Consider the following 60,948-nt stretch of genomic DNA (forward strand, 5'->3'; position numbering starts at 1 on the left):
TGGGGTCCCTAAATCTCCATGCCCTACCATATACCAGGGACTTAAAGGTAGGTTAATTTTGCCAATTATAATTAGCCTAATTTGCATATCCACTTTACACAGAGCACTGGCCCTGGGACTGGTAAGCAGTGCCCAGGGCACAGCCAAGAGTCAGTAACCACCAATACCTGTCCAAAATGTTTGGGGGTGACCAGGGCATAAAGGAGGACTTTCCTACAGTCAAGGGCTACCGTACTTGATGTGATAGGGATGTTATGACCCAGGAGGATGTATGGTGACCTAAACAACCACCACCTGTCTCTTAAGGGTTTATGAGCTTGGTTCATGCCGACACCCCAGAGTACAAATTCTATTACGCCCCCTCACATGTGGTCCGCATAGATTAATGGTTGCTCTCAGTTACTATTACCCTGTAGTTAGACATTGTGACCCATCTCCCATCTCTCCAAACACTCTCCAGTCTGAATGGTGTTGGTAATCCCATACGGGGGAGTGTTGAGTGTAGATGGCGATTCCCATGTAATGCCCTACTAGATGAGGTGTTCCAGTCTGAACTCTGCACGCCCATAGTTGACTACTTTGAAATGAACAAAGGCTCGGTCACAGAGGCCACCCTCTGGGAGGCTTTTCAGGCCTGAATACAAGGGATATGCATAGCTAAACACTCGGGGTGGTCCACAACATACTCAGTGCTTTCACTCAAATAAAGACCGAGCTGCTAGATATTAACAATGACAATTCAACCAGCAGCTACACAACACGAAATTGCTGCGTCACACATCGTTATTGGGTGAGTTCCAGGAACTAGCTGAGAGAGAGGTTGCTTTCTCAGGAAAGCACGCTAGAGCCCGAAAGTATAGGGAAGGCGAGCATCCTGGTCGCTCCCTAGCACGCTAACAATGTTGATGTCCTGAAGGAACTCCTTACCTACTACACACACCTGTACATTTCCCACCCCCACTGCGAGGACGCGGCTGGTGACATAACTGGCCGAAATAGCTATGGTATTGCTCACGGAGGCCCAGTGGCGGTTCTTCAGTGAGTGATCCCTGGTGAAGAAATTATTCAGGGGATTAACTCCCTCAAAGGGTCCAAGGTCACTGGACCTGATGGCCTTATAGGAGCCTATTACAAGGCCTATGAACACCTGCTGGTGCCCCACTTTCTAGAAATGTATGCTGAATCCCTGGATGCTGGGTTCAACCCCCTGAAGTTGTGCAAAGCCATAATCACATTGTTAGTGAAACCCGGTAAAGGTCCACAGTTCCTCCGCTATCGCTGCTAAATTGTGATAATTAGACACTGGTCAACCTTTTGGCGTCCCGGCTATCACTTTTACTAGATCAGATCATCTTGGCCCTGCAGTTGGGGTTCCTTCCCCATTGTTCTACCTCTCTGAATCTTCATACGGTCTTCTCGGTGCCGAACAGAATATCCCCAATGGTACCTGTGACAGTGGCCTTGCTGGACGCAGAGAAAGGGTTCAGTTCCCACGCATGGCCCTTCCTGCTTGCGACACTCCACAAACTCGGAATGCCCAGCGGGTTCATCATGCTTGTCAAATTACTATACTCCCAACCAATGACTTGCATACGGCCAACCACTCCATTACATATCTCTTTGTCATCACTAGAGGGACTAGACAGGGTTGCCCTCTGTCACTTCTGTTCTTCATAATAGTCATGGACCCTTTGGTCTGGCATCTCCAGGAAAAACCCCTCCACCACAGATTGAAATTCATTCCAGGCCCCCTGCTTCTCTCCTTATATATGAACAACATCCTCTTATTTGTCTGACATCCGGCATACAACCTGGCCCCATAATTTGAGAGATCATCCGCTTTGGAAAGTTCTCTGGCTTCACCATCAACTGGAGCAAATCTGTGCTCTTCTTCCTAACTGATGCCACATTGCTGATTGTGTGCGAGTTCTACTTGAGGGGGTGTGACAGCCCAGTTAGGTATCTGGGAATCATGCTACATCGGGCTAAAGAACAGGTCATCCCTTTGAATTGAGGCCCAGTTATGGAAAAGCTAACAATGCAAATACAGGGCTGGATCCACCTCCCACTGTCTTTGAGAGGCTGGATAGCAGTCATCAAAATGGCAGTGCTACACCACTTCTTGTATCTTTTCCTTACCAAACCCATTCCCCTCACCAATGCATTTTTCTCCACATTACGGAGCCTGTGACTGCGTCTGGTTTGGGAAGGCCGCAGACTTTGGGTGGCTGGGGAACCTTAGTGCTTCCTTACAGCCGAGGAGAAAGTTTGGCGTACCCCACCTCCAACTTTACTACTTAGCAGCACAGCGCCACTTTGCATACTACTGGTACCACAACGATGCCCAGCTGCCATAAGCTAAACCTGAAGGCGACCAGGTACGGTCTATCCCACTTCATTCTATACTCCCAAAGGGAATCTCTATGGACCCCACAGATATTCAGACACGCTCTATCACGAGCAGGGCGTGGAGGAGACTTGTGTGACTGCTGCAGGGGGGCCCCCTACTCCCTGCTTTACCACTTGCTGATAATTATTGGCTTCGTCCTACACAGAAGTTAGTACAGAACATGCTGTCATAGTACGCCTTACATGCAATCAGAGATCTTTTTCCGGATGGGGATGCCCTTTCATGTACCAGTGATCCCTGGTTCGCAAATGCCACCCCCATGGACCATTTTATTTTGCGACATGTTCACAGTGCACTATGCACTCAGGTTCCCACATAACCACTGGGACCACTGGAATTCACTTCCTTTACATTGGTGATCACTTATTCTGACTTGGGCGATTGGTGTCTAAACTATACCACCCATGCGTAGGCCTGCTACCGGCTCACAGAGGGAGACTAAGGGAGACCTGGGGATGTGAGGTGGGATGGCCCTTAAGTGACAAAATCTGATCCTACTGTTGCAACCAAACCAAGCTTATATCCCCTAACCACAGACACAAACTCCTCCTCTACAAATTCCTACAGTGGGCTTATCCCATTCAAAGTGCCCTGGACAAAATTGACCTTTTGAGGCCTTCTAATTACCCTAAATGCAAGGCCAAACGTGCCAACTTTGCTCATCTGATGAGCACCTGTGGCATGGTAGGCATATACTGGAACAAGGTTTTCACGCAACACTCCCAAATGACCGGACCTGATCTAGCACCCGACCATCTTCTTGCTCTACTGGATTATTTTCAGGACTTAACTCGTCGGGTCTGAGGATTCTCTGCAATAGCACTGCTTCTGGTGAAGCGCTAGATTGTCTTGCACTGGGGAAGTAGATGCAACCATACCACAGGTGACTGGCTGAAAAGCATGACGTACTGTGACACCACCAGTGAAATATATGCTACACTACTACCCCGTTCAGATCAACCTAAAGACATTTGGCGCCTGCTTCGTCAGTATCTCTCTGCACAGGAGCACCCGGATTGAGACTGATTGCAACTGTTTTTATACGAATCAACAGTCTAGCTTTTTCTGCCCCCTATAATGTATCCCCATATACCGATCCTACAGTATTGCCCAAAAGAAGCTCACCTACGGCCCCTTTCACCAATGTAAACACCACACCCCATGCTCCATAACATATTCCACCCGAATAGCCCTTCGAGGACCCTGTTGTGTGTTGCTACACGTCACTGTTTTCTACACAGTGGACAATGTCTATGTATGTTATCATTCTGTTTGTTTTATTTGTTTGCAAAACAATATATAAAAAAACTACAAAAGGACAATATGGAGTTTCCTGCTGAGGAAGTGTCTGAGACCTCTAAGACAATTTAAGAAACCTGTTCCCTCTTATGTTCCTGATGTAATTTCTAATGACTGGAATGATCCAGGCAAAATCAATATATCCAGGTCCATGTGCATGCTTTATCCTATAGAGGGAATGAAGGAAAAGTTGCAGGATTCTATACACATTGATTCAGTGGTGGCTAGCTTACAGGGCAGGTCATCTATGGTGGAACAGAATATCCTAAAATAACACACAGATAAAAAGGTTGATGTGGTTCTGAAACATGTTTAGGCTGGGTCTCATTTGGCTCATCTCTCAGAGATCCATGGTGCCTGTACAGCCCAGCCTTTGTTAGCAGATGACTCACTCCGAGCTTCTGCATTTGCATGTGGGGTTTCAGTATTGGCTAGGAAGAATCTTTTCCTAAAAGATTGAAACATTGATCCAGCCCAAAGATCTGCTGTATTGTGAATGCCTTTTCAAGCTTTTTGATACATAATTTGAAGACAAATTTCATTGGAACTTTAAGGAGAGAAAGCATTCCTATTCTTTGCATAAGCAACTTCAGCCTAAGACTTATTTTCAGCTGAAAAATAAATCCTTTATACAGCAGAATGCTTAAGTGGGATCTAGACTTGAAGGTAAATTCTTCTCGTTGAAGTTCCAGAGGGAGCCAAAACAAGATCCACCATATTCAAACTAGTGCTCCTGACTACCCTGGGAACCAGGACGTAGGTGGCTCCAAGTACGATGTTGGTAGCAGGATCCATTATTTTCTCAACACGTGTCAGACAACGACCTCTGACAAATGGGTCGTCAGCAGTGTTCAGAGATCTTGCAAGATTGAGTTCTCCTCTCCTCCTGTTCCTTCAGTTATCATTCATACTCCTATGCCAAGATCGCAGGAGAAGATCAATGCACTGAAGGAGGACATTCTTTCATTGGTTCTGAAGACAGACATTGTTCTTGTCCCAGAAGAAGAGGAAGAGACGGGAACATATTGAATTGTGTTTGCCAAAGCTACAAGGGGGCTTTTAAATTGTGATAGACCTGAAAGTCTTGAACAAGTCTGTGGAGAGAATCCCTCTCAAGATGGAGACCCTTCAAAAGATCGTTCCTCTAATAGGGTTGAACTCCTTCCTAGCCTCGTTAGACGTGATGGACGCCTAGTTATATGTTCCAATGTAAAAGCCACATCAGAGACGTCTGAGGTTCTGTGTCTGGGGTCAACATTGGCAATACAGAGTCCTCTCATTTGGCCTTTAGTCATTTCCAAGGGTGTTCACAAAGGTAGCTCCTCTGGCCTCCCATCTTCATCTAAAGGGTCTGTCAATCTTTCCTTACCTCGATGACCATCTGGTTCAGGCACCTTCATTTCCAATCTTATATCACCCTCCGTCTTTGACCATTGCAATGCTAAATCAGCATGGCTTCCACATAAATCTATCGAAAATGCCAGCTTCTTCCGTCATCAGATCTTTTGTTTATCAGAGCAAGGCTCAAAACTCTTCTGGACAGAGTATTTCTTACCATGGAGAAAAATGTGCACCTTCACACCCTGCTAAGAGCTTTGTTTTTATCAAGGAAGCCACCTTGTTCAAATGGCTAAAACTGCAGGGCCATATGGCAGCTTCTGTCTTCACCGTCCAGTCAGCGAGACTGCATTTGAGACCGCTGTTGTGTCATCTACAGAAACATGGAGGCTTGTCACCCAGGAATGTTGTGTTGAGTTGTGTTGTGTTGTGCTGTACTGTGTTATGTCATGTTATGCTATGTTGATTTGTAGAGCTCACTAATCACCTCCTGAGAGGGTATGCAGGCACTTGGGTAGGTGTTCAAGTTTGTGGTCCCCAAGGTACTCACACGAAGAGACAGGCTTCAGCTTGTTGTGGAACTCAAGAAGTGAGGAGGAGGAGGCTCAGAGTTTGTTGATCCCGCGCTCTCCAAACATCAGAGGGGATCTGCAGTAGTGGATTGATACAAACAATATTTGCAAAAGAAAGATGGTGCATCTGGAGCATCTATCAGTTTTTTCAATGTATGAAGCTCAATGGGCTGAGGTGCTACTTTGAAGGATCTTTCAGTCCAAGTGGTCCTGGATGGAGGCTTGGTCATCCTAAAATTGAAGGGAGCTGATGCTGGTGGTTCGATCTCTTCAGCATTTTCAACACCAGTTGATCCTCTGCTTTGCATGAGTCGACAACACAGTGTCTAAGGCCTTCATCAATCATCAAGGGAGAACTTATTCCCCATATTTGAATGAAGAGGCCTGGGCATTGGGAAGAGAATCGTCTACTGGCTCAATCATCAGTACATATCAAGTGGTTGGACAATGTGAAGGCAAACCTGCTGAGCCAGAAATTTTCAACATCTCAGAATCTGAGGTTGGCCAAGTCAACTTTCAAAGACATTTGCAGGAGGCTCTGGACTCCTTTTATGGGTCTGTTTGCTTCCAGGGCCATTGTGCTTCTCCCAAGATATTGTTCCAGGTTTCCAGAGAGGGAAATGGTGAGTAAATGCTCTGAAATTAGAATGGACAAAGAGACTTCTTTTTGACTTTCTTCCATTTCCTCTGATTCAAAAGTTACAGAGCAAATTCCACTGGAGACGGCTCATATAATAGTGGTTCCATTCTGGCCCAGACTGGCTTGGTTTCCTCTTCTGAAGCGGATGGCATGTCAGCATCTGTGGGTTCTGCCCCTGTCTTCCTCCCCTTTGAGATCTTTCAGTCCTCACCTGCCTCTTTGTCTTACCCTGGTTGTCATTTTTGGGGTCTCCAGGGGGTCGCAGCTGCTACCCCTGGCTTGCCCTTTGCGACCCCTGGCACTGACTTATTTTTTATCCTTTTTCTATGTGTTCTGCATTCTGCAGCGCACATAGAAAGAGAAAGACTCCTCTTGTGATTGTGTGCAGGAAGGTGTCCCTTCCTGCACAAAAACAATCATCCTCGCAAAGCAGACACCCTTGCACCGTGGTGCAGAGGCGCCTGAGTTTGCGCATGGCAGCCCATTGTGCCCCAACGCAGGGGTAAAGGACAGGAATGTGCTGTATCTTGCAGATATGGCACATTTCTGCCATCTTCTTTTGGCACAGACCAACCCAACAAGATGGATTAAAAAGAAGGAAATTCTGCATAATCAATAGAGAGAAATTAGTCCTTCAGACCGAACTAGAGAAACTCAAAAAGAGACACAATAGAGATAATGTTGTTCTTTGTAAAAAAAAAAAACACTTTCTGTTGAGGGCACACAGACAGTGTTTCCTGCATTTTCACAAGAAGAAACCTAAAAACATACCACACATTCTGCAGCAACACAGGTGCTCAAGCGATGCATTTTAAAATATGTTCACCCCTTTCCTACCCAGGTAGCACGCGCTACATCCGTTGCCCACAGGCGCCAACAGCAGATGCCTCCCAAGTCCTACTCGATACCTGTGTGATCGACCCAGGAAGGATGAAAGGCCCAGTAGCTCTTGCTGAACAGGTGACCTTCAAATGACGCATTGTCTTCGATAGTCCACTCATCGTATTAACCACAACAAATTATTTCTTCAATTGCTAAAATATCACCCCGAAAAAAACATAACAGTTCTTAGTGCAGTGCAACAGAAAGAAAACTGACACTAAAAAGGGACTCCCTCCGAATGGAACGTCCCTCCCCCTTTTGAATCCCGGGGGAGAGCGATGGAAAAATAAGACACGAAAATAAACTTAAATTTGCGTTCGCACGAATAGTTTCTCACTCTTTGCCGCTGATGCAAGACTTGCCACACGCTTTAACACCAGTGACCCCGAATAACATGAACAAGAATATATTTTTTTTTCCACAGTGTATGAACAACAGGCTAGCAGAAGTGGAGAAAAAAAACCGAAGCTCATCAAAGCAGAGCTTAATTTGAGCCGGTTGTTTCCGGTGCGGGGCACCGGCACTTATTTGTGAGGGCCGGCACCTATTTTTCTGCCTCAAGCCTTTACTGCGAGAAAAAGACATATGGGAAAGACGAAGGAAGAGAAAAACAAATAAGCGACACAAAGGGAGAAAGCGGAAAGATGCAAGAGTGAGCTGAAGGGGCAGGGAGTGGCTTTAAATGAGTCATGAGATGGTTTCAGGATTTACGCTGCCTCAGTATTCGTGTTCGCACATTTAGTTGCAGCAGCCGCGTGTTTCAGGAAAGCTTTGGGCACCGGAAGGTTTTTATTTACAAATTAAGCACTGAATCAAAGTATCAAAGCCAGCAGAGCACTGACACTGAGAATACAAGGGTAAAGCTGGAGAACACGCACAGGTCAATCAAGTCAAAGTAGTGAGCAGACTGGAATAGCACGTCAGCTAATAACTGACTACTATTTGGGGTATTTTTTTTGCTCCCATTGTAGTGAGGGTGTGTGTGGTTTTAAACCTCCGAAGAAGTCTCAGGCAATATGTAGAACTCCACTAGGGATCATTAAAGTTCTTCTCTATGCAGGTGTGTGATGTGTCCAGTTGGGGTGCAGCGGAGTTTGCAAAACTTCCAGATAAGCATCTGATGTGTCCACGGTTTACCTGCAGGCCTTGTATTGAAAGGACAGGTACTCCTGGGGTATGTATGCATCCAACATTTATACATCAGCTCATATCCAAAAGCAATGTGACGTGGCTGTCGTGGGATCTTATTTTCAGTAAATACTGTAAACAATGTGCGCAGGCTTTGAGCCGTCACTCAAAGTGAGAGAAGCCAATGGGTGAAGTGGGCTCAGCAACTGCCCCCCCCGGATGGTGGGTGGGGGCAAAATGTCAATGTCTGTTTAGCAAACGAAAAAATGGAGCCCGCTAAACAAAAGCCCCTCTCTGAGTGTCTATTATGTATACATTTTTGGGTGGTAAAAAAGTTTGATGAAACAGCTAACAACTGTCTCAAAGGCCAGACCTATAAACATTTGCCCCAGTGCACAACGCATTAAATAACAACACAAAAATATATATATGTAATTCATTGTGGGTGCTAATATGTGAAAAGAGTGCGAATTACATAAAATAACTAATTTCCATGTGGTACTGCTCTTTTTTCATTTTTGTACAAATCAATGATAACTATGCCAGTCAGTCAAAAAATAAGTTCACTGGACCATGGTCCTTTAAACTATTCCAATCTTTTTAAAAACAAAAGCATATAAAACGCCATATTAAAATTCCAAATCATAGCAATACCTTAAAGATCAGCACTTCTAACGATACACGTTATTAGTACACAAGATACATAAAACCCGAACAATTAATACCCACTATCTTTCTTTCACCCATTTGTAAACATTTTGTGACTGCACTTATTTCTCATCCACCACAACTACAACAGTAAAACACCTTCATTTTCACAGCAAACACTACTCTGTCCACTCCCACTAAAACAACCTACCATCACCCACACAACATAAAACCACACTATACATTACTTTCAGCCTTCCAGATACACACTCCCTGTTCATACAAACCAACAACACTATCCTCTATTTGCTCCACACAGACCACCTTTCATCATGACAATTCCTAAACCCAGCCTTCCAACACACCATCTACAAACCCTCTTCCCCTCTCTTCACCAATTACGCTCAACCATACAATCCTTACACTCCACTCCACCAAACATATTACCTCTTCCAGTCATCACAACTAACTCAAACTCCCCTGACACACATCCATCCCCTCTTACACACCTCATACATTCATCTCCAAAACACATCAACACCCCTGTAATATTCTAATTCCACTCACCAGCACTAACTCACATACAAATCCCTCACCGAAAACAGCTACATCAATATCCCCTCTCACTATTCCACAAAAACAAAACAGACCACACACATCAGAACATCCAGTCGACACAAACTTTCATTTTACTTATCGTCACACCTACTCCCACCCTCATGACTACACAAAAAATACAAATCCCGTCCAATCTTAACCCCTACATTCTCACTCTTCACAAACACCTACCACAAGCACCCCAACCCAGCAACTTTCATTCACCCGCCTCTCCTCCACTGCACAATTTAGAGCCTTACATCCTGATCCTCATGCTCCTCCACCACCCCAACCCATACTCCATCCACACTAAACAGACAAAAACAAAATAAACAATATGCCACTCTTAACAACTTTACATCCCCTTGTCTATCACATAATAAGGCTACCCTACAAAAAACTGAACACTCTTCATGTCTCTCTCAGCCACCAAGTCCACCACCCACACAGATAGACCCAGCAAAATGCCTTCTTAACCTGCTGGAAGAGGAACACTATATTGAAAAACAAGACTACCGTGACCCTCACAGATTTATCACAACTAACACACCTGCTACAAGCTCAAACTATACTGCTTACCCTTCTCCTAAGCAAAACAACACCGCCACTAACACACTTTTTCTAAACTGCCAGCTCATAAATACTCGGTCACTCTCAAAAAACAAGCACTACATCTACGACCTGCTCACAGACACACAACCTGACTTACTATTCATAACAGAATCTTGGTTGGGAGATGACATGGCCCCAGTGTTGCATGAAGCCATTCCTCCGGACTAAAACCATCACCCAAAACCGTATAGGCAAGAGAGGAGGTGGACTAGCTATTATATTCAAACAGGCAATACATCTCTGTAAAACAGACAACATTTCCATACAAGGTTGTGAAGCCCTCCTTACCAGATGCCACCCTACTCCAACTTCCGCCTGTAACTTTCTCCTCCTTTACAGACCTCCACCTAACAACTCCACATTCCCAGATGCTTTTCTAGATACAGTCTCAAACCTCATTACATTATATTCAAACCTATGCATTCTTGGGAACCTAAACATTTGGGTTGACAAACCCAATATGCCCCATCCAAAAGCTATCACCATTGGCCTAGTTGCATTGAACCTACATTAGATTGTACACAATCCCACACACATCGCTGGACACATCCAAGATGTCATTTTTGCTAAGCCTGAACTAGTTACCATTCATAGCATCACGCCAATCACATGGTCAGACCACCATTTGATAACTTTCCAACATAAAACTTCACAGATCAACACACTCCACAACTACTTACATACTTGCACCTATCGACCTTGGAGCAAACTCAATTTTGATGACTTAGAAACACAACTAACAGCCAACACAGATCCAGATACAATTAATTCTGTTCCAAAACTTTATGAGTGGCTACAGGAAGCTTTTGATATCCTAATAACACTCAGAAAAACTAAACACGACAAAAGAAAACCAACACTTTGGAGAAAAACAGAACTTAAAAAGATAAAGCAACAAATCAGAAAGTTGCAGCGGACCTGGCTCAAAACAAACAACAGTCAAGACAAACTGCAGCTACACAAACTTAACAGAATATACAAATCATCAATCAAAAAAGTTAAAAAAAGGTACTACTCAGACAGAATTCAAAATGCTAAATCTGCAACAAAAGAATTTTATGAAATTCTCAATGAATTTCGAAAACCTATATGCATGGAAGGAAGTCATCCCATTACTCAAGATTTCACAAACAAACTGGCAACTCATTACACAACCAAGGCAGACACATTGGACTCCTATTTAAAACAGAAGAAAACCATCAGCACCAACCCCTTTCCTAAAATACCCTCTAAGAATAAACCAACCCAGCCTCTCCAGTCCTTCAAACAAATATCACAAGGTGAATTTATGGATTTGGTCAAAGCAAGCAGACCTTCCGGTTGCCCTTCTCACTCTTGCCCACCACACATCTTCAAGAATTTTTTTTTATCTACTTCTGCTGCCACACCTGTAAGAAGAATCATCAACAACACTTTAACTACAGGAACTTTTCCTGAAGACCTGAAAAAGGCAAACATACGACCGTTATTAAAGAAAAGAAACCTAGACCCACAAGGTCCCAACAACTACAGACCAATCACAAATGGACCTTTCCTGGGCAAATTGATAGAAAGAGCAGCATTCACCCAGATGTCATAATTCATTGAAGACAATTCCATACTTTCAGACTTCCAAACTGGATTCCGCCCAGGAAGAGGCACTGAATCGGCACTCATAGCAATGGGATGATCATAAAAACACAGTCGACCGCAATGGAGTTGCTGCATTACTTCTCTTGGACCTCTCGGCTGTCTTTGATACGGTTGACCATGACACTCTAATTCAAAGACTCCACGAAGCTGGCATAGAAGGGACTGCTCTCGACTGGATTACATTTTACCTTAAAAAAAGAACTAATATCATCTATTCGCCCTCCTTCTCGTCCAAACCCTACCTCACAAAATCAGGGGTCCCCCAAGGATCAATCATCTCACCTTTGCTTTTCAACATCTACATGATATCATTACCAGAACTGATCAATGATTTTCACCTCACATGCAACAACTATGCAGATGACACACAAATACTACTTAAATTAGAATGCCCCAAAAACATTGAAAACTCACTAATCAGTTGTCTCAGAGCCGTTGATCAGTGGATGACTTGGAGCCATCTCAAACGAAATGACGCCAAAACAGAAATACTCATATGTGGTGACTGGAAAAATTATGACACACTGTGCGCCTGGCCTGACGATCTCGGACCAGCTCCTCAATTATCCAAGGAAGTTAAAAACCTTGGAATTACCATGAACTCCAAGTTGACAATGAATGCCCAAGTGGACAAATTAGCACGAACAAGCTTCATCATCTTGAAGACTCTACGATGTATCGTCCCCCACCTCGGATTTTCACACAAGGTGCAAGCTACTATCTCGCTTGTACTATCCAAACTGGATTATGCCAATGGCCTCTACCATGGATCATCTCTATCTATAATGAAAAAACTACAACGTATTCAGAACTCTGCAGCCAGGCTTCTATTACATGAAAATCCACAAGCCCACATCTCCTTTGCCTTGAGAGCACTACACTGGTTACCCATTGCCAGAAGATGCATCTTTATGCTGCTTTGTATTACCCACAAAGCTATACATGGAACAGGACCACTCTTTATCAGAAACAAAATAACCAAATACATTCAACAAAGAAACCTCAGCTCACGATTGGCACCCCGCCTTAGAACACCACCATACAAGAAAAAGACTATAGGTGGTACATCCTTCTCCGTTCAAGCAGCCAAACTATGGAATTCATTACCCCCAACTATAAGAGCTACAGATAACTATCTTGTCTTCAGAAAACTACTCAAGAGTTGTCTCTTTCCTTCCTAACCACCATATTCAAACAGCTATGGAAAACATATGCCTATGTTGATAAATATTTTTTATCTGCTTATGTGTATATTCTAGTTATATATAGTTCTTTAGAAAATATGTATCGCTGCTATGTCATAACAGTAAACTACACACATACTCTTTAAACCGTTTAACTAATGTATATTAAATGGTTTAAATATGTATCTGTATGTACATATATGTGTGTGCATATGTGTGTGTATTCATGTGTGTATGTATATATGTGTGTGTATATATATATGTATGTTATTCTATGCTTAACATGTCCATAGGTCATTGCATAACTCCTAGATAATTTGTTATATTAGATACTTATGAATCCCTGCTCTCATTTTATATCACACTTTGTCTACCCATCACCATATATCATGTCTCTATCAATCTATCCTCCATTCCCACTCTGACTCATCACAAATCCATTCTACTACTTTCATCTCCTAAATAACCCTGCCTACGCTTTTCCCTCCTCTTCCACATCTAACTCACCCAAAACCTCACTTTACTACCATGATCTCCCAAACAACCCTACTAAATTCTCCCTCATTTATCTCACCCTGCTACTATGATCTCCCTAACCCTTTACACAGACTCTTCCCTCCTCCATCTCTCCTTTACTCATCCCAAGCCTAAATCCTACTACCATAAACTCCCAATTAACACTTCTGGATTCTTCCCTCCCCTCCTCCACCCCTCCATTACTCTAGTCAATCCAATTAAAAACCTCACATATCCGCGGCTCAAATTAACTCATAATAATACTAAACTGTACTCATATTTCCCTATACTAATCCACCACTAATTCCTTTTGGGTTCTGGAGTAGCATGCTACTCGCCAAAAAGCGCTTCGCAACCTCGTTAGGGGTAGTAAGCGCTATATAAATACTATTACAATACAATACAATAGTGTATGAAACATTTAATACTCTCTGACAAATTCTTATATCAAATTTACTTAAAACAGATTTTCAAAATCTCTGCCTTTCCCCGCTATAAAATCGACAGTCTAATTAAATATAAACACTTCTACATTTCATGGTAACTGTGCATTGCAATTGAGCTTCCAGTACACAGTAGTATCTCAGAAGCTTTGGTAGATGGGTGCCCAGCACGTGTCAGAGGCTCACACAGGCTGAGGGGGGTTTCCGAAGGAAGTACTCACAGCCAACAGAGGGCCATGTGTGAAGGGATAACAGCACAAGTGCCTCCTGCTCTATACACAATTACACTGGATTCTGCAGAGGCCCAGGGCTGGACTCTGCTCATGAGAGCAGTAGGCTGAACCAGCAGTAAGGGTAGATGTTGGGGCTGTCACTCGAGTGCCGCTGAGCTCCACTGTTTCTGGTGAGCCACAGCATTCCTCTTGCACCATGGCAGCACGCGATGGAGGGGTTTGCAGTGTGCTACCTGGCACCCTAACGTACACTGCACGCATGATGACGACAGACATGTATCAATTAAATAAAATATTTCGGAAACATTTAAAAAACAACAATTATACTTCAAACTCACCCGTAAAGCACAAAATCATTTACAAATTCTCCATGACGTAAAATGATCATTAACAAAGCAAAAAAACTTAACAGTTTAACAAATGTAAATATTTAATTAGTTAATATATATTTATAAAAACACAAACAACAACGTACGACACACACCATTAAAAAGTGTAAGCAAAAATATAGAGTATTTTTCTAATTAAAACATCAATTAATTAATTGCCAAATCAAAAAATTAATATATAATTCATACATTAATCAATTAATCACAGTTTTTCATTATTGGAATACCCAATCAATCCCCAAAAAATCCCACACCATGAATTTAAAAATAATACATTATTATCAATTAAGTTATAATTATAAAAGACTACATACTCAATACCCTAAAAACCCTCAACCTGAACTTCCAAATGAAAACAAATGAAAACTTTAATAACAATTAAACAAGGACAATTGAAAATATTACATACCATCAAAGTAATGACCCCAAATTTAGTTTCTAATTATTAAAAACCTCCACCCATCCAATTCCCCAAAAAAGCCAAAAAAACAAAATAAAAATGTTATACATAATTTAAACACGTTAAACATTTAAACAAATAAAAGTCTATTAAAACAATGAATCAAAATTAAAGTATTATTTATCAAAAAAATAATCTAAAAAAATTAACCATCCAATCCCCAAAAAATTCAACAACCCAACAAATATAAAGTAAAATCCTGCTTATGGGATTGCTCGGCGGAAGTGGATTCGCATAGCTTGTAGGAATATGGGCATGAGACACTGTAAAGATGCATTAAGGCTGATAATGAGAGATACCTCCACCTTTTTAATCCGTGCGGTCAGCAAGTTCCTTGCGGCCGCATGGTATATACGGACACGCTTTTTGAAAAGCCAAAAAGACTTGTCTTTAAGCGATTATAGTTTTCAAACCTATTTATTCCCCGATTATTTATAACATTTTCTTCTAAGATCATTGTGACCCTCCGCTAGTTGTAAACAGGACGATAACGTGAGATAGTCCCTCCACATTAGATAGGTCACTAGTTAGTTTCCTGTGGGAAGTATGCTAAGGATTTTTAGTATATATGTTTTTATTTTATCTTTATGACTATTGGTCCTTTACTCAAACCTTTTTATTCCTGTATTTATTATGCACATATTGTTATTTTATCTGTTGTGATTTTTATTGCTTTGATGGTTAAATGTGACTGAATAAAGCGTGTGATGATGATGATGAATGTAAAATCTTATTTTTATCAAAAACATAATATGTTTGCAATAACATATATTATAAAGTAAAAACATAAAACAATACAACGAAACACCATAATAATAAACAATATTAAAGTAAAGAACTTTTAAACTGCAATATAATATTGAAATGGTGAAAAAATGATATATATTTTTGTAGTCATGTTATCTTGATCACAATATTCAGGTAAGTATTTTGAGTCGATATTTTGGTGGAATACCATCAATTTGTGGAATAGGCTGTACAGCAATAACCCAGCGGGCTATCTGTCCCATCATCCGGCGAATCACAATCCCAAGATTCTGGCTCAGGCAGCCTCAGCAGAGGAGTTTGTTTCCTTCATATCATGAACAGTGTGTCCAAAGGCAAAGTCTCTTGACAAAATAGCCCAAGAATCTAGAAATGACATAGGCATAAAGCTTGTTCTAAAGACAGGTAGGAGGTACTGGAGTAACAATAGACACCGCTGTGCGGGTGGGCCCCAAGCTTTAGAGAACAGTACATTGTGCACTGGCCCCTGGCCTGAGAGCTCCTGACTCGGTCGCCGTTCCTCCATATACTTTGCAGGGGGGCCCTCCCGTTTTGTTACACCACTGGTCGGTGTAAATCAGATAACTCAGAAGCAGGAGCCCTCACACCCAAATTGGGGAATGCTTCAACATCGTGCAGCTCCTCACTGGGCCAACGCTGCAATGTCCCGCAAGGGGGCTCTTTGGCACAGATCGTTTAGATATTACCAGCTGTGATTATACTAGAGTGAGGGTGCTAAGAGTGTAGATTGGAGAAGTGAGAGGGTATAAATGACTAAGAGTTATCTCATAAGTGTTTGTTAAAGTGGTGTCTTTGTCATGTCTAAACCACTGTGGAGTGATGAAGGAGATAATATCCCTTCAAATCTCAAGGAATATTTTATAAGAAGAGGATCCACATGTTTCTTGCCACCTATAAGTCAGAAATGATCTAGGCAATTCGACAGGACTGCAGTGAACCTAATCTACATATTATTGAGTCAATAATCAAATATGGATAAGTGCCCATTCCAAAAGTCACCAAACTAGTGCGGTGAAAACTGTACCTTTAGTAGACTAATTATGAGTAAACAAATCAGACCCTATCAAAAATAGATCCATACACATTAATTTAATATATTTAAATGAATAATTCTGAATACACCTTTAAGATAATAGTACTGTAACACCTGTTTTATTTTTTCTGGGTTTAACAAAAATATAAAAGTATTTCATATTAATATTTAACATTAAAATATTTTTACTAATTTACTTTGTCCTGTACTTTACTATAAGAAGATCTCCGCCCGGTGGCAGAGACGTCTGCTTGCGTGTGAAAAGTTTATAGCAGTAACTTTTCACTCATACATTTGGTTGAGGTGGTAGGAGATGTAAGTCTACATTTTGGTGTAACTTTACACTAAGAAATGGTGCATATCCGAAAGTTGAAAAGTTACAACAAATTGTAAGAGCAAAGGTAAATTTACATTACAACTTTGTGTAATGGCGGGGTAGCCATGTTTAGAGGTTCTTATTCCTCTCTTTTACTAAACCAAGGCACATTATTCCTGATTTTCATATTTCTATATTGACTTGCAATAGGTGCTGTTTTTATGTATAATGATGAAAAATGAAATCCTATCTTTCTAGCCATCCATCCATACATCCATCTATCTATCTATCTGGTGCTTGTGTGTTCAGAAACTCCAATTGAGTCCTGTGAAGAAGAAACAGCCTTTCATTTGAATCCAGAAAACCCCAAGACACAAGAGGCACAAGGCCCAGCCTCTGATCAGAACCCACTACAGTTGAAAGGTCCAGGAAATGCAGAAGCTCTGAGATCCCACCAGGAAGACATTCCAGGAAGCCAACGCACCCACTGTGCAGTGTTCGAAGCATCCAGAACCTTGCAAAGACTGGAGGACTATGGGCCTGATTTATGTCGGCAGGCGGCCCGTTTGTCCACCAGGGCGATGGAGTAAGTTACTCTATTATCCTGATGGATGCGCCACCTGCCAATTTTAGACATGTCGCTAGCTCAGCTGACATTTCTAGCATTGACAGTAACTGCCGTTAGAGAGGTTCTTGCCATGCATGTTAAGTTTGACCAGTAGCTCATTCACCATGGCAGAGCCATACAGCAAACTTACAATTTATAATTTTGTTTTAAGAAAATCCCCAAAAATAGATTTTCTTTTGGGAAAAAAATGCCTCCCTCACTATTGGAGTTTTCTCCCGTGGTGAAAGGGACACTGAGCACTTTCCAATGTCCCTTACTGCCAGTTTATCCGGGCAGTGGCAGGCATAGACAATTGTCTGTATATTCTCCCATCTTAACTAGTTGGACGAACATACAACCAAACCTTTGTCATTTGACCACAGTGGAGATAGAGTAGTCTCCACCCTTGCAAACCTACAGTCTGCTTGAATCTAAATCAGTGAGCGGACCATGATATTGGTGGAGAGGGAACTCTGTCGCTGTTGGGAGGGAGTTCCCTCTCCACCATCATATAAATCAGTTCCATAATGACATACTGTGATGGCGCTCTGAATGGAAAGAAAGAGAGTTTGCTGCAAGTTAGAAATGCTGATAAGCAAGGTGTGATTGGTGAGGGATGTAGGTTCCTCCCAGCACTCTAAGTTATATTGCACCCAGGGTGACAACAGGTGTGCCGTCAACATTCCAATAAATATATGAGCTGGTGTGCCTGTGTCCAGTTTCGGACACTGCATAACTGGTGGGAATTGTTGTTTGTGCACTTCAAGACTGATGCACCACAGCGGGTGAGTTGGATAGCTTCTGCTTCTTCACCCTGCAGGAACCCTCCACCATCTTCAAAGCTCTCCTTCAGGCTCTATTTCAGACTCACTCCTGGCTCCACTGACCCTAATGGGACCGCGCACTGAGCATGTGCAGGGTTGCAAACCGGAGGGGACCAGTTATAAGGTACCTGTGTGACCAAGTACAGTGATGTGGGATAGTAAATTAAAACAAGGTGCCACCACATTTGAAGATGAGGTCAGAGTGCCTTTCTGATCGTGTAGCAGGGACAACCTTTAGAAAGAATTCAGGATACTTTTAGACAGTGAGGAACTACTTTAAGAAAGTATAGATCCACAAAATACCATTGACAGTACCCAAAACCTGACAGACAGCCAACAAGCCAATGACTGAAGGTCGACCACCCAAACAAGTCAATGCCCTTTCTTTGTGTGTATGTTGTGAATTGTGTGGTGACAAGGTCTACCAGATGTAGGGCACATGGCTATGGACTCAAGATTTATGTCTACAGGAAACAAAAACCAGCAGGCCAGATAGGGCAGACTTAACACTGCTATGGTAATTATTGACCCAAAAAACAAAGGTCAAAGGTGGGTGCTTAAAGCGGTACAATGCAATATAAGATGTTACACTGCCCACTGCTTCTTCCAAGTCAGGGTACAGGGACAGCCCCAGGAAAAAAGAAACAGGTGCAAACTCCTCACTGCATCGAGCACATAAAAGCCCCTGACCCAGAGACCACGCCCCTTCACTGGGTGCTGTTTTTGTGAGGGGCAGTTAAATTCTTTCTCATATGAACAAGGAGATCTCCTCAGTGGTAAGTGTCATCAATACACCCCTTTTAAGTACCTCCTGCCAAGGTTCACTAGTCGTGGGGACCCAGCCCCATCCATGCACCAGCCACCAGCTGCCTTCATCCTCCGTCTCCAGTTTCAGGAGCTTCTTTGTAATACAATTACCACGTCACTTCCTGCTGTGAAGTCGGTGCCTGTGGCCTTATCGTCTCTCCTTCCTGCTTTAGGTGCAGAGGGATAGCTTCAGGGTGGTGTTTGGGGTGCTGCACCCGCATAATAAATGTATTTTCTGATAAATAGTTGGGTACAGGTTCGTTGAATCGGGTACGGTGAGCCTGGACATCAATTCACTGAAATGGCTGGGGTAGCGGAAGTGACCCGCCCTTGACCTCCACTTTCACTCATACACTCAAAACCACACTTACAGACACTCTCTCCCACCCGCAAGCACGCACAGAACATACATTTAGAAGCATTTTTTACTTACGTCAGCTGCCATGGAATGGCATATTCCAGCTAATTGTACCTATTTTAATTACACTAATTGTGAATAATATATTATTAAACAAACAGAGTGGAGCCTTAACTGATGTCCATAAGGAGCTGCCACTGTGTCCTTGATACTGATTTTGCCCCCTCCTAGGTCAGGGGTCACAAAGGCAGTGCCAGGGGTAGCAAAGGGCAAGCCAGGAGTCGCAGCTGCAACCCCTGGCAACCCCTAAATGACCTGTCGGATTTCACCAGCAATTTGTGTGTATATATACACAGACGAAAACGCACACAAACACTCTCCTCTGTTTTGAAAGTCCCCAAATATTTTTGTCATTTTACATAATATTGTGCTTTTTCTCACTTACTGTTCCTTACAAATCCACATTATTCTCCTATTTCACTGTCCCTTAAGCCTCTCTCATACAACCTTCTTGTTGTATAATGGGCCTAATTTACAAAAAAGTGGTGCATCAGCTGTGATGCGCCACTTTTCTTGCATCCCCCAGCACCCCCCTAATGACACCATGTGTGCGCCATATTTAAAATACGGCACACCATGGCGCACGTTTGGCAATAGCGTCAGAATTTATGATGCTATTGTGGTACTTTGCAAGATTAGCATCATAAATTGTGGCGCTAATCCTGCAAAGTAAAGGGACACCCATTGAAAGTAATGGGTGCGTCATTTTAACATCTGTTCTGAGCAGGTGTTAAAAATGAAACTAAAAATGGCACTGAGAAATGTTTTAAAGTTCACTGTGCCATTTTTACGGGCCTTCCTGCAGGGGAATGTCCCCTTGCATACATTATGCCTGGCGCAGGCATAATGTGGTGCAAGGGGTTGTAAAGTGGCTCAATGCAAATATTGTGCTACTTTCTAAATATGGATGGCGAAGGAGAATGGCCTCCTTAAAGCCACATTAGCATAGCATAAATTACGCTAGTGTGGTGCTAAGAGGCACTAGGGTCTTGTAAATCTGGCCCAATGTTTTTTAACATTATATACCAGCGTGATTGTTGGAAAATTATAAGCTGACTCCCACCCAGTCTTACTAACTAAGCTACGCCCCTGCTTGTGGTGAGGCAGATGGGAGGGCAGGAGGACAATATCTTGCCCTTGCTGATGCTCAGCGTCCCATTGGCCAATCCTCACCAGGCCTTAAGATAAGTGGTCTACTGCCCGAGGCCTAGCAGAGTATCTGTTAGATATGCTCCTGCAGACTTTGATGTGTACAACATCAGGGGAGGACCCTAGTGCCTTTTGTTTAAGCCTGAAGCTGAGTGCAACTCCATGCCCATTGCAACCATGGCTTTCCTCGGAAAGGATCACACAAGAGGAGTGAGAGAAGAGTGTATTGCACACTCTAAGATAGAGTCACAAGCTTTTTTTATGAGTAGCTGTGCCTTACTCCACACTTAGGCCCTCATTATGACATTGATGGTCAGCTGACCACCACGCCGGCGATGGCGGTAGGTCCGTCGCCAGGCTGGTGGTGAAGACTGCCAAATTATATCCAAGGCAGTGATCCCTCCCATAGAAAGCCAAACTATGACCTGAACCGCCAGTGTGGTCCGTCCACTCACCATGGCGGTTGCCATCTTCAGGCTGGCACCATTCACCGCCCACATATTACAACATAGCAGTCCGCAAGGATTTCCGGGGCGGGACCACCGCCACCAAAAGCCTGGCAGAAACTAACCATATAAAAGGAGACACTCACTTCAAGGGACACATAGGTGCCCGCGGCCGCCATGGAACCCAAACTGGAAGCCTTGCTGTTGCTGTACCGATGTTGCGATGGGTGTACAGGAGCAGCAACGTCGACGAAGACGACGACGGTGAGTACAGCCGCCTAGCACTCAAGGGAGGAAGGGGAGAGTGACACACCCACATTCAAAACACACACCATACACCGAGAACTATCTGCAGAGAAATCCAACAACAACATAAGCCAGGAGCAAAGAAAGCCAGGACACATACCTCTGGTCCAACCACTGTAATTTGGTGGGAACAGCAACCTCAATAAAAAAAATATATATATATTTACAGAAAGGTCCATTGGCCAGTCCAATGTCTTCGTAAACCCACAGGGCAATGTCCAAGGCCCAACTTGACTCCTGACAGCCCAAGTTACTCCACTGGGCAAGGGCATCATGCTGATGGTAGGCAGGCACCTCAGGGCAAGGGGGGGGCTTTTCTTGGGAGGGGGGGACCTTGGACTTGGGTTTGGCCAGGAGCGGGTCCTTCCTCCGTTGCTTAGGGGGCGGAGGTGTTGACTTTGAGCGTGGGGCCGGAGTGCCACTCTTGTGCCCCTTAGTGGCAGGTTTAGCTTCAGAGGGAGGGACATGAGTGGAGTGGGAGCTGGAGGTACTGAGGTGGGGGAGAGGGAGCTTTGTCTTCGGGGGAGGACAGGAGGAGGAGGGGAGGGAAGAGGTCAAGGCGGGAAAGGAAATGTTTCTTAGGTCCAATGGGGCGGGTTGTGGGAGAAGGTTTGGGATTGAAGGCGGAGGTAGTGGTTGTAGGAGGAGTAGATGTGCTGGACTGGGTTGCAGGTGCATGTACAGTGTGCGTGTGTGAAGTGGATGGCTGTTGAGTGTCTGAGTGGGAGCGTTTATGTGTTTTTGGAGGGGGGCAGACGGGGTGGGAGAGGACAAACAGGCCCTGTGTATGTATGTTGTGCTGGTGTCCACAAGTGAGGTGGGTGTGCTGCATGAGGTTGTGATGGTGGTGGTGGTGACTGCACATGTGGTGAATGGGGTGCTAGTCTGCGTGTCTGCTGTTGTGGTGACTGTGAGCAATGCTGTACAGGTGGCAGGATCTGGGACTGAAGATGAAGTGCTTGCAGGTGTGAGTGTTGATATGACTGTGAGGGAGGAGGAGGAGGGGGAGATAGTGGAGGCAGTGGCTGTTGTGTGTGCTTCATTGTGTTGGCTGTATGTGTGCTTGTGGAGTGAAGTGTGGTGCCTGTGCTTGTCTGTGCGAGTCCTGTCTGTTGTGTGCATGGGATGGGTGGGGGGGTGAAGGCTTTGGGACTGGGAACAGGTAGTTGGAGGGGGGACGGAAGAACCAGACTCACTGGCGGCCGTCAAAGAGGATGCCAGAGCCTGAAACTATCTCTGTAGGACAGCCAAGCCACCGTGAATGCCCTCCAGGTGGACATCGCATTGCTGCCTCTGGGATGCCAGCCCCTGGATGGCATTCACTATGGTTGACTGCCCTACAGAGATGGATCTCAGGAGGTCAATAGCCTCCTCACTGAGAGCAGCAGGGCTGACTGGGGCAGGGCCTGGTGCCTGGGGCAAAGGAGACGCCCACCCTCCTGGGTGAGGGGGCACAGGCAACTGGGTGGGGGCTACTGGGAGGGTGGGGCTGGTATGGGAGTGGTAGAAGATGTTCTAGCTAGGGTGGTCCCAGAGGGGTCTGCCACCACCAGGGAGCTTCCATTGGAGGAAGAATCTGAGTCAGATGTCGTAGCTCCTGTCTCCCCCATGGTACTCCCCTCGCCCTCCAACTCACTGGTCCTGTCGGTGTTGGTGGACTCTGCCTCCTGGGTCCCGTGGGCTGCAGCTCCCCCGCTTGCCGGTGTCCCTGCTCCTTTGCCAGATGATGCTAAGGCACACAAGGAAAGAATGAGAAAAGGAGAGAGGGTGGAGAAGAAAGAAAGGGAGCACAGGGTCAATTGCAGCAACAACAGCACATATGGCATACATATCACAGTCATTCACTGGAACTATCACTGTGCAGTATGAACCACAATGACAAACCATTATCTGGGAACAACAGCAGAAATGAACCCAAACACTGCCATCTGCACACCTACTGGGACTCACTAAGCCATGTCTGCCATGGTATGCCAGCTACTTGCCAATACCAAATTAACATACCACCCTACATTGCTAAGTTGGACTCCACAAAAATGCTATATTGTGGCATCCACTGACTAGAACCTTGCACCAAAACACCCTGGCAGGCAACAAAAAAATAATACAACACAGTGTGTACTCTCCCACTTGTGGCTGCTGTGCTGCCCTCAAATGCCCATCCAACTCAGGATTGGCCAAAGTCAGTATGCGGGCCGTTAGGGGGGTCAGGGTCCAACAGGCACCCCTCCCTCGTTGGGAGGCCATCCCCAGCTGGGTCTCCGCGGTCTTCTGGGCCCAGCGACTCAGGTCCTCCCACCATTTCCTGCAGTGGGTGCTCCGCTGGCTATGGACCACCACGGTCCGCACATTTTTGGCGAGGGCACGCCACAACCATTTTCCCTGATGGGAGCTGACCTGAATGGGAAACACAGACAGAAGGACACCATGAACTCAACACTCCATTCTGTAACAGAAATGGCTGACATACTGCATAGATCCCACATAAAGCCCACACATGACCCGTATCTCTGCATACACATTGCATGCAGCAAAAAAATACTCCCCAAATGACACACTGCCAGCACACACATACATCTTAATACAGACATGTCACATCTAATGTTCCCATAAGGTACTCACGTGTTGGTCTGGAGGCCCATACAACTGCACATACAAGGGTAGGACCCCATCCACAAGCTTCTCCAACTCCTTCGATGTGAAATCTGGGGCCCCTTACCCTGTAGCATGGGACACCGCGAGTTCCAGACACAGGACACAGCAGCACATGCAGAGGAGGTGTTGATGTGTAGAGAGTCAGGAATCAAGTGAAGTGGGACAGAGAAAATGGCGGACGCGTTAACACCGGTTAACATTGATCATCATTATTTCCTGTGCTCCATAGACCTCCATGTTAACCAATGAGGAGTTGCACGGCGGTGCAAACCGCCTTCCGCCATAACACCAAACGCTGGTGGAGTGAGGTCACTTCCACCTGTCCTTGCATACAGGACAGGCGGTTGTCAATTCCTACTGCTGGTACTCATGGCAGACAATTTAATGTGCGTCATAGTACTGATGGTACACACCATGACAATTCCAGTCTTCTACATACACACATGCATACTCAGTGTATTGTTATATTGTGTGTCCATACTTCCTGTAGTCACACACATCTGATGTTTGGTTTACTTAGATACCTACCACTGCAGAGGAGGAGGCAAGCACCCGTGTACAGACCCCTAGTGGACTTGGCGACACTGGAGGAACAGCACATCATCATTACCTATCATCTGGACAGGGCCACAATTACTGAGCTGTGTCAACAATTGGAGCGAGATCTGATTCCTGCTATCCCTAGCACTACAGCAATACCACCTGCAGTACAGGTACTGTCAGTGCTCCACTTCCTGGCAAATGGTTCCTTCCAGGTGACTGCGGGCTTGGCTGCAGAAATGTCACAGCCAATGTTTTTGATTGTCGTTGGAAGAGTTTTGGCTGCCTTGCTAAAATACATGGGCAGCTACATATCATTCCCCCAGAGTGGATGTTTGCCCACTGTGAAGGCTGGATTCTATGCCATGGGACACATACCACATGTGATTAGGGCCATTGATGGGACCCGTATTGCCTGAGTCCCTCCCAGGACAAATGAGCAGGTCTTCACGAATAGGAAGAGTTACCACTCTGTAAATGTCCAGATGGTGTGCCTTGCTGATCAAAACATCTCCCACATCACTGCCAAGTTTCTTGGATCTGTGCATGATGCCTATGTGTTGAGGAATAGCAGTGTCCCACAGGTGATGGCATGACTACAGAGGCAGAGAGTGTGTCTCAAAGCTGAGCTTGAGTCTTCACCCAATGTATGTCAATGTATGCCACCTGAAGTTGAACCCTGTGCCATTGTTCATGTGTAATGTGTGCCCCTCACTACTTCCAGGTTACTCCGGCTACCCAAACCTGTCCTGGCTGTTGACACCAGTCAGGAATCCGAGGACAGGGGCAGAAATTCGGTACAATGAAGCACATGGGCATACCAGGAGGGTTATTGAATGTACATTTGGGCTACTGAAAGCCAGGTTCCGGTGCCTCCATGTAACTGGTGGATCCCCATACTACACCCCTAGGAAGGTCTGCCAGATAGTGGTGGCTTGCTGCATGCTGCACAATTTGGCACTCAGACGTCATGTGCCCTACGTGCAGGAGGAGGGGGAAGACAATGCACCTTTGGCAGCAGAGGAAACTGAAGACAGTGAGGAGGAAGGAGAGGACGAGGACGGGGACAACAGGACACATATGATACAGCAGTACTTCCACTGACACTCAGGTAAGACTGTACTACTGTTCATACCTCCATTACAGTTAAGTGCTGTGTGGCTGCCGTGTTGTGCCAAGCAGTACATTCACTCCTCAATTGACTGTCACTTATGCTTTCACTTTTTGCAGATATTGGTGTGGTCACAACTGTGTACTGATGTGATGACTACAGACTGCTTACACACATTTGTTGAATGGATTCACACATTACAGGACATTTGCACAGGATAAAACAGTTTGAGACATTGCATATTATTGTATGATAAAGCACAGAAACTTCAGTTGTGTTCAAGGGTTTTCATTGTAGTGACAAAAAGGGTGGGATAGTGAAATAGGGTGGGGTGGTGGTGGACGAAAACCTCAGTGTAGTGGCCCAGTTGGTTTGTTGCACAGGTCCAGTATCCACAGGGCCATAAGAAAAGGAGCAATGGCAGTCCAAAGTGAACAAGGTGTCTCAGTGACACATAAGGGAGACATTCAGGAGGGGCTCATTTCCTGGCGGTGATTTGGGTATTGGCAACAGTCTCTGGTGTCTGTCTGGGCCGCAGGGAACGTTTGCGGGGTGATTCACCTTTTGCAGGGGGAGGGGTGCTGGTGGCCTGTGTGTGTGATGTGGCAGGTCCTCCTGTGGAATAGCTGCAGCAGATGTTGTTGGCTGGTGTGTTGACTTGCTAGTGGAAGGGGCCCACTTGTGTGCTGTGTACTCACGCATCGTGTTGGCCATGTCACCCAGCACCCCTGCAATGGTGACCATGTTGGCATTTGAGGCCTGTAACTGCTGTATGACCTCCAGGTGAATACCCCCTGCAGTTGCTGGTTCTCCTGCAAGACGGTAAGTACCTGGCCCATCCCATCCTGGGATTGTTGGTAGGCCCCCAGGACATGCCTGAGAGCCTCCTGGGCAGTCGGTAGGGCTTCTACCTGGTGCACAGCCAACCTCCCACTGGCCCTGGCCCCCTGTGCCTGTGTACCCTGAATGGTGTGCCCACTCCCACTTACACCAGGGCCTTCATTGTGTTGCCTGTGTGGTGTTGACTCGGGTCCCTGTACAGGTGGGCACACAAGTGATCAACGTGTCCTGGGGACAGAGGTTTGAAGACGTTGGGTGGCTGCTGTGGTGTTGGAGTCAGATGGGGGGGCCTTGTGGTGGACTGGGTGTGGAAGCTGACTGACCAGTGGTGCCAGATGGGCCAGGGAGATCATCCAGATCGGGACATCCAGAGTTGCTGTCATCGCTGAGGGCATCTTCTGGTGGGGGACTGGGTTGCCGTGGCACATGCTCGGCGCTGACATTGGGTGGGGTATTTGTGTACATGTGAAAGATTTGTTACAGTCATTGTCTGTCACATATTCAGCATTTCTTGCTTTCCCTGTGGGTTGGGTGTTGTCCTCCCACCTTTGGTCAGTGTATGCTGGTGTATTGTGGGATTAGTAGTACTACATGCTGGCCATGCATTCCTGTTGTGTGTGCATGCTGAGCCGGGAGAGGTGTGCTTGCAGTGGGTAGGGAATGCAGGGGTACACAATTGAGGGTGGTTATGGGGGTAGTTCACTGTATGGGATGGAGTGGGGTGAAGGAAGTCAGGGTGAAGGGGTGACATGCCATCTAGGTATCGGAGGTGACTTACCAGTGTCCAGCCCGCCAGTGACTCCAGTGAGGCCCTCTGGATGCAGGATTGCCAAGACTTTCTCCACCCATACTGTGGGGGAGAAGGTGGGGGTCCACCGCCAGTCTTCATGATGGCAATTTGGTGCCTGGAGGCCGCTGCACGCACCTTCTCCCGTAGGTCGTTCCACATCTTGCAAATGTCATTCCTTGTGCGTGTCTATGTTCCCACGGAGTTCACCGTTTCCACGATCCTCTTCCTTAGCTCCATCTTCCTGGCAATGGATATCTGCTGGACCTGTGCAGCGAACAGCTGTGGCTCTATCTTGACGATTTCCTCCACCATCACCCGCAACTTCTGCGAAACGGGGATTCTTATGTGGGGACATGCCTATTTTGTGGTGTGTGTTGTGTGTGTGTGTTGTGCAGAGTGTGATAGGTGTTGGGGTATTGTGTGTGGTATGTGTAAAGGTGAATAAGTGGCTGTGGTTTGTGTGTGCAGTTCTTGTATAATCTTTTGCTGGCAAGGTGTAGTTGTTTTTTCTTGTTTGCAAAGGATTGTGGTTTGTGTCGGGGGGTGTTTCATAGTGCTGTTGGTGGGTGCGTATGGTGTGTGCATATGTGTCAGGTGTGGATTATTCAATCTGGCCAATGTTGGATTCTGATGGTTTTGAGTGCCCAATTCTACTGTGGCAGTGTGCACCGTCAATGGATGACTGCAGTTGAGTGTCCTCTGTGGTGATTTGTGGTCCATAATTTGGAAGGCGGTGTATTGCTGGCGTAGTGGGGAGGGTGTTGGGTCCAACAGTTTTTCACCTCATTTGGGTCTGGTGGAATTGTTGTTGTGGCTGGTTTCTGTCGGTTTTGTGGTTTTGCGTGTCATAATCTAGTGGGCGGATTGGCACCTACGTGGTAGCCTGATGGCAGCCGTCACCATCATAATGAGGGCCTGAATGTGTAACTGTCCATGTGCTTCTAGGAGTAAGATATCCATAGTCCAGGACATGATTCAGAGACCTAAATAGCATGCAGACTTCACTCTACTATGAAACTATCTACTCTACGCCACTGCACTCTATGCCACTCTACTCCACTCTGCGCCACTCCACACCACTCACTCTACGCTGCTCCACTCTAATCTTCACCACTCTGTTCTACACCATTGTGCTCTACTCCACTCTGTTCTAAACCACCGCACTATACACCAATGCACTCAATACAACTTTAATCAAAAACAACGATTCTATGCCACTGCCCTCTATACCTCTATACTCCACTATGCAACACTCAACGCCACTTCACTCTACTCTGAAACAATCTACTCTACGCCACTGCACTCTTCGTCGCTCTTCTCCACTTTGCACTACTCCACTCTACAGAACTGCACTTTACGCCACTACTCTATTCAACTGTACGCTACCCTGCACCACTTCACTCTATGCCACTTCACTCTACTCTGAAACAATCTACTCTATGCCACTGCACTCTATAAAAGGCATTCAATGCCACTATGCTCCACTCTGCACCACTCCACTCTATACCACTGAACTCAACACCACTGCACTCTATGCAGCAATACTCTATGCCACTCCACTCTTCTCTGCACCACTCTACTCTACTCTGCTCTACACCACTCTCCTCTAAACCACTGCACTCTAGAACAATGCACTCAGTGCCACTTTACTGAAAACAATGCACTCTACGATACTGCTCTCTACGCCAACTACTCTGCACCACTGCATGCTGTCACTATACTCTACTATGCAACACTCTATGCCACTGCACTCTATGCAGCTCTACTCTACGCCACTTTACTCTTCTCTGCACCACTCTACTCTACTGCGCTCTACACCACTCTACTCTAAATCACTGTACTCTAGAACAGTGCAAACAATGGCACTTTACTAAAAACCAATGCACTCTACGCCACTGTTCTCTACGCCAACTACTCTGCATCACTGCACACTGTCACTACACTCTAAACCACTACACTCTAGAACAATGCACTGAGTGCCACTTTACTGAAAACAATGCACTCTACGATACTGCTCTCTACGCCAACTACTCTGCACCACTGCACGCTGTCACTATACTCTACTATGCAACACTCTATGCCACTGCACTCTATGCAGCTCTACTCTAGGCCACTTTACTCTTCTATGGACCACACTACTCTACTGCGCTCCACACCACTCTACTCTAAATCACTGCACTCTAGAACAGTGCAAACAATGGCACTTTACTAAAAACCAATGCACTCTACGCCACTGCTCTCTACGCCAACTACTCTGCATCACTGCACGCTGTCACTACACTCTAAACCACTACACTCTACTCCACTGCACATTATGCCACTCTACACCATTGCACCCTGTCGTACCACTCTCTTTTTCTCTGCACCACTGAACTCCACGCCACTGCTCTTTGCACCACTCTACTCTGTAACACTCAACTTTGTACCACTCTGTGCCACTGCATTCCATGTTATTTCACTTTACGATCCACCACTCTGCAATACTGCACTCTCCACTACTGCATGCTACACCACTGCATGCTACTCTGCATCACTCAACTGCACTCTACACCACTATACTCTACACCAATACACTCTGTATCACTCCGCACCTTTCAAATCTTTTCTGCACTGCTGCACTCCATGCACTGCACTCCCTGCCATTTCACTCTATTCTGGAAAATATCTTCTCTATGCCACTACACTCTATGCCACTGCAATCTACTTGACACCACTCTACTCTACACCACTTCACAACATGCCACTCTGCTTTACGTCGCCGCACTCTACACCAATGCACTCTGCACCACTTTACTCAAAACCAATGCACTCTACGCCAATCTACTCTGCACTGCTTTACTTTATGCCACTTCATTCTAGGTCACTCTACTCCAATATACAATATTAGACTATACGATACTCCACCCTATGACACTCTACTCCCAACAACCTATATTCAGCCCCAACAGCAGTGGAATTTCCTGATCTATACAAATAAATTGAAGCGTGTTTTCTGCTGTGGGAACAAGTATTCAAAAGACATGTTTGCTTATAAAGAAGTCACAAACATCAGGGAACACTTACCAAAAACAAAAAATATATTTGAGACTAAAGAAAAAGCATAGTGTATCAGTCCAGAAGAGTATGCCCTTTAAAGAAAATAGTAGGTTGCTATAATAGAACCCATCTCGGATGTAGGAGGAGAAAGAGATTTGCGCGGTCCAGAATACAAGCTCCTGTGCATTATAACCAATTCAATAGGGTATACTGTTCCGGTACTGGATTCTAGGTAATATATTAAGAGCTTAGACCCCCTGTGTCACTAGGAGTGTCTGTTCTTAGAAGAAAGTGTCCTCTCCCACCCAATGGTGGCATGCTTTATTGTCAGGCCTGCTCCTCATTGGTCTGGCGCTGCAATGCCCAACAAGCCCCTCGAGCGGGCACTTTGTGGAGATCTTTTGATTTGCTTGAAGAAGACTGAGAATGTTGGTGAATCCCAGGTCTTGGGTGGGAAGACTGGATGTGAATGTGGGTTAAAATTGACTATAGACGCTTTGTTTACTAGGAATAAAGAATCTATGTCAAAGTTAAGCATAGTGCAACAAACTAAAGGACATGATGGTCCTAGTTTCTTCTGAAAATGACCTTGTTTTGGTACAGTGGAAATGTCAGATTAAATTAAATAGAGCTCTTGGTCGACAAGTTCATGCCTTTGCTATCCCTACGGATTAAGTAGCATTTCATCCGGGTCTATCTAGATGTGCCTAATCTTCACTTGGGGGAAAGGCATCCTAGTCTAATGGTGGAAAAAAGTGGTCCTTACCTCTCTAAAGAGCTCCATAAAAATTGTTTAAGTAGCCAACTTACACTCCTTGGTGTGGGTTTCCATTTCGAGTGACCCATCTAATAAGGAATGGACCCCTTGGAGTTCGTGGATGAACCAATCTCAGAAATTTTTCTAAGATCAATATGGTTCTCGGTTCTTAATATATTACCTAAAATTCAGTATCGGAAGACTATACCCTATTGAATTTGTTAAAATAGAACCTATTCTGAAACTATGATATTTGTCTATGATTAAAGGTTTCATGGTTGGCCATGAAGGTTTGGTTTATTTGGTATTTGAGGGTAGTTACTGTCTCTAACTTCTTTATAACATCCAGGTATAAAACTTCTCTACTACAATCATTTATTTTTGGTCTCTAGAACTAACAATCATATAATCTTGTATTTCATGGTTTATTTCCACATTGTTTCCAGGCAAGGTTTTTTGCACATGACTTGCTGATTTTTTATCTACAAAGAACATATGTATTTTATGTTGCCTTTTAATTATTTACAAGCATGCCTTCATGAAATTATGACTTTTTTTATTACGTTCGCAATAATTCTAGGAATACTCAATTTTTAGGGTTGAGTGCGCAAGCGCTCTAGCCTGTTGTAATCTCTCTGAGGGCTTTTAACCACGCCCACTCTTGCTATTCATTCTTTGTAGTGCTTATCTTAAAAGCTTCATTCTTATTGGTGCATTTTGTGAAATGTCCCTGCTTTGTGGGCTGAGTTCCCTCCCAGGCGATTTCACTAAGTGAACATTTTTGTTCACCATCACACTCCGTCAGGCTTCTTCCTGTTACAACATGTGGTGGCCCTCCTCCGGTTGCGGTTTGCCTTTCATCCCAGCCTCGATCCTTTCTAGACGTTCACGCAGGGAGACAATAACTCTCGCTCTCATGCGCATGGCAGCGGTGGCTCTTTGAATCGGCTTGTTATGTCAACTGTTTTACTTTTCATTTTCTTTGAATCGGCTTGCTTATGTCAACTGTTTTACTTTTCATTTTCAATTTATGTGGCAAAAAAGTAAAGTTAGGAATTTACAACGCTAATAGCTCTAACTCGAGCAAACGCGAGACCCATTGCATTGCAAATGCTTCTTTGAATGTGTTTTTATTCAGACTTCTACCTGCCTGACAACAGAGAGGCCTCTTTGTGGGTTCTCCGCTGCGGTCCTGATTGCTATCTCTACCTTTGCTGTAAGTGTTCTTGCAATCGCCATCACGCAAGCCAAACTTTTCAGCTTTTTTAACTAGATAACTCACAGATCTTGTCTTCTTCCTGCTACAGACCCTCCTGCCCCTGCTCCATCATGACTTCAGAAAGAAATGTGTTTTAAACTTGTTTTTCACTTTCAAAGACCTTATGCACACCCTTTACCAATTATTCAATTTTCACCCAAAAATTCTTAACTTTTGGCTCAGAACCCATCTTAATATTTTCTGCCCCGATGACGACCTGCTCATTTCACACATTTGAATGAATATTGCAAAATAGTTCAGAAGAAACTATTGTTGTTTACATCACTTTCACTTACCCAGGTGCCTTGTCAGCTTCCCTGTCAGAAAACTAGGATTGCCAGGTTTTGTTTGTCATCCAAATATTCTGCAACCATCGCATCACAGATATGCACGTCCAAACCTTAGTGGATGTTACTAAACTAAACCACATGCACCCTGCAAGATAACCAGAAAAAGGCAAACACTATTACTCTCAAAGAGCACACTCATTTATACCAAAGCAGAATGCACTTCGGTGAGCCCACTCTTACACATCCAGGCCCATATTTATGGGCTTGGTGGCGCAGGGCAGTGCAGCAACTCACCTTGCTTTTGCTGGCCTGCGTCAAAGTGAAGGGCACGAATGTGCAGTATTTATCCAATATGGTGTACTCCTGTCTGTTCCCCCTGCGCTGATGCCCTTTAGGCTGCCTAGCGCCAACACAGGCACCCTTGCACCATGCATGCATTGTAAGGAGGATTGTTTTTGTGCAGGAAGGGGCCCTTCCTGCACAAAAACAAACCTGGGATAAACATCTCATATTTCTCCTTGTTATGCCTCTCCTGGTGAGGAGTATCTTTTGGCACATTCCCAGGTTTACAATTACTTGTAAATCTGGGAATGCGTCAAAATCCATGGATGTTGCGTGGGTACACCCACGCAACACCCATGGAAACGCCTCCCTGGTGCACAGTAATGTAACGCAGCAACTTGCTCTACGTTACATTACTCGAGATTTATGAAGCCACGCAGGGCTGCGCAAGCTGGCCTTGCGTAGGTTCATAAATCTCACTTAAGGTTTGCATCGCTTGCACCACGTTGCGTGGTGCAAGAGCGACGCAAACCAGGCCACAAAATGGACCTCAGAGTTTCTGCATCCCAGTAAGCACACTCAGCCACTTCTACACATACAGCAAACAATACAGTACAGTCTGCTACTCATTACACCTGCACCAGTACTGACATTTACAGCCACACTTTACCACATGCATCGTATATAGACACATTTAAAACATCCTTCACTCCAGGATGCTCACCCAAACACAAAAACACTACTTCTCTCTGTTTACATTTGCATAACGCAAACAAAATGGACACACTATTCAGAACAAACAAATGAACGTAAATATACTACTCACCATGCCTAAATACCCTAAACCTTCTCCATCTATGCAGCACACTCAAACACACAGCACACCACTCTACATTCTCACATATATCCAACCACAAGATTCCTCTCTGTATACATTCAGATACGCTAAACACCCACCACTCCACTCAGCACATCCAGACACACCTAAACCCACCTGAGCACCACAGTCTCCCTCAAAGACACATCCAGACAACTCACACCCAATTATAAAGTTCCTCTGACTCCTACGTACCCCATACCCTAACCCACAAACCCTCACACTGGCAATCATAATGCCGTTTACACAATTCCTCCTTACACTCAACTAAAGAGTGTGCTACCTACTCATATCCCCTACGTACAAACCCTTTTCCAGAGGCAACACATCCTAGATAACCCAACTAACTACACCACTACACACCACATGGCATGCACACAAGCAGGTGCGAATGATCGTGCCACCCTGATTTGACCCTCTAAAATCCTTCGAGGCAACTTGGGTCAAAGACCCTGCCTCTAAGTGGACCACTACCAGTGATCCCCAACTCTTTGACTAGCAAACCTCTCTCCAAAGAAGGCTTTCTTCATCAGCAGATTTGGGCTGCTCTACTTGGAAGGAAGGTCCAGACATCCGTGTCTTTTGCCTAACCTGAGTGTAATGCTATCTACTTGTACTTTTACGAATGAAGGTAATGCAACCACCATTCCCCCCACATGAGTATTGTTGTCAACACTTCCTGTACATACATCTACATGAAAACACATGGGGGGAACAGACACAGTCTATTTAGGACTGGGAACACTAGCATGGCCAGGAACAGAGCCATCAACAATGGAATAGGAAAACATACTCAATACTACTGGTAATACATTGACACTCGATTCGTGGGCACCATACCACTGGGAAATGGAGACAAGAACATTGGTACAATGATCTAAGTTATGTCTGTAAAACTGAAAGCTTGTCCAATGGGACAGTAAACACAGTGACATTGGATGACAACACCCAAGGCAGTAAGGAAAGGAGACACATACTTCAAGACAATGAATACTTACAAGCACTGATGCACTATGTAAGGAAATATACAAACACCAAAGCATGTATACACTGAGGCACAGGAACTGGGGGACACACACAGTGTGAGACATGGTCCCTTGGAGACATAGGCACAGGGGACACTGGCCATTGTCAACCAATGAAGCTGGCATACATGGACATCAGGAGACAAGGACACTGAGTGACATGAACAGAGGGAAGTGTGACCATTGGGAGACATGGGCACGTCCTATGATGCTTAAATCTTTGTTGCTTGACCAACCTCTACTTTCTTTGGTCCACAGGACCAGGCCAATGAGGATGCAAATCGTTCCACCTGAGCATTTACCATGATTTCTGTAGGTTGATAATCTGTAACTCCTGTGTCAATCCTCAAAGCTTGCACCACAGGCAGTTGTACAATTACCTTTCCTCTGTCGGTTGCTCTCTTCCACTCCTGGATGGATACCCTCAGGACCTAGACCATCACTGGGTGTATAATTGCTCCTTACTTTAGGTTTATGTTCTGACATTTGATTGAAGATTGCAGGTCATAGTGGATACACTCTTCATGTTTGATAGTTATTCATCTTTTTGAAGCATTTCATTTAGGTTTTGTATAATGCCCATTCCTGTGGGTTGCTCCCTTCAGCTCACATTGAACTCCTCAGATGATATCCCCTGTGTGGTTGTATGAAGCCCGTTCACATATTTGTTGTAAGAGTGCACCACCTTCGGATTGCGCTCTTTACCTCTTGCGGTTTTTCATCTCTACCATACTTATGTCCATATTTATACTTTTTTAGTGCCGCATTTGCGGCATTTTTTGACGCAAAAGCTGCACAAACTTGCAAAATACAATTGTATTTTGTAATTTTGCGCTGTTTTTGCATGAAAAAGTTGCGTAAATGCGGCGCTAAAAAAGTATAAATATGGGCCTTAGTGTGACTTAATCGGTAAGATTCAGACCACACCAAGGATGATGAGGATCCACATATGCGGAATTGTCTGTTCTCATACTTTTACCTATACTCGTGATTATGTGCAGCTACATCCTCCTTGCGGCATGAGCTGTCACTGACTTACATACACAATACCACAGGACTTCCCACATAGGCCATACTGCACTCAATTACCTTCCTTTTTGCTCATTGCACACCTAGTTACAGCACTAGAAATGCTGTAAAAGGATAAATCTGGTCTTTGCAAATTAGGTCAAAGCACTGCCCATGTAGGCTATATGACTGCCACCCTTCTACCAATAGTAGAATGCTTCTCAACCACAGATGTGCTTCAGCATCTCACCAGAGGTACGTGGCACTTCGTAAATGTAACCACAATACAAAGCCTTTAGAACTACAAAGTACTTCCTACTCTCTACCATGGTGTGAGTATCTGTCTGGGGACTTCAATCTCACTGCTAGTGGTACACCATCCACCCATCATCATGTCCACGGCACTCCTGAGAACGCAAGGGGACTGGCAATTCTTTGGAACCAAAGTGAGGGTGGTCACATGTCAGGAGGGTTACACACTGTCACCCCGGACGGCTGTGCTGAGCGTTATAATAATTGCAAACACATCATTTTAAATGCATTTTTGAATGTACTCATCCTATTTCAGGAGTGGGTAATCTTCTACTGACTCCTGAAATGGGATTGCAACCTCATACTGAGATTGTTTTTGTAAGAGTTGTGTAGTAGGCATCTCTTCCAAATACAGAACTGGTGTGATATGTATCAATATTTTACAGCAGAAATCCGGTTGCAAAACATTGAACAATTAATAACTCTAGAGTTGGGATTCTACTGGATTTGCAAAATGGAAGGAGTCTCAAATGAATCCCTTCCATTTTGTGAAATAATAAAAAAAGGTTTGTTGTTGTGTTGACAGTGGTCCAGGGTCCACATCCAACTTTCAAACTATAGAAAAAAGTAAACTTTTTTAATGCAGCCCTGTTTCCTTCAAGGAAAATGAGCTGCATTAAAAAAACAATCTACTTCATTAAAAAGTGATCACAGATATGGCGGTTCACTGACCCTTGCAGGCTACCATCCCTGTGATGGACTTCAGCTGTAGTGAGTTAAAATTTGCAACCAGCCTCATTATTATGCATGAGGTAGGTCATGTCAAGAGCACTACGATACAGAATTTTACAAAATGACCTATTAGTACATATGATGGTTCAGAAAATCCTTCACTGGTCACAAAAGTACTGGTTGAAATTTGCAAGTGGTATTTCACCACCAGTCTTGTTCATCTGGCTCCAGGTTTTCTAAGAGCACAAAGCAAGTCAAACTGTATGTTTATTGTGAATCATGTACAATCATCACAATATAAAGAGATCCAATTAAATTTATATTAGAGTATCATGAAACAGAGTATAGTAACAGTTTACTTGTACAGGACTCTGTTACTGAATCTTTTGAAAGTCTCTTGATTAAAACAAAACTGCACACTTTTGAAGCATAAAATCGGAGAATCTAATAATGTTCAAAACCTGAAAGGTCTGACCCTGATAATCCTTTCATTTAACATTTTATCCTTTTGGCTTCTCTGTGATAAACGTGCCACAGCAACTAATGCTGCCTGCCAACAGTTGCACCATTTGTTTAATAAATTTAAATAGGGATCAAATTAGTTGCTCATCTCAGTCAATACACTGAGACATTACCTCTTTTATAGACCATACGTTCAACCCTTAAAACATGGTCCACAACAGAAGTTTCTGTTCTTTCAGTAGCAGGGATGTGTACAAATGAAGCACTGATTCGGTAAACCTAAGAGCTGATTCATAAATCAGGTTTGCTAGTGCTAAAAACCTTTTTAAAATGCACAAAGCACATTTAACGATTTGGAAAAGGTTTTCTGAATTTTTAAATGGGTTTAGGAAACTATTACAAATCGGCTTTGGGAAGGGGCGTGTTAAGGGTATGCCTTCTGAATACAGATTGCTTATGGTATGCATTAATGTTTTGCGATAGAAATTCAGTAGCAAAATATTAATTTTTTACCACCACGTCAAAGGAAATGACAGTTTTATTGAAAAGCGAACATACAGGGCGGGCTTTAGCGCTGGTGACGCCCGGTGCATCAGTCTTCTTTCTTGGCTCCCCCACCCCATGACCACCTCCTCGGATTCCCTGGCTACCACCCTCCAACAGTGGCCCTCATCGCTTCATAGCCCCTCTCACATACATTTCATTTGTTTAAAGCGCTGGTAAGGGCTGGCTTTGCTAATCCACTCAGCTACCCACATAAAATATAGTTCTGTTCTTTACAGCAGGTATATTAACCCTCTGAGTTACTTTATGGAGAGTCAAAACTGCCACTAGACAAAATGCCAGTCTCTCTCGCTAGCAAAAATAGTATTCACAAGAGTTATGGTGACTTTTTAATTGCTTCCTGGAGGCTGGATGCACAAGGAACTTTCCAGCAGGTGTTTTTAAATTGCAAGTTTTGTAAGTTATTGCTAAACACAGCGACCGCCCCAGAGGTCAGCGCCCCCCCATCCAAGTCAACACCTGGTACCGCTGCACAAGTCGCACCGCCCTAAAGCCGGCTCTGCAATCACAGACATGGTGGTCTGCTCCTGCGAGCAGACCACCCTGTGTGTGATTGTTGCCAATCCTAGTGGGTCTCGACCTAGCGTATTCAAATGTATGACATAAGTTGATTTGCCAGCCGCTACAATTCAGTATTTGGTGAACAGACCTATTAATACAAATACATAGTAAAAAGTCGGTGTGCAAATTGCAACCACTTTTAGTGAATGCATTTCTGGTGCATGATGCCATATGAGTGTTTTCGATAACAGCGTGTCTCTGCAGAGCCTGAATATGGAATGACATAAAGCGTATTCATTCGCTTGCTTCGAGATGAATGTATAAATGGTGCTACGGTTCGAGTTTGATGTAAGTTTCATCAAGGGCATTTTCCATGTTTTCACTTCAATAGCCTTTCTACATTCTCTCAAAAATATATTAACTCATTTTTTTATTTTACTTTGCTTTTATACCCGGTGTATCCAAGTATATCATGCCAGTCTTTACTCATTTCGAAATGTTTTCAAATAAATGTAAGACTTTTAACCATGGAGACGTTTGCTTGGAGGGGATGTTGAGGTCAGTGGCACCCATGAATCGATAGCAGTACTTGACGAAATGCATATAGGCAAAACAGCCGCATTGATGTCATCTCAATTGTGCAGGATGAGTGGAAATGGGAAGAGAAAAGATATATCGAAGGACCTCGGTCATTATCTTCTCTAACCCCTCACTTGGTTCATTCACAGAGGTAAAGGCACTATAAGTCATTGCAGGAATACATTTAACAGAAAACAGTTAACATTAAGACAGCCGCGGGGCTTAGCAGATTTAGGTAGAAGGCCCATTTAGAATTTGGAGAATAGAGTCCTTTCTCACAAATGTGACTGAGTACCCTGTTGCCAATCTCTCAGTCTAGCTGCCCCAGTGCAACCACCAGGAAAATCTGGCAATGACGCTGACCCTCACAGCTTGTTCCTGGTTGTGGGGTTCCTTAGTTATTTATGTTTCAAAAACAAACTCTGACTTTGGGAGTTTTTAGAGAATTACTGTTAAAACCTAGAACATCTTCTCCAAACTTTCGGCTCCTCCAGAGAATCCGGATGACGTCAGAGTATGTGAAAGTGCACAGGTCAACTCTGGGCCAGAGCTCATCCCTACATATGGGGGTCTTCGGTGCTTCGGGGGCAGATGTAATGTTCTCCTTCAACCTTGAAGGACAGAGTAAAGACTATTGTACAGTAAACCAGGCCAATCAGTCCACAAGTCCAGGAGCCTGACGGGACTTGAGGTAGAACTGGGCCCGGCCCATTTGCAGCTTGGTGAAAGATGTCACCATGCCCTACTGATGCACAGGCAATGCTTAATTTGAGGCAGTGAAATTGCTAACACCGGCACTTATGACAGTCTGCCACATGGTGGTGCTGTTTGCTTTATTTAGAGATGAACATAACAACAGTTGTTTATTAACTCGGTAAACCTTAAAAAAACGAATACCTGCCACCCAGGCGGTTCTTGTATCTTTGGGGGCCTGGAATAGTCTGAAGTGTCACACTTGTAGGAGTGTGATGGTTAGTAGGTGTGTTTGTACTGTTACCTGCAGCATGGCAGGGGTAATGGTTGGTGCAAGTTGCAGTGGCCCCCTGACGAGGCCCCTGACACTTTTTTTAAAAAACAAATTAAGCACAGGACAGGCTCTGCACGGATATAGCCAGGTGCAGTACCAAGAGGCCCTCTGACTTTGTAAAGGAAACTCAGCAATTCATGGACTGACTTTGTGACATGGGAATTGAACCCCATTCTTGACTCTTAACATGGGCGTAGCTACCATTGGTGCAGCAGGTGCAGTGACACTGGGTCAGAGAGCCCCGAGGGGCCCACTGAACCCTGATAATTGCTGTATTTTACTGCCCCTACAGCAGCCAAACAGGCCGTTTCCATTGCTTGCATCAGGGCCCATCAGCAGCGGCTGGCATGTAGGCAGAGTGGGTGGGCGGGCGGGCAAAGGTGGTGTTGGTGGTGTGTGCATGGATGCAAGGTGGGTGGTGTAAATAAAAATTAAAAAAACACCTTGCTTGCTGCACGATGTCCAACATCCGATGTCCAACGTCCACCTTGCTCCAGCTTTCTCTCTGGCTCCAGCAAATGGCCTGAAGCAATCCTGGTGCTGCTTTCATGCTGGTAACCAGCATGAAAGAAGCATCAGGATTGGATGGAGCGGCCTCTGTCAGCCCTCACGAGAGCACTGGAGGCTTGTGCTTTCTGTAACCCAGCTGGCTTAAGACAGCTAGGTTTAGAGAAGTTTAAAGTGCGCATGTCTGGCTGGCCGTCGCAAGTCAGCTGACCAAAACGACATGCGCACTTTAAACTTAAGTGCACAGCTCACTGCGCCACTCACCGTTCAGGACGGAAGGATGGAAAATAAAATGGTAATAAATGAACTTTATTACCATTTTATTTTGCATCCCTGGGGGGCATTTTTACGCCCCTCTGCCCTAAAGGAGAAACAGCCGCTGTTGGCATCCTTGCTAAGCTACTGGCTCTTAAACGTTCATGACAGCAGCCACAGCAGGTAAGAGCTTACAAATTGCACCCGGCCCCCCAAGCCCCAAACCCACCCCTCACTTTGATTTGAAGTGATGGATTGGTAGAAACAACAGAAACACACAGAAGGTCGCACCCACGCTGGCACACAATTTAAGGAAGCGGGGATGGATGGAAGTTTCAAAACATCGGTCTGTGACATCTTCAGCTTATTTCGGCCCCCCTGCTTCCTGTGTTAGTGGCTCGGCCGAAGTGTGACACTCACGGCCACACTCTATCAGCCAGAGGCTCAGGCAGGGTTGCTTCTGCGGGGCTGCGCGCCATCGCGAGACTTCATCCATCCATCCACCGCTCCTGGGCTGTAGACCATGGAGGAAACACCAGCTGTCTGTCAAGGTCACTTCATCTGACTAAGAGGGCTCGGAGGCATCTGGTGTCTGGTCACCTTCGAAGTCACTACATCTGCCCTTCAATAGCTGCGGCTCAGGTAAAAGTTCACTAACGTTTTGTTGACCTTTATTCCATCTGCTCATACATGCTAACATTTTCACACTAGATACATTTTGAAAAAGAAAATCGAGAGATTTAATTTTCCTCATTGACTTGCATTTAAGCAAAGGCAATTTTTGGTGGAAAGCTGATAAATAAAGCCATTTCAGTTTTAAAAATCGGGAATCCCCCACCTGAATCGGGTCTGTTGGTATGTATGCATCTACTCTTTCATTCATCACCCACCTTTACAAGTCTCCATCCGCACACTTCTTTCAGCATCCCTCGGTTCACGTAACCCTAATCCGTTCAGCCACCCATTCATCCACTCCTCCGTCTGATCATCCATCTATGATACTTTCATTAACTTTTAGCTCTAACACTCTGGGGCAGATTTAAGAGCCCCAAGCGCCTCCTTCTGCCACATTAGCGTCATTTTTTTAATGCTAATGTGGCCCAATGAGGCTAAAATCGCCGCACTGTATTTAAAAAGTGGCGCAATGCATGCATTGCACCACATTGTAACACTTTGCGCTACATTATGCCTACACCTGGCAGAATGTATGCAAAGGGCGCGTTTCCCCATTAGGGTGCCGCAAAAATGGCGCAAAGAAATCTAAGATATTTCTTTGCGTCATTCTTTTCGGCACTTTTAACGCCTGATCAGAGCAGGCATTAAAATGATGTACACCACTGTTTACAATGGGACTCAATGGGCTTTGCTGGATTAGCGTCAACATTTTTTACGCTATTCCTGCAAAGCTCCGAACTCGCATAAAAAATTCTGACGCTAGTTCCCTTGCTACCGCCAGGGTGCCCTGTATCTTAGATACGGTGCAGACATTCTTAAATTAAGCCTTCCATATCTTCCTCCTTCCCATATCCAACACCATGCATGTATCCATCTATTCATCCATCCACTCATTCATTCGGCCTCAATCCTCTGCCCAGCTATCTGTCCATAAATCCATTGATCAAAGATTTCCAACCATTCTCAGATAACCCTTAATTCACCCCCACTTCAAATTCAATCAGCCATTCATCTATTCTATCCATCCACAAGCCTCCTTTCAATAACTCTTTGTATAAACTGTGGTGTCTCTAGAAACCTTTTTTATAGTGGCACATAAAAGGGACCAGCAACCACAAACTGGCGGGCCACATATATCGGGCACTGTGAAGATTGTGCGTGTGTGCGTGTGTGTGTGTGTGTAACTTTACAGTAATCTTCCTACTGGCAATATGTGTGTGTGAAAAGAAAGGCCCCTTACTTTCCACAAGGGCCCATGGTCTTGAAAGGACAAGGCCAGTCCGGGGGCTCAACAGCATCAAGCTTGGGGCACACTACACACATAGACAGACTTTCTGCCCCCAACAGGATGTTCCTGTGCTCCAGTCTCGGGGTCAGAGGTCACTTGAGCAGACACCATAAAAGCGGAGGAGAAAGGGCCCTTAATTCTGTGGCTAGACATGTCCCCAAAATTCATTCTCTTCGCAGGTGGGCTGCTCTCCGCCCCCAACTCATAAGGGCACCATAACTTCCTGTGGACGACCATACCAGCATTGTTAGGGGGTTGATGCACTCAGTCCTGCCTCCTTCTGTAGGCTCCATTCAACAACTCAAGCACTCGATGTTATTACTTAATTGATGGCTCCTGTGGCAATACCCAGTTCTCTGTGGAGATGACGGGGAAGAATGGGGAGGCATGAGGAATGCAGCGGGGACACAGTGCTTAATTTGAGCCGGTGGTTTCCAGTGCTGGCCACAGACACTTTATTGTCAACACTGGCTCTTATAACAGCCTGCCACATGGTGGCGCCTTTTGTATAATTTTGTGAGGAACACAACAACAGTTGTTTAATAATTAAAAATATTTGAAAAATAACTAATACCTGCTACCCACAGCTATAAGAATAGCTTGGGGGGGCACGCATTAGTCATTTTTAATGTATATTTAAAGTCTGAATTGTCACACATATAAGTGTGATGGTTAATTGTGATGATACTGTCATTGGCAGAGCTGGCAGGGGCAACTGGTGGTGCAAGATACAGTGGCCTCCTGGCAAGGGCCCTGGCATTTTTTTTTTTTTTTACAAATTAAGTACTGGGAGCACCGACCCCATGCACCTCGACCCTGGGGATGCTGCTGTTTGTACAGCCTTTATAGCAGACATCCCCCGTTTGCAAGAACTGTAAATAAGAAGAACAACTATTGCCCAATTTCATTTTCCTTAATGTACCCTCCTCCGAATGACTGAAGGCAGACTTGGCTAAAAAGCAAAGTTAGCTGGTGGCCTGCAGATTATTAAGTATTTTAGCAGCAAAAGTCATGAAGTTATCTATCTATCTATCTATCTATCTATCTATCTATCTATCTATCTATCTATCTATCTATCTATCTATCTATCTATCTATCCATCTACCAAATTTTTTTAAAAATCAAAACAAGTCTTGCAAAGTGCCACATATCAGTTGTGAGGGTATCCCAGTACTGAGGATTCTTGCTGCGGAGGCTCAGTCGAACAGCCAGGTCTTGAGTCGTATCCTGAATTCCAGCAGGGAGAGTGAGGTCTGGAGGTGAAAAGGGAGGTCGTTCTAGGCCCTGACCATGAGGGAGGAGAAGGAACAACCTCCGCTGTGACTTCAACTTATGTGAGGGGTGTGAGTGAGGTAAGGGAGGCGGAACGCAGCAGTTTGGAGGGTTGGTGGAAGTTCAGGCGGTGGTCGATGTATGCTGGTCCTTGGTTGTGCTGTGCTTTCCAGCTGTGGACCAGCATCTTGAAGTGGCATCTCGTTTGAATGGGGAGCCAATGGAGATTCCTGAGGTGAAGGGTGATGTGGGTCTGCTTGGGGAGGTCGAGGATGAGTTTGGTGGCAGAGTCCTGTGTGGTCTGAGGTCTCTTCAGGAGGTGCGGGGTGATTCCTGCATAGAACGTGTTGCCGCAGTCCAGGCGGCTGGTGACTAGGGCTTGGGTGAGGATACATCTGGTGTTGATAGGTAGCCATTTGAAGACCTAGCGTAGCATATGAAGAGTGAGGGAACAGGCTGGTGAGACTGTGTTGGATTGGTGAGCTTGCTGTCCAGGATGATGCTGAGGTTGCAAGCACAATCTGCAGGTGTGGGCCCCAGTTCTGAGGGCCACTTGCTTGTTTCTGTATTTTTTGTGTATTATTTTGTAGTTGAAATCATCAACAATGTATAGGCCTGCGTCCCCGGCTTCCAGTAATGACTCAGTAGGGAGGTCCCCGGATTCTAATAATGATTTACTGGTGGTCCCTGGGTTCCAGTAATGATAAAGTGGAGGTCCACAGATGTTAAAAGGTTGGGAACCCTGCTCTGCACCACTCTGTACCACTGCACTCTGTGCACCTGCACTCTATGCCAATACACTGTATGCCAATACACTTTACTCTGTAACACTCAACTCCATGCCCTTGCACTCTCTTCCAATCCACTGAACGCCACTTGAATCTACTCTGCACTACTGCACTCTATGCCACTGCACTCTACACCACTTTACACAATTACACTCTATGGCACTATATGCAACTGCACTCTACCCTGCACCACTCCACTCTACACCACTTCACTCTACTCTGAAGCAATCTGCTCTACACCACTGCACACTATGCCACTCTACTCTTAGCCACTGCACTCTACACAAATGCATTCTACATAACTGCCCTCTGTCACTGAACTCTATGCCACTGCACTACTCAGCATCGCTGTACTCAGCGCTACTGCTCTCTACGCCACTCTACACCACTACACTCTGACATTCTACCCTGCAAGAATGCACTCTCTGCCACTGAGCTCCATCCCACTCTACTCTGCACTACTTCACTCTATGCCGCTGCACTCTATGTCATTCTGGTCTGCACCGCTCTATGCTACTCTACTCTGCACCACTCTGCGCCACTGCTCTATATGCCACTCGACTCTACTCTGCGCCACTGCTTTCTGCATCACTCAACTCTACGTTACTCCACTCTGCACCAATCTACTTTACGCCACTTTACTCTACACGATTGCACTGTACGCCACTGCATTCTATGCCACACTAATCTACTCTGTGCGATTCTACTCTGCACCACTCTACTGTGTGCCACTCCACTCTGCACCACTCCACTCTGCGGAACTCCACTCTACTATGCACACCTCTAATCTGCGCCACTGCTTTCTACGACGGTGGATTGTACACCATTGAATTCAATGCCACTGCACTCTAAATCACTATATTTTGCAGCACTCTACGCTAGTGCACTCTACACCAGTCCTGTGTATGCACTCTACATGACTCCATACTCTGCCACTCCACTCCACAACACTCTACTCCTCTCTTCACCATTCCACTCTACGACACTCCACGCCACTCTCCTGTATGCCACTAACATTTACCAATGCTGAACATAATCCACGCTGGGGAACACAATGGCTAAAACACATTGGCAAAGCCAATAGCTCTTGCAAAGGCGAGACCTGTTGGCTTTGCCAATGCTTGTTTAAATTTAGTAGCCCACACAAGTTGTGCCTAGCGCACCACAAACTGGGTGAATCTCTGAAATGACCCCAAAGATGGCGCTGCTCTTCAGCTAGCATTCAACGATGGAGCAAATGTGTGTGGTACACAGTGCACAATGGCACCTCTGTGTGTAACACTGCAACATATCAAACATGCCGTGTACCGTTGCATGTAATACATGCACATGGTACACAAGAGCCTGACCTGTGCACTGTACGTCCCACACAGCTGCCCGTGAACCACGTTCAGTACATGTATGTACTGTAAACAAAATCGTGTGTCCGAAAACATCACCCTTGGTGCACATGCATAATAAAAGTGTACCTTGAGCACCACTCAGAATCTGCAACTATTTCCCTCTCTGGGTATAGAGAGTCTACTAATTTGCGTATTAATTCTCCATAGGATGTGCAGATGCTACGTAAATCCGAAACTTCTCAGTAACTCCTTTTCCTCACTCTATGAGTCTGATTTCCAACATGGATTAAGCCTAGAAGAAGTCATAATTTTAGCACGTTTAGCTCACGTCTGATTCACAAAGCATAGAGCAGGTATAAAAGGGATATGATCAACATTTGCATAATGCACACAACTAGGCATATAGTACTCAACATATTGGCCCATATTTAAGAGGGCTTAGTACCATATAACGACACATTAGTGTCATTTTTTTATGCTAATGTGGCGGTAGGTGGCCAAAATCACCGCACCAGATTACGAAGTGGCACAATGCTTGCATTGTGTCACTGTGTAATCCCTGTGCGCTACATGATGCCTGCACCAGATATAATGTATGCAAGGGGGCGTTCCAGCTTTGGGGGGGGCAGAAAATGGCGCAAAGAAATCTAAGAGATTTCTTTGCATCATTTTTTCTGCCATGTTTAACGCCTGCTCAGAGCAGGCGTTAAAGGGAGGCTCCCATTGGTTTCAATGGGCCTCTGGGTGCTTTGCAGGATTTGTGCCAAAATTTTAGACGCTAATTCTGCAAAGCGGCGAACTATCATCAAAACTTCTGACGCTAGTCCCCTAACTACCGGCATGGTGCGTCATATATTAAATACGGCACACACATGGCGGCATTAGTGGGGCGCTAAGGGGCGCTAGAAAAGTGGCGCTGCGCTAGATGCAGCGCCACTTTTCATGAATCTGCTCCATAGTGTTGCACTTAGTTTATCCCATCATAGCCAGTGGTTAAAATAAACAAATCGATCTCTTGGGAAGAACCCACTGCAGTTCCCACCTGCCAGTGGGACATTATATGTGTAAACAATATTTGGACCACGATCATTATGTTGGTCAATATTCTGTCCATGATATTATGACCTACACCCATGCAGGAAATCTTAGCATGTCCTTGACCATAAAAAGTTGGCCAAATCCCAGTTGATTTGTCTGCCCCAGAAGTAATGGGAATGTTTTTTTTTTCATTGAGGTATCAGCTTCATTCTGTGTGACTCACTGTAATCTATATCAACCAGAATCTATTAGATATCATGAGGCAGTCAGGTGAAAATTAATGTGGGCTCTGGGTGAGGTTTCAGTAGTTTGTGGCAGAAGCAAGAGTCATATTTTGAGTTTATTGAGGGAGGAGGAGAAGCGTATTGCAAGGTCTGGTGCACATGAAGACTATGGAGGAACTGAAAGTCACCACGGTTATTTCAAGCCTGGGAAGCCTGTCTGATAATGCTGTCATCAACAATAACCACGTCTATGTGGACACATCCTGCTTTTCCTGGAGAGCAGCCAGCCCTAAGGGTGTTTTAACAGGCCCCTAGTGGTGGTAAAGTGGGAAGTTGGATCACAGGCTCCCAAATGGCTGCTCAGGCTGAACACTAGTCTTCCTGTATGTACGAATCAGCAAAATTACATTTTCTACCCACATATCTTTTTCTCTTTTGTTTCCCCAGTGCAGCAACCTATCCCCATGAGCAGACTCCCATACCCAGATGCATCCTCATATGTCCATTGCAGCCTCACATTCCCAGTATGACTTCACCACAACTTTCCACCAGGACTACTCTTATCTTGGGGACATTGCCCAAGCTCAGAAAGACTAACTGAGGTTCAGTGAAATCCAGTCAATGCAGCAGAATGTTACATCTCACAATACCCTGTAGAAGAGGAGTATTTACTCCTCTCCCTTGTATCACAAGTTTGTGCTTCTCAGCAAATGGTGCCGGTGGTGAGGGGAGCAGCAAAGAGCCAAACAGGCATGCTCCATCTTAACCTTCCTCATAGGGTAGAATCCTCTAGCACTCTGTGGGAGGGGCTCAGTAACACAGCTTCTCTGCCCCAGCCCTAACTTTTACCTACTCACACACACCACAGTGAGACATAGGGCCTCAATAAGAGTCTGGCTGTCTACTGATGGCCAGACTCACAGTGGCGGTCCCACTGCCGACGGGCGGGCGGTGGAGACCGCCATATTACGAGCGTGGTGGTTTGGCCTGTGCCAAACCGCCACATTCCCGTTCTTACCGACAGGGCGGTCGGACCGTCGAGCCGGAGATAAGCATCTCCGACCCGGCGGTCCACCAAAGACCACTGGCGGTATTACGAGTCTCCTTTCCACCAGGGATTCCGTGGCGGTAGCACTACCACAAAATCTCTGGTGGAAAGGCTATCTGTGACAGGAATTTGCATTCCTGTTGCCGGTAGTCAACTCCCCCACCACTCCTATCTACCCAAGAGCCCTCCACCCCCTTTCCTTTACAACATTCCCACCCCACACCCGGACCCCCAGTAACCCTCCACCCCCCCACATCCAGTAGTAACCCCCCACCCCTCAGGCATACACGTACTTTGACCCCACCCCCCCGCATACACGCACGCACCTACACGCACCCATGGACATGCACACCCTGACTCTCCCTCACTCACACTCACAACACCCTTACACTGATGTGCACACGCTCACAACACCCCCATTAATACACCTGCCAGGCCGTATTACATGTGGTAATACTGCTGGCAGAGTCCTTTTGGCAAGGCGGGTCCGGTGGTGGAATCGCCCCTGTGCCGCCAACCACCAGTATGACTGCTGGTGACTTTCCGCCTAAAGAATGGTGGAAAGCTGCCAGCAGTCATAATATGGTGGTCTGCAGACCGCCAGCACTGGCGATCTAGTGGCGGCTTTGTCGGTCTTGGAAAAAGACCGCCAAAGTCATAAAGAGGGCCATAGTGTAGGCATGAGGAATAGTTCCTGCCCCCTGTCCATCCCAGGCCGTACGAAAGTCAGGCTGCAGGTGCCCCTGTGGAGAGCAGGGTGCTTAGCTTGCAGAAAGTAAATAGAGATGCCCGCTTACTTATTATCCCTGCCACTGCCCTGAGCTGCAGGTTTCAACAGTGGTGGCTCCTCCATTAGGGCGGAGGAGCGTCGCCCCTCCCTCCAGCAGCTGCAGCTGCAGCTGCAAAACCTTTACCAGAAAACGAAAATAAAATCGTTTTCGAGTAAAGGGGCGGGCCACTTGGGTGACGAGCAGTGAGGGGGAGTGCACAGCACTCCCCCTCAGTGCGCATGTATGTTTGGCTGGCTATTTTGGGCCATCCAAACACATAAGCGCAGTAGGCTCTCTCCAGCCCAGAAACACAGTTGCGGGGCTGGAGAGAGCATGCACAGGCTCCCAGTCTGCCGGGGAGTGCCCTAGCTGAGCACTCCCAGCCAATCCTAACACTGCTCTGAGCAGCGTCAGGATTGGCCAGAGGGCAGGCTTGGAGCCTGTGCCTGCAGCAGAGGAGCGGATTGAGCGGTGCCGCGGCAGCACTCAAGGTAAGTGTGTTTTTTAAAAATTATTAATTAGATGTTTATTCCCCCTCCCCCGCGCCCCGCCCCTTCCACGTGCCACGAGCCGCAACTGGGTCTCAAAGAGCACTAACCTGCTGCCTCTCAACACATGATGCCATTAGCCCAGAGTGAGAGGGGACAGCCATGTCATACACACGAAAGGCAGAAGCACTGGGTAGAAAGAGATCAAAATAGTTTCTTTGTCCCTCTTATATTTCTAACCACCCAGGCCACACTGTGAAATAGTGCAGGTTGAAAAGGAGTTCCTGCAGCTCATTCCTTCCCACCTGGCCTCTCAGTTGTAAAAGGGCATCTACCAAGAAGTCTTCAGTGACAAGAGGAGACCAACTGAAGAAGGTTACTTTTTCTCACTGAGATATGAAAAATATCTGTCCATAGCATTGCCCCTTAGTCCCTGACATAAAGATCACAGATGGCAATGCCAGATGTACAAAAAATGTACCCTGGATTTGAAATTGGCACTTTTAGCAACCTCCTGGGCCAATGTGTTACTGTGTTCCAAGTATCTGCTGCAAATTGAAGTTCAAATTCACATTTCAAATGAGGTTTTTTTGGTGTGACAACAAACATCTACACTGCCAAAGTTGAAAGATTTCCTATAAACAATATATTGCCAAAGTTAAACGATGTCCTATAAACAATGGGCAGCATAGAAGGATAGAAACAACTGTTATATGATATATTTTATTTATTTAGTTGTTTTGTTTAGTGCTAAGTGTCAACTTTTGTTTACTTATGTTCTGAAGGAGCTGACCACCTACAGAAATTTCAAATTTAATTTGAAGCAACGTTGGAGACCAGTCAGAAGGGTGGAGCACATATCTGACATACTTCAGCAGTTACAACCCCTAAAATCTGTGAGTTAATTTAGAAACGAAATTTGAAAAGTTCAGTCTTCAGCAGTTGCCTGAATCCCAAATGTTTAGATTCAGATCACATGAAGAGGTTGCTGGCATTCTACTATCTGGTGCCCTCTAGTCTTGGCCGTCTGCCCCGTGTTCCAACCTCTTAAAATTGCTAGGTCTGCTGGATGGGCAATGATCATACGTTACTGATTACGATGTAGTGTGGAGCAAGTTAATGCAGATGTTCTGGTCCTTTGCCCAGTTGGAGGATTATGACAATGCAGATAACTTTGATCATGATTCTGCTTTCTACTGGAAGCTGTTGATGAGCTTCAAAAGCGGCTAGTGAATTTGTGGAGATTTAGTCACATTGCGGTTGCTGGTTATGTAGCCATTGCAGCCTGGCATATGTTTCTTGGAAGACCAGTGTAGATGATGTTTTAGTAGCCAGTGTGTGCCATGATAAGGGTTCATTTCAGCTCCATTAGATGATTGGTTTTGTGATATAAATGGATTTAAAAAGTACACAGAGCTGGGCAAACCAAAATTTTATCGTCAATAAGTGTCTTCCAGGTTGCAATCTTTTTTAATGTTAAAGCAAAGATTTCCAGAGCTTGCAGGGCCAGCCGAAAGGTAGTGGAATGGGCTCGGTTTCTCCCAACACAGGGATCTTCTTTTTTGCTCTGTTCATTGAATAAAGGGCATGGTCCAAGCATGAGGCGATGTTTTGGGATTATTTGGTTGGTTATCTTGCTAAGAGTGAATTTGCTAGGTAACAAACCACACATTTGGAAGTCCACTTGGTATTTGTGGGCCTAATGAGACAGAATGAATCTAGATATTAAGCAACAGACAAGAACGGGAGACAGGGATGATCCTTGGGGAACATTAGAGGCTTCCAGCTCACAAAAGACTCACCTGACTGGGTCCTGCATTTTTGTCTAAGAGTGGAAAGAGCCCATGACAGAGCGGGCCAAGCTATACCCACCCCATTCAAACCTTCCTACAAATATTATTTTGTTTTCCATGTTGTAGGCCACAGTCAAGGAGTGTAAGGGCTGTTTTCTCAATTTCATCCCAGAGATATTTTACGGCATGGGCAAAGTGGGCAATTTGCCCAGTGCCCCAACCTTGCAAGGGGCCCCTTGAAAAGTGAACTTTCTCTCTCTAGCTCACCTCTGTCTGTTTTTCTATCACAACCTAGTATATATTTTACGATATTGGTTGCCATCATGAGACTTGATTTAGCAGAAAATGGATGATAAAATACAAAGAGGTGGCTTAAACAGGACCCATAAATATGTCTTGCCCGGGGGCCCCCAAATCCGTAAGTTTAGACTGCTTATTCCAGGTAAGGAGGTGCTTGTCTCACAATGGCTAGAGCTAGTTCAGAGCCCTCTGAAGTTCTAATTCCAAACAGAAGGTCACAGAGGGAGGACTTCAGCTCATAGTCATTTTGTAGCTGTCTTTGGATCTCCCTTCCCTTGATCTTGCTGGGAAGGGAAGTTTTGAAAATTGAGGAAAGTCCAGGATTCACTGGCTTTTTTTTAGGGGAAAATGATGGTGTGTTACAAAGGGCTGGATACATCTCCCAAATGGAGGAAGGCCATTGTGTGTATGTGTATTGTGTAGAATAAGAGAAGGGATACATGAGAACCAAAAGGCAGGAAGTTGGGCAGGGGCCCAGGGGCAAGTTAGATGCTTTTATCTTGGTGAGAATACTTAACAGCTCGGTGTCTTCAGAAGCTTGGAAGCTTGAATGAGGAAAAGGCAGATTGTCACAGTGGTGGAGTAGTGTGTCAGAGGAGAGATAGTTCCTGTGTGTTGGAGCTTGAGTTGGGGTTTTGCAGTTGTGGATATGAAGAACTCAAGTAGGTCTCGGCAATGATGTTTGAAACATAGTCTGCCTTACAGAGGGCTCACAATTAGACATTACAAAGTTTTACACACCTGTAGTATGGTTCCATACATGAGATTGCATTTTGGTTTGAACCCGAAGAGCAGGTCTAACCCAGAAACCAAGGACCTATGCTATATTTTGTGGTTATCCAGTTCCAATACAACTGATCCAAACTGAAGCCATTTAGAAGTGGGTAGCTCGTTATACCACCTAATTCCCCTTTTCTTCCAAAAAGTCACTCAGTTTTTCTTACTCACTTTTTTAAAGTATTTTCCTTCCCAGCTGTGGGCCCAATTCACAAAGGTAAACTTTGACCAAAAGTCTACGTTTATACCAGAAGTCTAAACTTAGACCAAAAGTCTAACTTTACTCGTAGTAAAATTAGACTTTAAGTCTAAACTTAGACTTTTGGTCTAAGTGTACCTTTGTGAATCATGCCCTGTATCGGTACAATCATGATGAAGACTCGGGTGCCCTTTTAGGTCAAAAGCCTTGTCTATGAATTATGTTGACTCAGCACCCCTCTTCCCACTAGATCTTGACTCCAAATCAGAGGGCAAAACAGGTTTTTGTTGTAAATGAGTATGGTTATTACAAAAAAAACTCATAAATGCTTTAGGACTGAATGGATTATGGGGTGGAAGGCATAGAAAGGCAGATAGAGGTAGAAACAGGGTGATGCTGGAACAGTGCAACAGTATGGTAGAATAGAGATGTAATTGTGTTAAATGGGAAAGAATTTGTGGAATGGATCGCCCAGTGACTGAGTGAAAGGTTATGCAGGAAGATGGCATATGTAGTAAAGAGTGGAAAATGAATGGCAGAGGCATGTTATTAAAAAAGGCTTAGTACAACACATATATATATATATCTATATATATATATATATATATATATATATATATATATATATAGACTAAAATAATATGTAACTTGTAACCAACAAGATCTGATTTCAATGCATTAAAGGTGGATAGCTTGTTTATATCAGACATACCTCTAACGATGTATACTACAATGTATATATGATGATGTGTGTATACAAGAAACAATTCAACTTGTAAGTAACTCATTGATAACTACACAGAACATGTAACCATCAATCTAAGGGTCGATAAATTGTTTGTTATGGAAGGTGCTTTAATACCCCAGGATCAGGTTCGCGCTATATAAAAGTCTCTAAATAAATAAATGCGTAGGTTGAAGCAGTAAGTGGAACTATAATGGATGCATGAATTAATGATACTTACTTTAAAGGCCATGCCCTACATTATCCTGTATTTCAATATAAATTGTGATCTTCTGTTTCAGTCCTACAAAGATGTCCCCCTTGTGGTATAATGACAGCGACTTCCATGAGACTGAAGATGTGGCACCAAGCTTCTCTCCAGGATCCATGATCACCATGGCTATCCTCGGCATCACCTTTCTCCTTGGCCTTCCTGGGAATGCTATAGTCATATGGGTCACTGGTCTGAAGATGAAACGCACAGTGAACACTATCTGGTTCCTGAACTTGGCAGTCGCAGACTTTCTGTGCTGCTTGTCCTTGCCATTCTCCATTGCCCAGGTAGCCTTGCATGGACACTGGCACTATGGGAGCATGCTCTGTAAGTTCCTCCCTTCCGTTATCATCTTCAACATGTTCGCCAGTGTCTTCATCCTGGTGGCCATTAGCCTGGATCGGTGCTTGCTGGTGATCAAGCCAGTGTGGTCTCAGAACCATCGGACTGTGGGCATGGCCTCTGGGTTGTGCCTCGGTATCTGGTCCCTTGCCTTTCTCATGTGTGTACCTGTATTTATCTACAGAGAACAATTTACCACTTACGAGGGCAAAATAGTTTGTGGTTACAACTATGGCTCAGATTCAGAAGCTTATTTTGAATATGATTACTTAGACCACTTTCCTACCGCTACTGATGAGTCTCCGCTGGGTAATTTAGCAAGGTCCAAAGAACAAATACCTACCGCAGAGGATATTAGAGATCTGAGTAAGCTGGAGATTATAACTCACACTCCTATGGCCCCAAAAGAAAAAGCAGGGGCTGGTTTCAATTCTTCAATGGAATTTGCTTTCACAAACTATGTTACAACTCATAATCCTCAAGCTAAAGTCTCAACATCTAGACCATTGGCAAGCACTTTCCAAGACATTCTTAATCAAAATTCTTTGGATAAAGTTACACAAATACAGAAATCAAGCGATAAAATTAGCTCTGCAATGACTCATCAACCGAGAACCCCCAAGTCGGTTGTGAGTTTTGACTCCAGCAGAACTCCAGGTGGAATATCTACTGCAAATCTCACTCCACTGCCAAGCGGCCATCCTGCTTACTACTCAGAATGGGAGGACACGCACTACGGTCTGTACGAAGACCAGGCCGCACCAGTACCCCTCACTGTCACCACCTTCACTCGCCTGGTTTTTGGCTTTCTCATCCCCTTAACCATAATCGTAGTCTGCTATGCACTCATACTCCAGAGAGTAAAGGGTGCCCATTTTTCAAAGTCAAGTGCCAAAATGTTAAGGGTAGTCTTCATCATTGTGAGTGCCTTTTTTGTCTGCTGGGCTCCCTACCACATCATCGGGGTCTTCCTGCTGTACTACAGTAGCCCAACAGTGGTCCTCCTGGATTCCCTGTCCCAGTGCCTTGCCTACACCAACAGCTGTATCAACCCGGTGCTGTATGTCTTCAGTGGGCAAGACTTCAAGGAGAAGCTTCGTAAGTCTGTGCGTGCTGTTTTCGAGAGCGCCTTCAGTGAGGATATGACCCGCTCCACCGCGCCTACAAGAAGTAGAAACTCTACAGATGGAACTATGAAAATAACTGCAGTGTAAGAGACCAATTTCCGGATTCATGGCATCTCCAAACACGTTTATGCATTAGAAAATTGATTCGCTTGGGGGGAGGTGGGCGGATATCCCATTGGTCTCTAACAGATCATAGGAAATGCAATTTATGATTCAACAGCAAACTATTAAAGCCAGCAGCAATGTTGGGTTCTTATTCCCTTTTGTTCTTACTTTACAGGCTACGTTAATAAAATGTCTACAGGTAAAAACTACTACTGACTACCTGCACAAAAACACAAAGACTAATACTACCAGACAAAATGCAAAGTAGTGTACATTAGTAGTCAATACATTTGTTTCATACATGGGGAAATGGAAGACTTTTACTAGCTGGGTAAGACTGCCTCCTTAAAATGTCAAGCACTTGCACCTCTGAAAAAACTTGCATTCAAAAGAGCAGCAGACTAAGAGGTTTCTGGTTGATTTGACAATGAAGTAGGGTTGTTGCTGTCTGTGTTTATTTTTCCAATTTAAATGTACTCTAATTCAATGAATGATAAAGCACTGAATCATTTCCAATTGATCTAAGTTTAATGGGAGAGGGGCTACCACATCACGACTGATGCTGGGTCACATGCATGTCACCTTTTCTTCTCTCCGGTTAGAAATCCATCGAACTGAACTGCGGTTCATTACACACCCAGGATAGACCCAAATATCTCCAAATCACATAGGATTGTGGAAAAATGTGTTGTGCAGCAGAGAGAAAATGAACAAGACTTTTATTTACGATATGTCAAAGTTTGAGCGGCTGTATGTTTATTGCACAGGCAGCTGGCTTCTTTGGGCACCGGCATTCAGTCTTTTGCAAACGAAGCAGTGGAGGTGTTGCGGTGATCCTGGACACATTTTATGTAATGTTATGCAGCACCATGTTGAATTTCTATCTCTCAAATTTCCCAATTACAAAACATGATCACAGTACAACTTTATAATACCAATATCTCCATAAATAGTGTATTGTATATTGTTAGCTGGTAGCAATAAAAAAACAGCTTTCTCCACACGTCTTTAAGTGGCCCGTGTCCCTCTGTTTCTCCGAACCAACCAGGGGCGGCTCATCCATAAGGGAAGTTGAGCGTTGCCCCCCACCACCGCCAGCAGCGCAAGCCACAAACCCTTTCAAAGAAAAGGATAATAAACTATGTGTTGTGGTCTTGGGAGGTCTCTGACATCATTGATCAATGATGTCAGAGAATAGAATGGAGACGTTCAAGGGATTCTGTGGGAAGACGGTTGGGAGTGAAGGAAGAAGCAAGAAGCAGCAGGCACTGTTGTGGATGCTGTATTAATAAAGACTTACCATACGACTTCTGGATCTTTGGAATTACTTCGTAACAGTGGCGACGAGAGTCTACAGCATCCACCGAACCTGGCGTGTGATATACTGACGGCTGGATTTTTATTAGCGCTGTAGCGAGAAGGACGACGTGGAAGTACTCCACCGTTGTAATGTAGGAGCTGATATTCAAATATTATTCCATAATCTGAAGTGCTGAGTGCTGCGTGTCGAGTCACGCTATGAGTTCATTGAAAGTGCTGAACTGCGGTTGAGCTCCCGGTGAGAGAAGGTATTTGGCTGCACTTCTTATCTTTTGGGAATGTCTCGAGCCGTTCTGGCAGCAGTAGTTTAAGCGTGCGTTTGAAATTTGTGCGCTATTTAAACAAAAGAAAAAAAAGGGAGAAGAAGAACTAACGGATACCTTGCACGCGTACATTTTCAAGCCCCCGTGCGAACGTGCGCATTTCAAAGCGTTCCTGTGAATGTGCGCGTGTGGTTGTAGCAGCATTCCATAAGACTTTGTTTTGAGGAGATCACTTTCAAGACCAACATAACACGGCGCAAGTCTCTCCAACAGTTGTCTTCAACCTTGATACATTACGAGACTGACACGAACGTCAGACCTCGCGTGGTTACAGTTTTACCGGGTCTAGTCTGCTAACTCGTTTTTTCCTGGCACAAAAAAAAAAAAAACACATATACTCATATGTTGTTCTTGGAAATGGTATATTTTATTGAAATGGAGAGTAAGACAACATGGGGGTCATTCCAAGTCTGGCGGGCGGCGGAGGCCGCCCGCCAGACTTCCCCCCTCCGAAATACCGCTCCGCGCCAAAAGACCGCCCGCCAGCCCAGGGAAAAACTCCCTTCCCACGAGGATGCCGGCTCGTAATCGAGCCGGCGGAGTGGGAAGGTGCGACGGGTGCTGTTGCACCCGTCGCGTATTTCACTGTCTGCCAAGCAGACAGTGAAATACTTGTAGGGGCCCTCTTACGGGGGCCCCTGCAGTGCCCATGCCAGTGGCATGGGCACTGCAGGGGCCCCCAGGGGCCCCCAGGGGCCCCGCGACCCCCCCTACCGCCATCCGGTTCCCGGCGGGCGGACCGCTGGGAACTGGATGGCGGTAGCTGCGCCGCCTTGGAGGATTCCAAAGGGCGGGAGACCGCCAGTGTTGCCGGTCCGACCGCGGCTTTACCGCTGCGGTCGGAATGCCCTTGGGAGCACCGCCGGCCTGTCGGCGGTGCTCCGGCGGTCCTCCAACCCGGCGGTCATTGACCGCCAGGGTTGGAATGACCCCCCATATGTATAATATACTGTTCTTGACTTAAGCATTTTGAGAATTTTTGAACATTTCATTTATCGTTTTTTTTCTTGGAGCATATTTCCTACACTATGTCTCATATGGCTGCTTTCAGTTTGTCTCAACCACCACAATTTTTATCTGAACGTGGGGAACCTATTCTACCGTGGAAAAAATTGATAAATCTTTTTGAATCTTATCTGATTGGCATTGGCGGAGAAAAGTTTTCGCCAGCAAGGAAACAAGGAATTCTTCTGCATAATTTAGGTATAGAAGGTAGGAATATCTATGACAGTCTTGATCCAATTACGATTGGCACTGCAGATGGTGACCCTAGGGACGTGTATGATATGTCAGTCATGATGTTGAAGAAACATTTTGATACTCGAATAAATGTAGTCATGGAAAGACATAAATTCTTTATGAGAACACAAGCTAGAGATGAAAGAGTGGGAAATTACATTACCTCTCTTGAAACACTTGCACAGACCTGTGAATTTTCTGGTTTAACAGATTCTCTTATCAGAGATCAACTGGTAAGATGTACCAATAATCCAAGTGTGCAAGAAAAGCTATTAGCAAAAAATCCCTCTCTAGAAGAAGCTGTTGCTATTGTGGAGAGTTTGGAGCATGCCGCTTCCTGGGTTAAAGAAATGAAAAACACCACTTCGAACTGTTTCACTGACCCCTCTGTTAATCCGACAGTAGCTAGAGTTTCCACTCAAGAAGGTTTACAGGAGAAGAGATCAGCGGCAAGTTATCTGAGAGGGGGCAGCGAGATGCCCAAAGAGTCCAAGCTTAAATGTTACAAATGTGGGAGTTCTGGACATTTAGCTAATAATCCAAGATGTTTTGCTAGGAATGTCAACTGCAGAAATTGTGGGAAGAAAGGACATTTAGCAAAAGTTTGCAAAAATCAGAAGATAAATGTGATAGATGAAACAATACCAAGTCAACAGTTGATCTTAAATGTGAAGTGTCCTGATACTCAAAATTTCTCTATAAGTAGTGATACCAAGTTAGTCATGCCAAAATGTGATATAGAGATTGATGGTAAAATTGTTCCTGTTCTTGCAGATTCGGGCTCTCCTTTTACCTTAATAGGTGATAAAAACTGGGAGACAATTTTTGGTAATGATCACATTGAACTTTTCCCTCCTCATATTAACCCCATAGGCTATGGTGGACAACGAATTGATTTATTTGGCTACTCATTGATGACAATTAAATTCAAGGGGCGTGAAACTGTAGGGAAAATTTATGTGGCCAAACGAGGAGATAACTTGTTGGGGTGGAGACATCAAAAAGATCTGGGCATTATTCTCAACCCAAATTCCCCCTAACAAGTTCTTTCCATATCTCATATAGGAAGTGATGTTTCAATTGTGAATGAATTTCCTGAAGTGTTCAGTGACAGATTAGGGCTATTGGCAGATTTCAAGCATAAAATCATTTTGAAATCTTCTGCTAAACCAGTAGTACATAAAGTAAGGAAAGTGCCTCATTTGATGTTATCTCCATTGCAGGAGGAGCTTAATAGATTACAGAGTTTGGGAGTTATAGAAGAGATTGAAGCTTCGGAATGGTTGGCTCCCATTGTTCTAGTTCCCAAGGACAATGGTTCTAAAATTAGAATGTGTGTGGACTTGAGAGGTCTTATGCCAGTGTATATGGGTAGATCGCCAACCTTTGCCAAACATCAATGAAACCTTAACCATGCTCTCACAAGCCAAGGTATTTAGTGTGTTAGATTTATCTGCAGCCTATCATCAAATTTTACTTCATGAGGACTCAAGACACTTAACTTCTTTTGTTACGCCTCTGGGAGCTTTTAGGTTTATTAGAATGCCATTTGGTTTAGCGTCAGCAGCTGCGTGTTTTCAAAGAATAATGAAGGAAGTGCTTAAGGGTTTGAGTTCTGTCCTATTCTTTCAAGATGATATGTTAATTTATAGTGAAAATGAAGAGGAGCATAATATTACTCTTAGAGCAGTTCTGAGGAGATTAAAAGAAAAAGGATTTACCTTAAAGAAAGAAAAGTGCAAGTTCAAGGTTGGAACAGTTTCTTATTTAGGACACACCATATCTGGCGATGGTATCAAACCTAAAGTGTAATTGGCCAAATCTATCATATCAATGCCCACTCCTTCTGACAGAGATCAAGTGCGCTCATTTCTTGGTCTAGCAGAATATTACTCGAAGTTTATTAGAAAGTTTGCAAGTGTAGTGCACCCTTTAAGAGCCATGCTAAAGAAAGGTGTGGATTTTGTGTGGTCCTCAGAGTGTGAAGAGGCTTTTAACATTGTTAAATCCAGAATTGGTGAAATGCCTACACTAGGCCACTTTGATACTAGGAGGAAAACGTTGTTGTCCACGGATGCTAGCCTGAAGGGCTTGGGTGCGGTTCTCTCACAATTAGTTGATGGTGAAGAGAAAGTAGTGGCCTTTGCCTCTCGTTCTCTTAGAGAGGCAGAAGTCCGCTATTCAGTAATAGAGCGTAAAGCTTTGGCATGCAATTGGGCTGTTAACCATTTCAAGTACTACCTTTGGGGGTTGCCGTTTGTAATTAGAAGTGATCACAGACCTTTAGTGCAGATGTTTTTGTGCCGTAATATTGAAAACACAACTCCACGCATCAAGCGTTGGGTTGAAGGTCTAATGGAATATAATTTCCATGTGGAGTGCCTACCAGGGAAAGATAATATTCCGGCAGATTTCCTTTCTAGATTACCTTTGGTGGACCATACTACGAATGATCAAATCCCAGTTTT

General features: G+C 44.8%; 1 protein-coding gene across 1 annotated transcript; it reads left to right on the top strand.

The window, feature by feature from the left end:
- The first annotated feature begins 41,434 nt into the window (after positions 1–41,434).
- LOC138303686 (C3a anaphylatoxin chemotactic receptor-like) lies at positions 41,435–56,605 on the top strand. The gene is made up of 2 exons (XM_069243013.1): positions 41,435–41,665; positions 54,053–56,605. Exon 2 carries the CDS (start codon positions 54,063–54,065, stop codon positions 55,578–55,580), a length of 1,518 nt encoding a protein of 505 aa, XP_069099114.1. The 5' UTR covers positions 41,435–41,665; positions 54,053–54,062; the 3' UTR covers positions 55,581–56,605.
- The last annotated feature ends 4,343 nt before the right edge of the window (positions 56,606–60,948 follow it).

Source organism: Pleurodeles waltl, chromosome 7 (assembly GCF_031143425.1).
Source record: "Pleurodeles waltl isolate 20211129_DDA chromosome 7, aPleWal1.hap1.20221129, whole genome shotgun sequence".
Lineage (NCBI taxonomy): Eukaryota > Metazoa > Chordata > Amphibia > Caudata > Salamandridae > Pleurodeles > Pleurodeles waltl.

What these genes read in the sequence shown, in the direction of transcription:
- LOC138303686 (XM_069243013.1), top strand. Translation starts at nt 54,063, where the DNA reads ATGTCCCCCTTGTGGTATAATGACAGCGACTTCCATGAGACTGAAGAT.